This window comes from Alosa alosa, chromosome 18, assembly GCF_017589495.1.
Source record: "Alosa alosa isolate M-15738 ecotype Scorff River chromosome 18, AALO_Geno_1.1, whole genome shotgun sequence".
NCBI classification, from domain to species: Eukaryota; Metazoa; Chordata; class Actinopteri; order Clupeiformes; family Clupeidae; genus Alosa; species Alosa alosa.
Genome location: NC_063206.1, coordinates 10,948,881 through 11,020,969, shown reverse-complemented (window position 1 = coordinate 11,020,969; position 72,089 = coordinate 10,948,881). Strand labels below are relative to the sequence as shown.

General features: G+C 43.6%; 1 protein-coding gene across 4 annotated transcripts; it reads right to left on the bottom strand.

The window, feature by feature from the left end:
* Nucleotides 1–12,039: 12,039 nt before the first annotated feature.
* On the bottom strand, nt 12,040–57,168 carry hs3st1l1 (heparan sulfate (glucosamine) 3-O-sulfotransferase 1-like1). 4 transcript variants are annotated; one of them, XM_048268959.1, is made up of 3 exons: nt 48,741–48,829; nt 39,351–39,524; nt 12,040–13,737 (listed from the first exon to the last, which is right to left on the bottom strand). In XM_048268959.1, exon 3 carries the CDS (start codon nt 13,464–13,466, stop codon nt 12,540–12,542), a length of 927 nt encoding a protein of 308 aa, XP_048124916.1. In that variant the 5' UTR covers nt 13,467–13,737; nt 39,351–39,524; nt 48,741–48,829; the 3' UTR covers nt 12,040–12,539. The 4 variants fall into 4 exon arrangements, with proteins under 4 accessions (XP_048124916.1, XP_048124918.1, XP_048124917.1 ...); XM_048268961.1 differs by having other exon boundaries at nt 48,753–48,829; XM_048268960.1 differs by lacking the exon at nt 48,741–48,829 and having other exon boundaries at nt 12,040–13,485; nt 13,628–13,737; nt 39,351–39,808.
* Between the last annotated feature and the right edge of the window lie 14,921 nt (nt 57,169–72,089).

Genomic DNA, 72,089 nt, shown 5'->3' with positions numbered 1-72,089 from the left:
CACCTACGGAAGGTGTTTAATCAGCTGAATCGCAATATGGTAGTTTTAGATAGATGTGAGTGAGGAGTACGGAGGACAGTGCTTAGGAGGAAAGTGCTTTTGTCGAAGTAGCATGTGACATGTGCGTGGGTGACCTTGTTTGAAAGTGTGAAAGGGCTGCAGGAGTGATGATAAGTGGTTATAAAAAGATGCCATATGCTGCATTTTAAAAAGCACACTCAAACAGCAGGAGGCTGATGGAGGATCTTTTAACACAATTAGAAACTCCTCTGACACCAGCTGACTTTACTGACACAAAGACTGAAATAAACCTGAGCTGATTCTGTTTAAGATTAGATTTAGTAGCACTTTATTTTACGGAACCATTAATTAACCATTGATATAATATGTGTATGTATTAGTCCTCAATAACATCTGTATTAAGTGTCATTACACATTTGTTAGAATTTCTTAGAATTTCTTATTCTTACTCAATAGGTGATTTATTCTGGGTAAATCCTTAATAAATGACTAGTTGGTCTTGATCTAAGGTTATTGATATATAATATGAGTGAAAATATAAACTTTATATCCTTCTAATACATTGTCATAATATGTCACTATCCTGTCGTTATAAATCACATATTCAGACAGTGTATTATGAGTCTATAAACTTTCTATTTTAAGCCATACTATATACCATTAACTTAAGGATTCACCAAGAATAAATGACCAACTGATTAAGAATAACAAATTGTTAAATAAAGACCTAATACATGTGAGATGATACTTAATATAGACCTTGTTGAGCACGAATACATACTGTACACATATTAGTTGTGTATGTATTTGTTAATACATAATATATGTATTACAGTAATGGTTAACATTGTGTTCCCTAAATTAAAGTGTTACCAGATTTATTTTCTTTGGGACAGATCTTTCTCAGGAGATATTGTCTGGAGAGTCCATGGCTGAATGCACAACTAAATGTTTTGTCACCCTATGCAAACTATCGTTTGCTATGAGTGGCTGGCTGGCTCGCTAACAGTGGCACATGTACAGAAATGTTGATTAATGTGTGTTGTCCTGGTAAATGAATGAATGAATGGATGGATGGCTGGATGAATGGATGAATGGATGAACCTTCCTTAGAAATTCATTACAAAAAGACATTTTTGGTGGAAGCTTGTTTGGGGACATGGGCATTAAGAGACAGAGAGTAATGAAGAGCATATCAGTGTATAATGATATGATTCATGTTCTAACATATAGTATGGACCCTTTCAACAATAAAAACAAAAACAATGCTTGAACGTTCTATTTGGGCCCCAATCTACTTCCTCTGCATTAAGATAACATATGGAATGTTAAAAAGGAAGCCTTGTGGGGCCAACTATGATGCTGATAATGGAACTCTCTTGAAAGGGTCTATAGCTCCAAAGCCCACATATGCTTCACAAAGGGTCACATCCCCTCCCATAACTCTCTGTAATGTATCTCGGATCTGTGGTGTTTTGTGCTGGTGTGTAATGTCAAATGGAACAAGGCCAACCCCAATTACGTCTGACAGGAAGGATATTTATTTCAGTGACCTTCAACACTGGGCTTTCCATCTTGGGAGTGGGTGACCTTAATAGATACAGATACTCATTTTATTTGAGGTGTGGAAGAAAGTTTTGTCATCTCAAAGTTCACACGATTGTCCGAGGCTCAACTGTACATTGGACAGCTGTATGGTGTGTCCACTCTTTCTTTCTGCATGCTTAAAGCTGGGGATTCTTACACCTGTGTTGCCTCACCTTGATCTCTCTCTCTCTCTCTTTCTCTTCCTCCCTATCTGTCTCATTCACTCTCTCCCTCTTTGTTTGTGTGAGTTAAGTTCTCCTCCCTCTCTTTCCGGACTCAGTCGCTCCATGGCGCACCGACAGCTGGAGATAGAGGGTCCCAGGACTCCTCTAATAAGAGCCAATCAGCATCAAGCACGAGGCTGACAGAATGGGGCCAGGGGTGGAGGAAGCACATACATGGAGACACACACACACACACACACACACACACAATTACAAAATCACATATTTGATTCAACATAAACATGCTTACGTACACATCTAGGCTTGTATAGGTATAGAAATGTGTGGTTGAACAATGAAGGGAAAAGAAAAGACAATACTGCAGATAGAATCCTTATCTGTCCGATCACCTCTACAAAATGTCTGCTCTCCACAACCATGCCCAGCCTCATGTCTAAACCGCAAACTGCAGCCCAGACACGCTTCTTATTCAGGCCTACTAATCTCTTCCTATCTCCTCCTCCTCCAAGCTTTGATGTTGCTCTCGTTGTTGTTCTGACAAGGTGACTTTTAGTTCACCATATCCCTGGGCCATTGCATGCATGTCAGATATGTTGATCATACATCTATCAGCCATGTCTGAGATGATAGCCCAGTCAGGCAAACAGCATTCACCTTTCAGTGTCCCTCTCACCGGGCTCTCTTGACGTGTGTAAGTCCACATCCAGTAACGGTGCACTCAAAGCAACCGAGAGTCCTTCATAGTCCATTTTCCATGGGTAAGCACTTGAAAAATGACAGGGGGAAATAAATGAATAAAAATAGATATTGTTCAATAAATTAAGTGTTCAATAAATTAAAATGTATCTTTTTAACTATAAAACAGTGGTGTGTGTGTGTTGGAGTGTGTGTGGGTGGGGGGGGTCTCCAAATGGTGTCCAAGTGGATGTAACTGTGTTACTGTATCCCTGATCATGTTTCAGCCCTCCACCGGTCAGTGCTCAAACCTGCATTTTGCAGCAACTTGGATTGTAAGGTGAGCATGCTAGCAAGGGAACTAAAACTTGAGTTTCATAATCTCTTACTAGTATGTCTCTTAAGGCATCAGCTGACTACCATTACCCAGACGTGAGGTCAGTGTCTATTTAACTAGCCTTAGTCTCTATTAACACGTGGGTCCTTATCTCTTTTGACCAGTAATTTGGTCTTCTCTCCCCAGCTCAATTTCCTGCTTCACCCGTCCCCTTGCCAATTGTGGAGACTGAATCGGCTGTGCCCTCTCCTGAACACGCAGTCGCCTCGTCGCCTGGAGGTGGATCGCACCAGCTCCCAGCACCTGCCAGCCGCTGTCAAAGACATTTCAATTTGCACAGGTCCCCGGGGGAGGTCTGTGCAAATTACCACTTCAAAGCCAAAGCTGGTGACAGAAAGGGCTCCCTCACGGCCGCGCCCCGAAGGACTCTTCCCCGGGACTGGCGGCTAATTTGTGACTCTCGTTTGGTTTCTCTCATTCTGTCTTTCTCTCTGTCTTTCTCTCTCTCACTCCCGACGCTCGCATGGTGTGTGTCTCATCCGTGAACTAAACAAAAGAGTGTGCGTGCGGCTGTGAAAGCCTAGCAAAGTGTTGCTGTGTGCTGTTGACTCTTCCCACGTGTGTGTGTGTGTGTGTGTGTGTGTGTGTGTGTGTGTATGTGTGTGTGTGTGTGTGTCACAGTTTCGGATTTTGAAATCTGGGCCTATAGCAGTTCCCACAAGTTGCTGTTTGTGCGTCTCAGAACCTCCACATGTGTTGATTTGATCTCCGTTAATTGTGCTGTAATGCCGCTATTAGAGATCAAATGCTAATTAATGAAATATTTAGGACCCAGTTATTCTGCTGTGTGGGCTTGTTCTTTCGATCATATTGATTTGAAGTCCATGGTAGACAGTTTCTTCCCTTTTCTATTTATCCTATCTATTGTCTCGTTGTCCTTTCACACAGGAAATGTTAAGCAGGGAAGGTGCTTGATCTTTGCTCTTTTTGACGATGCACCATCCTCCCTGGATTTTCTACTATACGACTGAAATGTACCTCAAGGCACACTCAAATAGTAATGCACACACTCTCTCTATGTCTCTCTCTCTCTTTCTCTCTCACTCTCTTTTACTCTGTGCTCTGTGAATCACTGTCCCTGGGAAATCAGACTAAATGACGTTACTCAGCAAACTCCCATCCCTTCAGCTTGGAGCAGATAACACAGAAATGGATAGTTTGTCTCTTCCACGTGGTGGGAACTGGAGGGGGAAAGAGATAAGCAGACCTGCTGGGCCCTCTTTTCAGCACAGGGAGTTCTTGGACACCCTGATACCAGGCTGTGGAGGTGGTGATGACCAGAGGTCAGCTTAGAATCCCCAATCCAGTGCATTCAGAGAGTCCACTGAGAAGAAGGTGTGACCGTGCATCAATATTACACTATTATATTATATGTTAATGTGCATGAGAAACACTCGAGTCCATGATCATGCCTCTATGGGCTTTGATTTATTGACACAGGTGTGTGTGTGTGTGTGTTTGATGATGATGCCTGTGTAACATTTGCCCAGCTCTAAAGACAGATGTGATATTGAAAAAAACAGGCTTTTCAAAGCCTGTCAAGGCCTCACAAACTAGTCAAGAGAAGCTCAAGGCATACATTTTTTTTACCTCAGGTCCAATCTGTATTTACTTTTCGTTGTGCATTCAAGGGCAACAGCAATTCTACTTTAAGACACACAAGGTCAACACACACATTTTACAGTAATGTGAATGCTTTCAATGAAAGGCACAAATAGCCCAGGAAAACTGGACACAGCACAGACATACCCAATCACAGGTCAACGTGTCCAGAACATGTTCTTAAGTATATCCGTGAAAGCAAAGACTAAATCATAGACAAAGACCACTGCAATACCTTTTTTTATTATTATTCATCAAACTGGACCTTCAGAGACTCCCCACCACACACACACACACACACACCCTATCCCTATGGTTTTACTTCTGTGCAGCGTCTCAAAGATTTCCCGTGTGGCATCAGGGGAACAGGCCGCTCAGTGGATGACATGACTTCCTGTGATCTGCTGCTGGTTCTGTAGGGCAGGCGCTTTTGTTGCATGCAGGCAGCGCTGAGCGGAGATGACAGCCACGGGAAGGCAGGAAAACAAACCTTGCGAAACGTGTCTGAGGCACTTCGCCGCATCCAGAGAGCAGGCGGGACGTCTCCGTGTTGGTGGCACATCCAGTCGCCGTGTACTCTCCAATGGGAGTGCATGCAGCTTGGAAAGTGATTATTTTGTGGAGGCCAGTATTTTATAAATGGTTAGGTTGTGTAAACTGTGTGTGTGTGTGTGTGTGTGTGTGTGTGTGTGTGTGTGTGTGTGTGTGGAGACAAAAAGAGAAAGAGAGAGAAAAGAAAGGCAGAGAGGGATTCCCAGATAACGTTTTGTTCAGTTCAGTTTGTTTTTTAGGCTTATAAGATTTCACCTCAACCGAGATGGAAATTGATTATTTGTACAATATTACAGGCCAGACACTAGTATGAATAAATGAACACTAGTTAACAGTTCAGTCTGCTTCACGCTCAAATTCTCCATGCTGACATCCTGGACATAGTTCAAGGCTACCAATACACCTAAGCTGGGTTTGGACTGGAAAATCTCTCTTCAAAAATGATTTATCTCCCGACGAGGCTTAACCCTTAAAGGAGTACCGTCACACCGGTGTGACGGGAATGTTGGGAAATGAACGTTCTAAAGAATATCTGGGTTCATTGAATTCAACATAGAATTTTAGAACCTTCAATTGTTGCGGAACTTAGAACGTTCAAAAACCTACACCTTTAAGGCTTAAGGCCAGGGTGAATGACAGGCCATTTGTTTAAACTCTCTCTTGATTGACTTCTGCTATCTGGCTTGCAGACCTTCTCTCCTTGACGTTACAGAACAAAGGCAGTCCGCCCGTTTACAGTTCACAACAGCAGCCGGGGATGCAGCAATAATACAAGCACCATCTACGGGTGTCTTTCCTTGCACACTTTGATGTGCACCAAACACTTCGTGTGCAGATTGTTTTTAGAGAAACTCGGGCGGGAATGATTTTAAAGGGGAAGAGTGTTTTTTTCGCAGTCAATTCATAATCTGTTGCTCAGGGTCATTCATTTACTGAGAAGACTTTTGGGCAAGCGAATCACGCCGAGTCTGAAGCGGTACCATCTCTCTGCACTCCCCTTTTCTTTGTTTTACTTTAATTGACTTTTTAATGAGTTAGTGTTCAGGCTGGCTGGATAGCAGGCGGAGGAAAGCAGGCAGTGGTTATATGCTTAGACATGGTCCAGCCGCTGTTGTTGGCTCAGGCTGCTGCTAAAAGAATGTAATTTGCAGGTCGGCACTGCTGGGTTAGTGAAATGATACTTGCGATCAACCAGCTAAAATTATGCAGTTGACTAGTTGTCTCTAGCCCTACTGGAACACAGAAAGACTTGCTGATCAGGAAGCCCACTTCTGTAGAGGTTTCCTTTAATATCATGAAGCCCACCTTTACAAAGGTTTACTTTGATGTCATGACAACAATCACTATGGCACGGTCCAGCACTGAAACCGTACCCGGTTGTGATTACAGCCCATAGTACTGCGTCTCACTAATTGCAGAGAACACATTTCCTACAGGACTTAGGATAGTTATAGGAATAAAAGTCTAACTTCACTAACTTAAAAGCACAGACATTCTTACATATCAGAATGGTCTAGAAGCCAAAATATTTGGTGATAGCCTTCTTGCTCAGCGAGAAGGTTGAGTCTTGAAGGTTAGCAGATCTCTGACCTCAGATTCCTGTAGTAGTTTTCTGGTTAACATTTCAGCATAAATAAGAACACAGGCACACTCAGGCTGTGTAAAAATATGACTTTTGTCTATGTCTTACTCTGCAACTGTAGTCCAGGACTAATACATATTTGTTGCTCTGATCTGGTGCAGTAATAAGGCATCGGTGATTGTATCCTCTGGTATACAGTAGGCTATGATAACAAACTGTGTGTGTGTGTGTGTGTGGTAGTAGTAGTAGCTCTCTACACTCATATAATGATGTCTATGCATGACTGACACTGAAGTGACAAGGCATCAACCAGCCATCAGGGACCTACAGAAAGGGATCATAAGTTAATCATGACAAGGTGCAGAGGATACCACATTATTGACTTACTTTTCACTTAAGCTCTAACCTCTGAGGCCCCTGAGATAGTTCATCTTCCGGAGTTAGCTCCACACTGTGCATTAGTCCCTGGCTCAAACATGGCAACTCTACTGTACGAGTGCACTTCAGTGTCGAGCAGGGATAGAATCAGGGTGTCCGTGTCCACAAGCTTGAATCACTACAAGCCTCATCGTGCGGCGCTAAGAAGAGCTAGTCCATGAGAACAGTTGTGTAAGGTCCTATGAAACTTCGCCCAGCCTAGTTTGCTGTGCTGTGATTTTTTTTCTCTCTCTCCTCACGTCTTTAAATGTTAATGAGCGCTAAGGCTTTTGCCAATGTCCCAGATGTGGTTGAAAGCAGTTACTCGAATATAGATGTGATTCAATTAAAGATCCATGTCTGGGGTCGCAGCGCAGCTCTGGAGGTAGACATGCACAGCGACTCCATCTTAGTCATTAGCTGGGGTCATCTATATTTTACAACGCCTGGGGGATGGTCATCTAATGAAGTAAAACTTTCAGCAGCCAGGGCGGAGCAGCACCAGCAGACATCTCCTCTCATGCGCACACCTTCGTGACGAAGACTGGAGCCCCCAGTTGTTTGTTTTATTTAGCTAAATCCCAGGATCGCTTGTCATGCATTGTGCTGATCCTGTTTTGGGGAGGTGAAAGGACAAGCTATGCTCAGTGGTATTAATATGCTTGGTTGCTTGGAGACAGCTGGATGAGGTGGAAGGGTGGTGTGTGTGTGTGTGTGTGTGGTGTATGGGTTTGGAATCTTGAAGAGGCTGCTAAAAGTGGTACTAACAGACATAGGCCTACCAGCAAATGCTTTCTTCTGCATTTAGCATGCAGCGTCTCTCTTCTCGTCTCCGGAGATACGCGTTACTTTTAATGCCGGTGACACCGTGGCCCCCCTTAAAACACATATGTCTGCTTGAATCTAATGGCAGAGGACAATAAGGAGCAACAAGCCACAGAGGGCCTTGGAAGAGATGAGGAGAGAGGAAAAAATACGCAGATGCAAAAACATTGTGACAAGGAGGGACCGGGTGAAAGAGATAAATACACCAAAGGGAGATGAGTCTGAGAAAAAAAGATAGAGTGATTCTGAAAAAGACAGCAAGATTAGGTTAAAAAGGGAAAAAACAGCTTGTGTTTGGTGCCCGTTCAGTCGTCGTTATTTAACCTTCCTATTTAAACGCCTCCTTTGGCACAATGAAATGACTTCACAGTGTGAACATACACACATACACACACACACACACACACACGCCAAGCTGGATAATGATCAGTGTTAGTCATGAAGACATTTGTCTTGACTGTTTGCATTTGGTTGGGGTGCATCAGAGGCAGCCACATGAAGGCCGTACCGCAGGGCAATGTCGCTCTCCCCCGAGGTCGCCTTTCACCCCCTTCCCCGCCGCCTGAGACAGATTCCTCCTGACACGCCGCCCTCAAGATGAGCGCGCTAACCAGCACGCCAGGCTCCTGGGGGTAGCTGAGGCTGCTGGGAAGGAGAAGGATGGGGTGGAGGACTCAGAGAGAGAGAGAGAGACAGAGGGAGAGAGAGAGAGGGAGACAGAGGGAGAGAGAGAGAGACAGAGGGAGAGAGAGAGAGACAGAGGGAGAGAGAGAGAGACAGAGGGAGAGAGAGACAGAGAGAGAGAGAGAGAGAGAGAGAGAGAGAGAGAGAGAGAGAGAGAGAGACACAGAGACAGAGAGAGAGACAGAGGGAGAGGGAGAGAGAGAGAGACTTCTGATGCCATCTTTCCACAGGCGTACAGCCAGGAGGGTTTTGTCCCCGGGGGACATTGTTTTTCTGCTCTCCTGTATCTGATCTCGATTTGAGTGAGAGCTCACATAACGCGCGTATGAAAAATGCACCACTCATGTCAGTTTTTGGGAAACACTGAAAAGATGCTCCCAAAGATGAGAGGAATTAAAGAATCTGGTCTAGCAGGAGACGGCATTAAGACTGGACTAAAACAAATTCTCTGCAGGCCGTTTCTAGGGCAGCCTTCATCAAAAATGTCCCTCCCTTCCAAAGACAGCCCTGGTCGTTCAGATTATTTTTTAAAAGGATCATTAATAAATGGGTCTCCAGTCCCTCATTCTCCTTTACTCTTGATGTAAGGCTTCTTATGCATGCATATACATACAGCACCAGGAACTTAACTGTGCCAATCTAATATCGAACTCAAGTCCTGTATTATTTTTTTTTAAACTCATTCTCCTTTACTCTTGATGTAAGGCTTCTTATGCATGCATATACATACAGCACCAGGAACTTAACTGTGCCAATCTAATATCGAACTCAAGTCCTGTATTATTTTTTTTAAAAGGATCATTAATAAATGGGTCTCCAGTCCTCATTCTCCTTTACTCTTGATGTAAGGCTTCTTATGCATGCATATACATACAGCACCAGGAACTTAACTGTGCCAATCTAATATCGAACTCAAGTCCTGTATTATTTTTTTTAAAAGGATCATTAATAAATGGGTCTCCAGTCCTCATTCTCCTTTACTCTTGATGTAAGGCTTCTTATGCATGCATATACATACAGCACCAGGAACTTAACTGTGCCAATCTAATATCGAACTCAAGTCCTGTATTATTTTTTTTAAAAGGATCATTAATAAATGGGTCTCCAGTCCTCATTCTCCTTTACTCTTGATGTAAGGCTTCTTATGCATGCATATACATACAGCACCAGGAACTTAATTTAAGAAGCTTTGGTGTTCTGCATAGCCTCAATCTGGATCTGCACCACCAACAAAAAAACAAACTCCACATGACTCACATCCAGTGGCCTGAACCTTGGGGGCTTTTCTCCTCTTTTATCTCAGGCTTTCCCTTTCCTTCCTTCTTTGCTCTCTTTCTATAAGGTGCAGACGAGCTCTTTGCCCCCCCCCCCCCTTTTGACCTAAATTACTGGTGCTTCCTCGCTCTTCTGTAAAGATAGTCAAGGGATCGCATCAAAGGCCTGCCCTTCGAGCAAAGAGCAATGAAATATAAATCAACAAACATATGAATATTTAATCACAGATGGAAGAATTCCCCATAATACAGTGCGCAATATATATGCTTAATTTAGCTTCAGAAAACAGTCTGCCCCCACATTGCTCTGTGTGTTGTGAGTTTTTCAGCATCGATGGATGGGTGGAAGGGGTTCACTTTTAGTCCTCTTGGTTTCACATGGAAACAATACATTGTAAAATGAGAGCACTTTGTGAACACAAAGAACATACACACACACACACACACACACACACACACACACACACACAATCATTTAAATTTAATTTCTCAAATAAAAGATATTCAAATTGGCAATTTGTTTGTTCCATACAGATGATACTAAGAGTGTCTTAGTATAAGTGTTGTGTAAGTGACAAACAGTTACAGTACACAAATAGCTTCAAGTACCCGAGAGAGAGAGATACAATGCTGCAACAGCCTGACTACTGTAGCATGGCAGTGTCACATTGTGTGGTTTTGTGGGGGACGGAGAGGAAAACAACAGCCCTTTTACTGTGACCAGTGTCTGGCGCCACTATGCTGTGACACGCTACTCTGCACAGTCCATTGCCTTCAGAGAGCACAACACCCTCCTAAGGGCCAGAGATCACATGCAGGACACAGAGGACACACACACAGCAATTCACAATGACAGACGTCAAAGATATTTAAGAAAATAGCCATACACAAAAGAGCACTTATGGAGAGAGAGAGAGAGAGAGAGAGAGAGAGAAAAGAGGGGGAAGGAGGGAGAGAGAGAGAGAGGGAGAGAGAGAAAAAGAGAGAGAGAGAGAGAGAGACACACACACAACATGGCCAGAACAGGGTCAGGCTGACCTGGCCTGACGAGGCTCCCGGAGAGAGAGATTGTCCGCTGAGATCTTTCACAGGTGAGCGCACCTTAGAGTCACACCGCGGCCGGCAGAGCACCGCCAGGGTCAGAGGGTCAGTGTCGCAGCCGGTGCAACGACCGTCTGCTGACACACACACAGCCCGTGGCTAGAAACAGGAAGTGAGCAGCACTGGGAGTGACCCTGCTGCAAATGATGGAAAGAAGTGGTGTGTGTGTGTGTGTGGAGCATTTTTATTCTGGAGAGGGAGAGTCAGCAAGAAAACACAAGGGCTCAATATGGCCTTCTCTTTTTGGTCTTTTAGTGGGGAAGCTATCGGTTTGCTTGAAGGGGTTCTGAATGAGATGCATAAATGTATGCAGATGGAGCATGAGAAATGGTAATATTTTACCCAATAGTATGAACAACTGGCTCCATTTAAATGCAATTTCATGAACAAGGCTCAGTGACCTTTCCTGTACATAACTGAAAAGGCCAGCCCTCTCTTCGGGTTGGAGTGTGTGTGTGTGTGTGTGTGTGTGTGTGTGTGTGTGTGTGTGTGTGCGCGCAATATGGGTCCTGCTGATATTTTACTGCAGCGCATGAGCATTTTTGGGGTCAGACAAACACTATCAAAAAGCATCAGCTTGTGCCTGCACTGACGTCTGAGTGAAGTGTGTGACTGTCAACGCCGCACGCGACTGAGGGCTTTGGAGGACTACGGAGGAGGCACAGAGAGCGAGAAAGAGGGAGGAGGGGGAGAGAGAGAGAGAGAGAGAGAGAGAGAGAGAGAGAGAGAGAGAGAGAGAGAGAGAGAGAGAGAGAGAGAGAGAGAGAGGTGGTTGTGAGTCAGACAGGCTGCCTCCTCGGCCATGATTCAGCCCACCCTGCTGCGGGGTGCAGGGCACGTCCGTCCAATCCCATTAGCGATCGGCCTCCGCTGTGTTAAAGCACCACTGGAGGGGAGACTGCTTCCTCTTTGAGCTTCCCCCGCCATCACCCACTCCTTTGTCTCTCTCTCTCCCTCTCTCTCTCTCCCTCCCTCTCTCTCTCTCTCTCCTTCACTTCCTCTTTCTTAAAAGCTACTGACTATTTTACTCTCAGAGCCTATACTACCTCTGACTACCTTTCCTAGGTATGTTTGTGGCCTGCAGCAAAATGCAAAGATGAGAAAAGGAAAGTAGTAAAGATATCCAAAATACTATGCTTCTGTTTTTTTCCCATTTTAAAGCTGAACCATTTATTATCAAGTACAAGTATATCAAACGGAGGAAAACAAATAAGGTAATAAGAAAAAAAGGTCATGAATCGCACAGAAAGAAAATGGTTGCCTGCAGCAGGCATTACTTCACTTTACAGTACAGAGGATTGACTCCAAACCAGGGATTTATCCTACAGGATATTCTTTTTTTTTTACAGTTTTAACTGCAAAGTTTTTAAGTTTTTCCTTTTTAATGCAATAACAGTTCTGCGTTCAAAGGCATTTTAGAGGCATGTCTGTTGTAGTGGGCTTGGCTCATAAAGTGCTAAGTTCCCCATTCTCCTGTTGATCCAGCCATATGTCAATCAGCCCTTTAGCTCTTGTGATTGGCTAAGCTGGGGTTTAAGAGGCGGGAGATAAGGAGCAGATAGGGAAATATGGGGGAAGTAAGTCCCCCTCGGGAGTCCCAGACTTGTGCCGAGCACCACCACCAGCGGTCAGCACTCTCAGAGCCAGTGGAAGGTGCGCCCCACCAGCTTGTAGAAGCTGCGGTTGTGCGGGCGGAAGTAGGCGCGTAGCTGGCGCAGCACAGTGCCGTTGACCGGCGGGTGTGGGCGGCCCTTGGACTCATGCAGGCAGCGTTCCCGCCCGTCGCTGCGGATGCAGTAGAAGCCCTTGGTCTGGTTGAAGTAGAAGTTGGAGGCAGCGATGCGCGGCGGCAGCTCCAAGAATCGCTCCACGCGCCGCAGCTCGGGCAGCGGGTCGCGCACCAGCGTGTCGCCGTCCACCAGGTGGATCTGCTCCAGCGGGAAGTGGCGCAGCCAGTTGCGCATGTGCAGGTGGTAGAGGCTGCGCTGGATGGCCTTGTAGCGCGTGTTGAGCGCGCCGCCGCGCACCAGGAGCTCCTCGATGGGACGCACGGGCTTGCGCGCCTCCAGGCGGTTGAAGTAGACCTGCGTGTAGTCGGAGACCACGCGCTCGGCCGGGTCGCGCAGGATGAGCAGCAGCTTGATGGAGGCGTTCATGGCGCAGATGCGCTCGGGCGCCAGCGCTGACGTGAAGTAGCCCGGCGTCTTCTCCACCGTGATCTGGTGCGGGTATGAGTAGGGCATGAGGCCGCGGTACCAGTCGAAGCCGCGCGCGTAGTTCTCGTCCCAGTCGAAGAAGTGCACCTCGGTGGCGGCGGCGGCCACCGACGGGTGGATGTCCAGCATCTCCAGCAGAGCCCGCGTGCCGCCCTTGCGCACGCCGATGATGATGCTGTGCGGCATCCGCTGGCTGGTACCTGGCGGGGGGGCCATGGAGGGACCGACTGCCGTCCCGTTAGCCCGCAGGGGGTCAGCGGGGTCCAGATCGGACGCCGGCACGAACTCCGGAGGGGCGGCGAACGTCTGGAACACCAGCAGGAGCAGTGATCCGAGCCGGCCAGCCATGGATGGAGAGAGAGAGAGGCTGGGGGTCAGAACAGACAACAGCGGTAGTGGAGCGTGACTGGACCGAGCGGCTCACTGGCTGTGGCGAGGGGGGGTGAGGGGTGTATGGAGGTGGGGTGGGGGACTGGAGTGTATCAGACGATAAGCAAAAGAGTCTTTACAGGGATCAAAGCTGGCAGTCAGGCAGGGAGCTCAGAGCCGTTGTCACTGGCAGCCACTGAGGCTGGAGAGGAGGAGGATGAGGAGGGGCATCCATCGGTCCACAGCAACCCTGTGAAAACAACAATACACAAACAAATGCAGTCAGATGGGAGATGACTAGATGGCTGAATGCTCATTCTTACATCCAAAAGGGATGCATGTTGAGAATGAGGGAAAACACCAGGCTAGTTGGTATTTGAGACATTCACAAGTGTGTTGAAGAGGATCAATGTACATTAAAAATAGATAGCAAAACATTCCGATTTATTGACATACACATTGACTTATATAAATGAAGAATTCAGGGAGTAAATGCTATGTTTAGAGGTTTAAAAAAAGACATAAAACACATATTCATATGTGTATGACTGTGCAATACTACAGAAATATTGACTTATTTATCAACCATATGGTGTCCTTGCAATATTGCTATTGGCCTTTGGTCATCCTGTTTTTCACCTATGCAGTTCCCACACACTGCAAGTTAGCTGTTTCTATTTTCTGCCACTGCCATTTACAGCATTTCAATCTCATATTGCAGACAGTGCTCTTAAGCCCCATCAGTGATTCCGTCTATATTGACCCAGCATGTACGAAAATAGGGACAGGAATAAACAGGGATGGTGCATTTCCAGAAGAAGGCAGACAGGTCACTCTACATCACTGAGATGGGTCACCATCTCCCCTTTAGATCAATAGACTTTGCATCTGCTCATGAGTTTTTTGCAGAAAGGAAAGCTCTCTATTTAAATGCGAAGAGACACTGTTTTTCATAAACTTTGCTTTGACAGCTTTAGTTTAGATATAAGATATTAAAAAGTTGCTATGATAGGGGAGACAGTGACAGAGAAAAGTATTGGGCCATGTGAGAGCATTCCATACAGAGTGCTTCAAAAGAATCTCAGCCAATTTCTCCGAAAAACATAATTCCAGTGTCTTTCGTTTAAGTCTCGTCGTGTCCTACAACTAATCGACCTTCTGTGAGCCAGACAAAACAGGCTGCTTAGCCTAGTCAAAATACAAGCTGAAAAGGTCACTTTCACCGAACGTTGTTTTGTTATTTTTCTTCTGTTCTCCTCAAACTGATTAAAACACAACCTCCGTCACGTCTTTCAACCCGCCAGACAGCAGCTACCCAGTCGACCACGTCAACACACCCACACGCTCAGTGGCCTCAGCATTAAGTCCATCTTCCATGATTTCAGACGCAGGGGTGGGGGGAATAGATCATTAGGAGCTCACAGCCCTACTACCGTTTCTCCATCAAAACCCACTGTCAGCTAGTGCAAGATTTGGTTGGGTTTGTCCCAGAGTCCATTGATTTTGACCCGCGAATAGTGCGTCTTCACTCAGAGCACAATCGAGTGCTAGACTGGTGTGATTAATCAGTCCCACCTGTCCGTCTCATCTCATTATCACCAGCTATGTGGGGAAACTCACTTTTTTCTCACGGCCTGGTTAATGGTAAAAGACTTATGGAACTGCCGATGTTTACAAAAAGTGTGATTTTCTTTACGGGAAAAAGGAATTCCTGTTAGATATTAATGCATCCTGATAGTAGAAAGCAATGGTGGTGAGGCCTGGTAAGAGTTCACAAAGACTGATAACCTCGCTAGTAGCAGCAGGTAGATTCTGAAATGGACCCATCAAAGCAGATGAACATGAATGTCACTGGTCATCTGCGCACAAAGCTCTCATCCACCATCCATGTCCAGGGTTAGAGCTCAAACTACTCCATCGCTCCAAGCAGGAGCGTTGGCTGTGGCAGCACTTTAAGCGTGGTGTCCATGCCACTCTCCTGCTACTGTTGCTCTGGCCAGGAGTGACACCTGCCTCCGTGTTCTAAAGCGAGGAAACATGTGATCTGGGAATGGGGGTGCCCCCAGGGGTGTTTGATGGGCGGTAGGAATTTGTGGTGACAGGCCGGCCCGTGGAGCTGCCAGTCAGCCCGGGGACGACTGCCAGTTCGGATGCCAATGGGGCGGACACGGCGGACAAGATTGTGTCGCCTCCAATTCCCTTCAACCTGCCTCCACTCAGGCGTTCTGTCACCTGGAAAGTGACATTGTTTAGCACGTCTTCTATAACTCTCCTCTCTAAAAGCTTTCAATTTCTCTTCTTCATTGCATCTCTAACTTACTTAGAGGAGCGCACACGCACACACAGACACACACACACACACAAACTTTCTAAACCACTCTTTCAGTGCTCCCCTCCTCCTCCCGGACTTTCACTACCTGATGGCTTTCCTGAGGACCACTTCTTGCCCCTCTCTGTCGCCCCTCCACGCCCAGTGCTTCTTTGTTCCTCCATCTCCTTTGTTTGGACTCCCCCATTGTGTCTCTCTCCATCTGTCCATCTCAATCTCCTCTGCTCTCTCTGGCCCAGAAGGTCCTGTTCACCCAGGGCTGATGCGCAAGTGAGTACTTTCTAATGAAATCCAACATTAACCTTATAAAAAAAGGGAGAACTGTTTCCAATATTCAAGAGGAAATTGGAACTTCACCCTCGACAGCCTCTTACATGGCAAGTAATTAAGTCCTCTCTGGCCACTCACTCTCAGGCCCCGGATAAGGAGTTCAGTTCGGTTAGTTTGGCCTCCAGTGTGTTTGAAATCAGCGGCCCACTGAGAGACAGCCGAGATCCCATCTTACCCCTCACCACGTCTCATCTTTTCTCATCTCTCCTCTCTTCATTTCATTTCATAGGCAGGCAGACAGTTGTGCAATTAAAAGGGAAAAAAAAAAAACTCTTGGAAAATAAATAAATAAATGCAACTCTTCAAAAATCCATGAAAAGACTCACGCTAGGCTTCCCGGACAAAAGCAAATGATTTGATGTCTGAGGAAGTGAGCTCTCCGCCAGGCTCTCTGGTGGCTTCTCAGGTTTATTGTCTCTACTCAAACACACATTTTAATTTGTGTACGGGGGAGGGGAAGAGAGTGACCCAGCAGGTATCGCAGACATGACCGAGCAGGGCTGAGTCTCATTTAGAGGTCTTCATCATGAAGGCTATTACCGCAGAGCAGCTGGTCATTACAAACCACCATTTACACATGTTTAAAAACAACATTTAACTAGGGTTTCATTAGGGCATATTTTATTTGCCATTAAGTGTGTGTGTGTGTGTGTGTGTGTGTGTGTGTGTGTAGTATTGTAGTAGTGTTCATTAATGATGTAGGGTCAGCTGCTCTGTTCACCCCAGTACCAAATTATTTCAGAGGGGTTGTGTGCATCTTCTTTGAAAAACATACGGTCAAAGTATGTCATGCCTAACAGGCTGTTTTAGGTTTGTGTACATAATGCAAATGAAAGTTTCAGTGTGTGTAGATAGACAGACAGACAGACAGACAGACAGACAGACAGAGAGAGAGAGAGAGAGAGAGATGGAGACAGAGAGAAAGGGAGGTGAGTGTGATGATGAATTATGGGGGCTCTCAGAGTGGCCCTTCCATTCCCCACTGCCCCAGTTCCCTCACTGGGCACCAGTAATGACCACTGCACCAGCACCAGGTCAGGCTCAGAGTCCACTATCCAAACTCCCTCTGCGCCCCCCCCCCCCTCGACCCCCATCTCCCTTTCTCATCGTTACTCATCTTGCTCTTCTGTCCATTTCTCTCAGCGTCCTCAACCTCTTACCCTTTCTGTCTTTATCCAACACTTCCATCACTTTTTCTCCATTTCTGTTTTTTTCCTCTCCTGCTCGTTTTGTTCACCATCTCATTGCTCGTCTTTGTCATTCTATCCACTTCATCTTCCATCTGCCATCTCACTGATCCTCCGATACTCAATTTTTCATTCACCTTGCAATCCATATTCCCCTAACTCACCCCACCCCACCCCACCTCCTGCCTCTCTCCCTCACGGGGAAACAGTGTTATTGGTACCGTCTGTCGTCATGGTTACATTTTGTTCTCTTCTCTCCAAAACGCCTACACTGCATCTTTTCAATACTTTGTCCATTCCTTTAAGATACCAACAGAGTGGGCATCAAACTTATTATTATTCTTCCACATCCTGACCGACCACATAACCGACGCAATTACTACCCACCAAGAGAACCATAAAGTGCAGCTGTACATAATTTTACTTTGAGACACAAATAATGGCACAATTCAACCAGTGGAGAGGGCAATCCAACCCCCCTGAAGAGTATGGCGTCAAAGCTCTTGACTCACGCTGAAATATGACCGTGTCCAACCAAAAATAAATATGGATTTGTTTCTTCTTTTCAAACCTCATTCTATGAGTTCTATAAGTTAAGGCCCAGACTAACTAAATATTTGACAATACAAAATGAGAAAACAATGAGGGAAAAAAACGAGAAGCAGATGAACTCAATAGGCATCCTCTGATTTTGTTCTACTGCTAAATAATTCCCGGCAGACCTGGTAGAGGATCATCTTGTTTATTTGTTGTTAATTATTTCATTCAAATGAAAAGATATAATGTCCGCAACACTGCTTTTGACTCCCATATATTTAATATACAAAAGGCAACGTTTCGACCCTGCTGGGTCTTCTTCAAGGAAATGGTGGACACATTTGATGAAGGGATATATAGTATGTAGGCCTTACAATCAGCTGACCTACCAAGGGATGTCAACTGGTATGATTGGGTCTAATTATTTCATTCACACATGCCTTTTGAAATCAGACCCACACAGGTTATGTTCATGATCAATTTCATTTAACCATAATCTAACATGAATGTCAACCAGACATCTAACATTAATGTCAGATCCATAAATGTAGGACAACAAGTCTAAAAGGCAGGCAGGCCTAGAGCATATTGTGTCTGTGATTGACAGATGCTCCAGTAAAGATATTATTAAATATTATGGCCATTTATTGGGGGAAATAGATTATTCCTCAAGTGGCAGCAGCTCATCTGAAATAGATTTTGTTTGGGATTTGAACATCCAGCTCATGATGAAAGATCGCAAACAGCATGCAGGTTACAGCCATCTACATTGCAATTGGACATCACAGTCCAGCGTGTGCTCTAAAGAGAACAGCTTCTCCTGATAGAAAATAATAGAGGATTGTAAGAAAGACAATTCACATCAAAACATGAATGATCAAGCTCTGCCTGTCAAATGACCTTATTTGCATGGTTAGAAAGAGAGACTTTTTCTGTTGGTTGGGTGGGGATCCTAATGTAGAGAGTTCTCTGTTTTATTTGCTACCGGAAGAAAAATCATGCAAATGCAAGAATTGTGGCCTATTAAATTGCAAGCCAGCCAACATTCACCCCTGACCTTGAGAACAGAGTCCATGTGTGGATTTGCTCGGAGCCGTGGTAGGGATCGAGGACAGCTTGTCTTTACTGATTGCATTTCAGGCCTTTACCAAAACAATTGGATTACCCATACCTGCAGTGCTCCCTGGTGGTTTATTCAATGCCAACAAAAAAATGCATTTACAATTTTGCATTCTATAATCCAAAGTGACTTACCATGCCCTGCAGGTAAATATTTCACCCATATGCTGTCCTTGGGTGCCACATCCATGACTTTGGTGTTACTGTCACACACCCTGCTTTGCCAGCAGAATAACCGGATCACAAACACGAACACAAAAATACCACCTGCTTTTTTGTATGAAGATTGAAGATGCCATTCAAGTAGAAAGGGCTTACAGTAATAGCAGCATGGCGGTGACAACTGACGGAGCGTGCCCTCGCTGTTTGCAATTGACAAAAGGCGACTTGAATCATTGGTGGTCACAGACATCAGGAAGAAAGGATGCTACAAGGTCTATTTCTGGAGCCGGTAAGATGATAACCTAATCCACACCCACATGCCAGCAGAGGCCGTCATTAGGAAGTGAACATGAAGGGATTGTGTGTGTGTGTGTGTGTGTGTGTGTGTGTGTGTGTGTGTGTGTGCATGTCTGTGTGTGTGTGTGCGCACCTCTTTCTGCGTGTGTGCGAGTCTGTGCGAGTCTGTGTGTGTGTGTGAGTGAGTGAGTGAGTGAGTGAGTGAGTGAGTGAGTGAGTGAGTGAGTGAGTGAGTGTGAGAGAGAGAGGAAGTGATGGAGGTAGAGAGAGAAATGGGGGAGAAAGAAAAGCCTGGATTGTTAATATTCTCTTTATTGGAACAAAGATCCCACGACACATTACAAAGTAGCATTAAAAAACAAGGGGAGAGCATGAAGCTGTGGGTAGAGAGGGAGAGAGAGAGAGAGAGAGAGAGAGAGAGAGAGAGAGAGAGAGAGAGAGAGAGAGAGAGACTCAGGTGGAGAACGATGGAGAAGTAGGGACCCAGTCAGAGAGAGAGTCGGAGAGAAAAAGGAAATACTGCCAAAAAGAGTGTTACACTGTAAACAGAAATAAATAGAGGGAAGAAGGGATAGAGAAAGGGAGAGAGAGAGAGAGAGAGAGGGAGAGGGCAAGAAAGAAGAGACTATTACTTTATCATGCATCCCACTCGCAGTCACACGCTCAGGCGCTAATTGTGCTGTTTAAAGCCTAATCTAAACCGCTCAGTGGTTATGGCTGTGGATAGCTTTCTGTCAATCTTGCAAAAGGCATGTCAGCACAAAAGCATCTTCTCCAATTAGATATGCTTCACCAGTCATCTGTGCCGTTCAGCATTGTAAAAGTGTTCGTCTGTGATTGCCAACTGTGATTGCAAGTGTGTGTGTGGGTGTGTGGTGCTGGGGCAAGGTATGAAAAAGTAAGGCGTGCCGACACTTTAAGTGTGTGCCCTTGAATGTGTGTATATGTGAGTGTGAGTGGGTTTATATTACCTGTGCCACGGTGTGCTGGCTCAGTTGTCTGCCACTGTGTGTTTGCCAACAGTTTCAGCTGTCACTGCATACAGGTGGGTGATACACACTTATGGTGGTGTGACAATGCATTTGTTGAGATTGTGGGAAAAGTGCTGAATGGGTGTAGTCATCCATCCTTCCATCCATCCATCCACTCACTCATTCACTGAGTGTCGTGATGAATACAAGAAATGTTATTTTGTCTGGGAGTCACTGCACTAACCAGCATCCTTCCCTAAATAAACCAAATACATCGAGCTGAAAAGTGAACTACTGAGAGGAACAAGGGGAGCCATCTGTCAAAAATCCCAAACTGCCTCCATCACACATATCTGGGCCACCAATGCCCGACTTAGAAACATGGCTGTGGGGAACACAGGCAATAGATGGCTCGGTTCCACCGAGGGACGGCCAATCATGTCGCGACAGCACAGGAGACCCGAGAAGTCATCGCACACTTTTCGTTACAGTTTTCGTGTCCCTGCAATTGGCAGGGGATCTGGGATTAGATAGATAGATAGATAGATAGATAGATACTTAGGCTGAAGATGTTGATGAAGATGTTGATTAAAAAAAGTCGAGGTAGCATTTGATTGACACATACACAGGCTCTCCCATATCCTCATTGAGAAATGGTCTACATAGTGGAATAGGAAAGACTACAACAGGGAGATGAGGTGCAGAATAAGTATGTGGTCCAACAAATGACTCCCTGCAAACAAGAAAATAAATAAATATTCCATCTAATTGCCTTTTTAACTAAGCAGCACCTCATCACCTAATTAGACATGGTTTGTAGCACTTACTCGCAGCGATTCTTTGACTCACCTGTTTGAAAGTAAACAATCTGACTTTTAGGCAGGTCGTCTCAGAGTCACTGACAAGCGGTAATTAGGTCCCTGCTCAGCAGAAGACCAGCCAGACATCTCTCCCCCTATAATTAAAACAAATGCACTCACGCTCTCCTCTTTCCATTTATCTCCCTCTCTCCAACTCGCATATCCATCTCTATCTCTAGGCTAGCTACATCTCTATCTCTAGGCTAGCTACATCTCTATCTCTCTTTTTATCCCTTGCTTCACTCGTTTCCCTCCTACCTTTATTTCCCTCCCCATACTGTTGTTACTTTCTCTTTCTCACTCTTTTTTCTCCCTCTCTCCCCCGGTATGCTGAAATACACATACATTATGGATGAATTGCTTTGTCAGACACAAAGCTGCAGTCGCCTTGATGAGCAATGGGCCGATGTTAAAAGTTTGATGAGGGCCATCAGACTGTTTAATGAGAGAATGATGGTACATCCGGTTTAGCACCCATCCATCCAGTCCACAGCAGGAGGAAGACAAGGGGGACAACAGGCTTGCATTGCTGAGGTCCCTTAATGCACAGCCAAAGTGCCACAGCTCATAGAGAGACACCACTATAATTATACTAACATAATAACATATATTATTAATAATAATATATAATAATGCACTCTTGTCCTTGATGACTGTGACAGGGGTCTGGGATAAGAACAAGTGTGGCGCTTTATTTATTTATTTGTTTTGGACAATTATGACCTTGAGGAAGAAGAAAAAGAAACATTTTTCTTTGAAACGCTACAGCACAGAGAATGCTGCCATATGATCGGCTGAATGGACACATTTTCACTCTTCCATTGGCTCCTACACACAGCACTCCGGAGAGAGAGAGAGAGAGAGAGAGAGAGAGAGAGAGAGAGAGAGAGAGAGAGAGAGAGAGAGAGAGAGAGAGAGAGAGAGAGAGAGAGAGAGAGAGAAGTGTCAGCTTTCTTTGGTTGTCCCGACGATGCTTTCACAGCTTGAGTTTACCTGCGGCTTATGAGCTGGGCTGCGTTCCTAAATGGCATCCAAACCCTGTGCTGGACCGGGCCCAGATCTCCACGCTACCTGGACAAACCACTGTGGTAAATAAGTGCTCGACAAATGTGGCAGAAATAGCCTGGGTTTGCAGAGGGGCCGTCTGTGCGGACTAAAATCCTGCCAAATAATGGGAAGGCAGCACTAATCCATTTGGGAACCACCACAACAATCAAGTCACCAGCTCCAAATCTGCCTCTCCCCAGACATTGAGGGACTTCGAGGCATGAAGAAAAAACAACAAACAAATTCCAATCCTTTCTAAATTATTCTGGCGCAAACAAGTTAGGGGAAGGGGCTGAGAGGAAAATAAAGAAAATCGGCTTCTCGATACCAGAGAAGAGAGATGAGAGATGTTTGCGTGCATTCTTTCATTAAATTCAGCCTTTAGTTAACACATCAAGGTAATATCCACAAATCAATTAATGAATGATAATTATTTGCCAATGATACTTATCAGTTATTATTATATAATTACACAACTACTAATTGACCAATCAATTGTGCACATAAAGCATTGTGACAGCTTTATTGCAATATGACAAACATTCCCAAAAACCTCCAAAAAGATGTCCATCCCTGCCTGCAAATTTCTCATTTCTGTACCCATCATGCACTGATGGGAGGTGGTGGCGTTAAGGACACTCGTCTAGCAGATGCCATCAAGAAATGCTAACATCTCCTAATGCATCTGTAAGATTTCCAATCTCACACATTGGAGGGTAATATGTTTTCATTTAGCCCACATACCAGTTGCTACATTACATCCAGACATCTGTTACAGAGCGGTAGGCACGGTAAGCTCGGGCTGAGGGTGAACCTTCGCTGCCACTTGTGTAATTTTATGCTTGCAAACTAAACAGAGCGCAGGGGGCACGCTTATCTATAATGACAATCTGGTTTTCATATGGTTCCACCCAGGCTACGGCAGCGGAGATGGAGGGCAGGGAGGAGGACAAGAGACAGAGATGGAGATGGATAGAGAGAAAGAGAGAGAAAGAGAGAAGAGAGAGAGAACGAGAGAGAGAAAGAGAGAGTAGAGAAAACTTATGAAAGTGGGAAAGGGAAGAACAGAATGTAAAATGTTACAAAGAGGGTCTGTGTGAAAGAACTAGGAGGGGACTAGAATGAGATGAAAAAAAACAAGAGAGGGAGACAGAGGAGAACCTGTGTGTGTGTGTGTGTGTGTGTGGCGCCAAATGTAACATGCCTTATTTCGTGGACAGAATTGACTTTTGTGTGACGAAATACATATATTCATTACGAAACCATGTTACATCGTAACGCCTTTTGTCCACGGAATGCACAAATTGGTTTGCATTGTGTCCACGAAACACTAAGACAGCACATCATTTCGTGGACGAAATTGACTGGTGGCCTTTTCCTTTCGTGGACATAATGCTGAATGCACTATTCACTGTCGTAGACGAAATGTTTGGTCAAAAGTAATTCTGTCTACGTAAATTCTGTCTACGTAAATACGGAATGCACCTACACCAGGGGTGGGCAACTAATTTCCCCAAGGGGCCACATGACAAACTGGGACTGTTGAGGAGGGCCGGACCCAAAATACCGAACTCAAGTCTGAACTCAATTCTGTTTAATTCTATTCTGTTCTTGTATAACATTAAGTAAATCATATGGTTTTGTTTACTAGTCGTAAGAGCAGATGAAAATGTGAGGGAGACAAAGGAAAAACAGCAATATTTAATCTATGTCCAGTATTTAATCCTCATTCTCGAAAATGATTTTTTGACATTGACATTTTTTTTTCAGTTTTCAAAGACTGATATAAAAAAGTACTACAATATCTATATAATTAGGCTAGGTCATGAAAATGTGAAGGAGTCCGTACAACCGATAGGCCTGTGCCACCATTTCATCAACACTCAGCAATATTTCATCATTAAATCATTACCATCATTAAATTAACTCTATGCAGAATTAGACTACGAAAATGTGGAGCAGACAATTATAGGCTGTCATTAGTTAATTAACATGCACAAAGAAAACTATTTTAAAAATGTAGGCTGTTTTTGCTTTAACTTTATACACATAACTGTGATTGGTCAACTCGCTCTGTGTGTTGAGCCGGCTGCTTCAAGCAACCTGTGGGTAGTAGCATCATACTAGTTCGCTAACATAAGCTTTGCAAATAAACTCAGACATATTTTGGTTACAATTCTGGGGTTATCCGATTGTAAACTGTCTATCTGCCAGTAACGTTTTGAAATGAACACCATATCGCCAACGAGCAGCAGTAGGAGTTCGTTCTAACAACCTTTCGCGGTGGTGAGCGACGAGACATAAGAGACACAAAACTTTGAAAGTTTTACGCCCGGCGTAAAGGCAACTGCATTGTGTCGACGCAGAAGCATAAATTCACCAGCACATCAGTGAGGGTGTTTACGTCGTATGCATCCACGCACAAATGTATGGGCGTACAAATAGCAGTCGCTTTCAAAATAAAAACAACGATATTGATTTGCAAGCATTATCTCTATGCTAGGCTCTTGACTATTGTTCTTTCACGGACCTTACACGGGCCGGATGTGGCCCGCGGGCCGTATGTTGCCCATGTATGACCTACACGCATCATTCTGTGCATCCTATTTCAATTTCGTCCACAGAAGTATTGTGTTGTGTTACAGAAGGCATTCCGTCCACGCAGTAGTAACTTAACAACTTACGAAATGCATTCAGTGGATTGCCAATCACACTGCCGTTGCAAAGCCTCTGAATGCAGCCAGCTGTCCCGTTTACCGGCAATGCTACAGCGGACTTAAGCTGGACTTAAGATGTCAGCTCGTGGAGAAAAGTTGCAATACATTTCACGCAGCTCTGTGAATAACGGGAGGCGCGAGTGCCACTTCTAAATGGGACCCACTGGCTAATTCATTCCGCAAACTGCTGACTCACGAAATGTATTTTAGCAGGTTACAAAACTGATTTTGTGATTCTTTTATGCATTTCGTCCACGTAATGAAATGATCCTGACACATAATTCATTCCGTAAACTGCTGACTCACGAAATGTATTGTAGCAGGTCACAAAATTGATTTCGTGATTCTGTTATGCATTTCGTCCACGTAATGAAATTATCGTGACACATAATTAATTTCGTAAACTGCTGACTCACAAAATCTATTGTACGAGATTCTATTATGTATTTCGTCCACAGAATGAAAGCATATGTCACTGAATGCATTTCGTAAGTTATTAAGTTACTATTGCCTGGACGGAATGCCTTCTGTAACACAATACTTTTGTGGACGAAAATGAAATGGGATTCACAGAATGATGCGTGTAGGTGCATTCCGTATTTATGTAGACACAATTACTTTTGACCAAAAAAAGAGAGTTTATTTCGTCTACGACAGTGAATAGTGCATTCAGCATTATGTCCACGAAAGGAAAAGGCCACCAGTCAATTTTGTCCACGAAATGATGTGCTGTCTTAGTGTTTCGTGGACACAATGCAAACCAATTTGTGCATTCCGTGGACAAAAGGCGTTACGATGTAACATGGTTTCGTAATGAATATATGTATTTCGTCACACAAAAGTCATTCTGTCCACGAAATAAGGCATGTTACATTTGGCGCCCCATATGTGTGTGTGTGTGTGTCTGTGTGCATAGGTTTGTCATTAGGGGTCTCAGGATAGTTGGCTTTACAAAAGCAAGGGCAAAGCAGATAGAGATAGAGAGATAGAGAGATAGAGAGATAGATAGATAGATAGATAGATAGATAGATTTATTGATCCCCAAGGGGAAATTCAGGGGGTCTCAGTAGCATACAGACATCACACACACAACATGCACTTACAGCAGAAATGGTAAATATATAAATAGCGCTCAATATCCTCCATTATTGGATATATACTCTTTTGATATACTCTTTTGATTAAAATTTGGTCTCTGCATTTATCCCAATCCGTGAATTAGTGAAACACACTCAGCACACAGTGAGGTAAAGCACACACTAATCCCGGAGCAGTGCGCTGCCTGCAACAACAGCGGCGCTCAGGGAGCAGTGAGGGGTTAGGTGCCTTGCTCAAGGGCACTTCAGCCATGCCTACTGGTCGAGGTTCGAACCGGCAACACTCCGGTTACAAGTCCGAAGTGCTAACCAGCAGGCCACGGCTGCCCCAAATTCACCATATATGGAGAAGAAGGTGTTGTGTGTATCCATAAATCTGCTGTTTGAGATAGTCATCAGACCCACATTGGTGGATCATGCCTTAGTAATGTTCTGTATCTGTAACATTTATGTCCTTTTGTACATTTATTATGAATTGCAGACATAAATAAAGTAGTTAAAATGTGTCTGTGTGTGTGTGTGTTTGTGTTGCCATGAGGATTGCACACTGTAGCTCGTTCATCTGATGGTGAGTTACCTACAGTCTGTTTCATCATCAAATTACTCACAGCGCTGTGGACAACCCCCCCACACACACACACACACAGACCCCTTCAACCCCACAACCTCCGTCGGCATGCTCGGACGCCCTCTCCGCCAGCTGCCTGCCAATCTGTGACACCCGGCCTGTCACGCATTTACATAAATGCGGGGAGATAACTGCCAGACCTAATTTCCTCCACAAAAACCTGTTTTTAGCAGAACACTGGCCCTGAGGGCATCACATCATAGCCAGCCACAAGAACCTGTGTTTCATCAACAGGAGAACACCGACTCGCTTTATCCCCAGTCTCCCACAGCAAGGTGAGAGGCAAGGTTTTAAATGTATGGTTATTATTAGGGCTGTCAAAATAACTGATTAATTTCGATTAATTAATTTGAGAAAAAATAACTGATTAAAAAAAAGTAACGCAGATTAATCGATTTATGACCGTTGACCCCGAGCCGTTGTAGTCAGTAACCATTAGACTGTAAAATGAAGGAGAGAGAAGAAAATGTGCTGCCTAGATCATTGATTGGAACATTTACTTTTAAAAAACGGCTTGATGGTGTTGATAAAATAAATTGTTGATTAAAATAGTCCTCTGCAATGTATGTGATAAAAAAAACTTCTTCCCGAAGCACTTTTTAATTTATTTCCTCAGCATATTATGTCATATCATAGATTATTATGCCCATTATTAAAATAATAATAAAAGAGTTTTTGAACTTTAATGTCACTAATGCTGATTATTCAATGATTCATTTGAATTTAAATATTTAAAATACTTTCACAGCAGAAATCATATATGCGATTAATTTAGATTAATTAATCACAGAGTATGTAATTAATTAGATTATTTTTTTTAATCGATTGACAGCCCTAGTTATTATGCATTCCTTCATGGGCTATGTAATATCAAACAAGGTCAAATTGAAGATCAAGTGTCAGGTTTGCCAGAATCACAGGAAGCATAAAGTTCTCCAAATATCTGCTGTAGCACGGAACTGTGGGTGGGGAAAGGCTTGAGTAATTATATGTGATCATCCCCAAGCCGCAGAAAAAATAGCAATTAGAGGCTAGTAATTGGGTGAAAAATAGCAGAATGGAGAGTGCGGAAGTGGCAAAGTCAATGTCAAAATTTTCTGTTCGGAGTCTTGAGTGAATGTCAAAGTACCCTTCAAAACATGACAGGCTAAAAAAAAATATATATATATATATATATATATATATATATATATATATATATATATATATATATATATATATATAGCTCATCTTAACAGCCGGGACATGAAAGAATGGTATTTGTCCGAGAGCAACATGAAACAGCTCTTCATATCACAACTGCTCCATCAGTCAGAAAGTGGGAGGGGAGGGGAGGGGGACGAAATTGTTAATAATTTCAAAAGTGAAACGGGGGCCTTATCGGAAGGAATGTGGTATTTATCAGGAGATCCTCCCTGCCTGGCAGCTTTCATCTTCACACACTTGTTTCTACACCGTCATGAATAAGTCATGGCGGCTTAACTTTTTTGGCGTCCTTAAGCGAATCATCGGTCGAGCCGTTTGCCTGGCCCCCATAAACCAGCGTGAATTATGGGAGATAAGAGGCACTGGAGGTCGCCTGCCCCAATAACTCTTCTCACTGGGGCTTGTTGTGTTGGCTTTTTACAAGTGAACACCCACAGCAGATGAATGCCTAATTAGCGTCATCCGTGGAAAAAACTATGAGGCGGAAAGAGTGAATGTGGCTCAGTGTTGAGAGGAGATATATGTGGGAGAGCAGCTAGTAGGGGGTTCCATCACTCCACTCTCCCACAACAAGGCTGATGAATTTGAAATGGCAACATTTCTTAGCCTAAGAAAAAATTAGATTCTGTTTTGTTTTTGTCTTAAGTGGTGCAGTGCCTTTAGTGTGTGTGTATATATACACACACTTTGAGAGAAGTATTTTGAAAGAGGATCAGTTGCAGATTTGTTTTTGACTACTTGCTTCATATGTCGCATAGGCACAACAAAGTCCTGTGGTAGCCAAACATGCAATCGTGACAGCCAACGCTGAGGGAGATATTACAACAGACTCTTTGGTCTAACATGTAAAGTCAATACTTAAGATATCCATAGAAAGACAGGAAGATTAAACTCTGAAGGAATTACAATTTGTATTGAAGCATCTCAGCTCAGGCGCAACATTTGAAACTAGTTCAACTTTTAATTAGGCATGCAGACATGTTTAAAGAGCCTCTCAGATAATGACAGTCTCATATTCCCCATTGAGAAAGCAGGCATCCAGGATTTAATTAATCGTTTTCTTTGGTTGGGAGATGTGATCCCGTCCTTGATTGCATTATTTGAAATCCAAATACCATGATTATTTTCTATTTAACAGCCACAAATTAGCAAGAGCATCGCTAATCCCTCCATTAATGTAATAGATCATACCGGAATGCCGAGGTCAGGTAGGTTACCAATGAAGGTTTAGAAAAAGAGAGGACTGTCAGATATTAAAAGGCTCTATCCTGAAATACACAACAGTGGGCAACAGAGGTCAGGTGTAGTGAATACGAGTTCTACGTGTTGAACAAACTCGATGCCACAAGAGACTGCCAGTTTATTTTCAGCACAAGCTGATCCATGCAAGCGTGTGTCAATACAACAATATATCTGATATTTATTCTAGGGGAAAGCAACCTGTCTGAATCTGTCTAAGCCTCCGCTGTTGTTTTCCTGTCTGTTCTTGGTAAAGCCTCTGATACACAAGAAGAAGATTGGTGTAACACTGGATTTTGCAGTACTCTGGGTGTCCAAACAAAACCTGGCGTTTCTGTAGGAAGAAGGTGATCAGTGTAGGAAATGCAAGAAGGTTTTTCATAGCTTACCGATGCAAATATAAGGGCTTTTACCAAGTAAGGACTGAATAAGATATTTAACCTCATCATGCATATTATGCCCTTCTGAAAAAGTCACTTCATTAACACAGGTCCCTATTTATAGAGATAGCCTGGCGTTGCATAAAGGTCAAGTTCTCTCCGCTTGCTTGTTGCCAGTACGGTGTAAATGATTAAGATCTGCAAAGAACTATAAACTGTGTGCTATGAGCAAAGTCTATAGTTCCCTGGATAGAGATTTGCCTTGACACAAGTATAACCATGTACAACATGTGAAAAAATACCGATAATGTTAGCCATTTCAGATAGTTTTATACATCTTCAATTGTATTAATCAGTTCAATTAATTACTGAATAGTTTAAACGAGTAAAGGTCCCCAGTCTCTGGTGCGAACAGAGAAAAGTAGCATAATAGGTGGCGTACAGATGCAGGTGGTAGGGGTTGGCTTCCCTTACTGAAGATCACCCCAGGGGCCACAGAGGCCTGGGCTTGCACACGTTACAATTTCCCAATCCGACTGTCCTTCTCTCTCCATTTTTTCCCTGTCTCTACTATCTGACTCAAGGCTGAAAAAAAGAACAGACAAATTTAAAATATGGGCTAGATTAAGGCTGGATCACAAGCATGAGATAAGTTGGTGGCATTTTTACATTACAGCTTATTTGCAATAGAAACTGGATGCATATGCTTTGGCCAGAACCTTTCTGTTCAGTTAGTGTTAGTATATACACATTTTAAAGCCTGACAAACTTGAGTGCTGGATATGTTTCTGTGTACTTAATCATGTGACATATTTTATTGGAATTATCAGAATCATTGCTGTGTCAACCAAAGCAAATACTACATGCCAGCTGAGAAAAACAGGCAGAAGAGTAGTCTATTAACTCTCCTACTCATCTAGATTTTCTCCATCGATTAAAAAACATTTATTCCATCACCTTGCATTGTGAATACCATTGGTATTGGAGCTTGCAATGTCATACGAGTACTATACAGGTAAGTGGCAATAATTCCCAACTATGCCGCATGGAGCTACACACATTATGCAAGCTCTGATCATACATTTATGCAAGATGTGAAAAAATATATGCTCCCTGAGCAACAATACAAGAAATGAGCACGAGTCTCAGAAGGCAAGCACACATCATACAACACTGAAGCTATGTGTGGGAAAGACAGGTTTCAATACATAATAAATAGCAGACAACACCAGAGAAGAGTTAAAACTGCTCATCAAGGGAGCGGGGGATAGAAGCTGGAAAGTAAGAAAGAAGAAAAAAGAATAACCGAGAAAGAAGAGAGAGTGATGGAGAGAGAGAGCAAAAGAAAGAAAGAGATTCACGTTGTACACTAATGTCTCAATTTGAGGCGCAATGCCAAACTGCCATGTGCACATTTGTAATCTGCCAACACTCATAAGCACCATTTGTGTGAAATGCGCTTCATTTCTCATCTGTGGTCCCTGGTGGATCTTGCTCAGAGTTCCTGGCTTGTGAGGGTTAGTGGCAGCGAGAGGACGCGTGTTTAAACAGCCTGCACACTGAGTCACATTCCCTTTTTGGCAGAGTGCAGTTTGCACGGCTGGGAGCTGAGACAGCTCTCCACTGCGAAGGCACCAGCTGACGTGAAGGGGAAAAAAGAGAAAATGCTGAACTCCCACCTCCCAAAATCAGGTCCCTTCAAGCAGAAGTGTGAAGCTTAACCAGAGCCTGGAAGAGAGGTATCACATGATCAGTAGGTTACTACTCACACAGAGATGTGTGTATAATAATTCTAAAGATATTAAAGACATATGGGTTCAGTTAATAGATTACTGAACAATGGAACACCATGTACAGTACCATGAGCCAAGAAAAGTAACAACAGCAGTAGGACAGTTTTTTTCCCCCTCTTTACATCCAGGATTTCTGAATTAAAATCGTTTACAATGTTTAGCATGAAGAATGAATATTTGATCTGGGTTAATGGAGTTAATGATAATGAAGTTAATGTTAATTGCACATAATCCACTATTTATGTTCAGCACGGCATTCAATCACTAGAAAGGAGACGTAATATAAAGTCTAACTGATGCTCTCTGTTGCAAAAGCCTCACAATTAGTGACAGTCTTGCTGGGTAAAGGGTATAAGCAAAAGGATCGAGACATTACAATTCTGAAAATAAAGACAGACATATACTGTAACTCCTGCATATTATCTCAATTGACGAGTTGACTTGTATATGAGAAGAAAATCTCCGGGATGGGAATTCAGTAGAAGATAATTACCGGTAAACAGATTAAATTTAAATGCATCAACACAATGTGACCTATAAGTCACTTGTATTGTCAGCCACAGTCAAAGAGTCACTACAGAAGACATAAAAAATGTGGACACATTCTGAATTCCTACCACCAGCCGGTATTATTCGAAGCCTTCTTATTTAGCTTTTTAAATGGGGAATGCTGTAAGCAGTCAGAATGCAATTTTGTTCAGAAACTGATTCAATCAATACCTTCATTACTACTTTGAAACTTTCAACTTTCTTTTCTAAATGACATGTTAACCAGCTAAACATTTTCTGATTTTTTTTTCCATTTTTGCAATGATTCTAATGAGCACAGTTTGTGACAGTAGGCCTACAATCAAGAATCGACACAGTACACATGGATTCAGTGTGGCAATGAATCTAAGATTCAGTCATACATGGAGGAATGCTCATTACCAGACCGATTCTATCTATTAGGGCCAATCTCCGTGGCTCAGTCAGCGCTTAGCCGCGATAAGCTCCAAATTGACGACTAACTTTTGTAATCCCGCTCTCACTCCCGAGAATGGGACGCCCCCAGCCCCTTGTCCCGTGCAGTAGCCATGCGCCGGGCGAGCGAGTGAGGGAGCTCGGTGGTATTATCGGCGCGGGGTGGGGGGGGGGGGTATTGAGAGCCCTGAAGTAAATGAAGCAGCGTTATCGGCGGCTATGGCAAGCGAGCGGATAATGAAGGCGCTTCGAGAGACAAGGGGAGAGCTCCGCTTTAATAATGAACCAAAATGGGCCTCTCCTCTGCATAGTGGCGCTTTTAATACAGACTTCCACAATCCCTGCTGCTCCTTGCCGCCAACTCAGCGCCGTTATCATGGCGAAGGAGAGAAATTAACATGCGGGAATGAGCGACTATCATTGTATATTGGACCATATTAAGAATTAATCGGACATTAACTGACTCATTTCTTCATACTTAACTCTGGCTGACAAAGTAATGGTTTATTTTTCAGGCGATGGGAATAGCTCCAAGGAGTTCAGGCCTAGTTTGAACATGTGGGACTGAGGACCAGCAATGTTTTCAGCACAGTCAACACCATTCTTTTAAGGGTAAGGCTATTTGCACCCCTGGTACAATTAGCAGTATATACTATTCGTACCCTGGTGCAATTAGAAGTGAATGCTATTCATACCCCAGTGCACACAGCAATGTGTAATACCCCGTCTGGTACAAATATCAATGTATGCAATTCGTACCCCGGTGCACACAGCAATGTGTTCTATTAATACCCTGTCTGGTACAAATATCAGTGTATGCTATTTGCACCCCTGTGCATTTACTCTGGCATATTGATCACAAAATGTAATTTTTTTTTAAAAATGAGCAACATGGTTTTGTTGTTATGTCACAGGCTGTGAATAGCTCAGCTGTGTAATAGACACTCTGAATAAGGTATGCTGTTTGCAGCACTGCTTAATTAGAAGTGAATGCTATTTGTACCCTGGTGTATATAGTAATGTATGCTATTTACACCCGAGTGCGTTAACTAACTTGTTGCAATCAGAACGTCCATTTCAGAACTGATTTCTTGTTCAAATTGCGAGCCTTCTCTGCAGAGATGTTGGTACACATGCGCACTCACTCTGCCAAAACGCTTTTTGCGGGAATCAAACCCCGGTCTCCCACGTACTAATACATGCCATTAACCACTGTACTATTGACTTCCACGTCAAAATGAGTGTTTGCAGGTAAATTTATATTTCACAGGCCTGAGCGTCATAATCACGAAATTTCTGTTAACTAACAAACTGATGGTTGTATGTGTTCACTGAACAAAGATTATGAAAATAAAAAACATGTAAAACTTAATTTGAACAGATATTAGTGCCGAAACCTTTCCGAATTCTTCACTTTCTTCTGACGAAAAAACGAATGTCCGCCATATTTTTTGTGCACGCGAGCAACGTGTTTTTGTTGTTATGTCACAGGGTGTGAATAGCTCAGCTGTGTGGCCAAGGCTATGCGTACCAGGGGTGTAAATAGACACCCCTACATTTTTACCTCTCTAACAACGTTCTTCTGAGAACCACAAGTTCTTAGCCTATTCAGAAGAGTCAGGTTTATGGTGACATTTGCTGTTTATAAATAAATTAGATAATCCAGATCAGCCATCAATAAAACTTTTAACAGTTGCATTTTGCAGAGTGCATCACCTCTTGCCATTAGCTTAATGTAGAGATTATTCATGACAATCTAATTCATTTAATGGCAAGTTCAATGTATGACACTGATCTGCATACTTTGCTCATAAAAGCAGTGCACTGACTCTGTCCCTTCTTATCACCTTGTCAAAGGAACGGATGCCCTCATTATCTAAAAATCTCCTTAGAGGATCAAGATCCATTAGATTGGCCCTCATTTCAATGGAATCCATTTAAAAAGAAACCAACTTGACAGAACAGGGGCATATTTCACAAACATAAGAACGTGAAGAAGTCTTCTGTACAGGGGAAGAAGTCAAATGCACTCCAAAAGTTTGATGGAATGGGCAAAGGGGCATTGTCATTCACTCATTCATTCGTTCATTCAATATCACTCACTCACTGTTTTTCACAAGGGAAATGAAAGAAAAATTAGACATGAAAAAGAAGAATGAAGAGAGAAGGCCCCATGACATGTACAAAACAAATTCCTGAAATAAGGAGCATTATTCATTAGGACAGATGTCATCCATCAAAATATTACAACAAACGTCCTGCACGCACACATGCGCGAGCGAGCACACATACACACACACACACACACACACACACAGTGACAATCTAATGCCTCCCTTATGAATAATTTTGTCCTCATCAACTGAGATGATGAATCCTTCTCATAATGCAAGGAAATTGTGCTGTCTAGTTTGCACCTATGAATCCCAACTTTAAAAAAACGAGGAGTAGCATGAAATCTATCCGGAATTAGGTGTCAGCATACCTTCACACCCCTTCCTCCATACAGATCACCCCTCCCCCCTTCCCTTTGCCATCCTATTATTTCACGACAGCAAGTTGACGAGAACAAAGAGCGAGTTTTCGTCGATCCGTACCATGCAGACAAGCCTCATCAGAACCTCTGTCGATTTCTGCCTTCTCCAGGCACAGTTTCTCCTGGCAAACCCATGTTTTAATTCCCCTTAGAGGGTGGAAGGAGGTGTGTGTGTGTGTGTGTGTGTGTGTGTGTGTGTGTGGTGCTGATAAAGATGAGAGGTGACAGAATCGAACGCTCTTTTTTCCTCCCAGGCCTTCACAGTTTAACATGTATGTAGGCAGGTCTCGCAGGTTCAGCGCTCGTTCATCTCTTCTTCCAGGATTTCAGAGTTGGAAAATGTGTGAGGCTCTTTTTCAAGCAGGCTTTGTTGGTGGAGGGATTGAGTGGGGGGCAGACTGAGGAAAAAGGCCCGCCAAACTCATGAATCATTGAGTCGGGTGCACATATGCAAATCCGGACATTAGCCTACTTATGCCCTCGTGCTATAATATAGCAGTGACTTATAAATCATGAATGAATACAACACACGAGAAAGGAAAAGAACCACTGGCAGAGAGGCCGCAGGCTTCTCTTCTCAAACACATGCATACACATCACCTCGTGGCCCCCACTTCTTCAGGGTACCATTAGGAAAAGGAGGCAGCACAGAAACCCCATGCTTAGAGACTCACACGTAAGAATTCTCTCGACTGCAACAGGGCACATGGTCATTTCAACCCAGTCAGGATGTTCCACATTTGGCCTACTTGTGTGGTTTGTCATGGAACCACGAATTCTTTTATCCAACATGAGAGCTGATCACAGATCTGTCCGAACCAACTTGGAAATTGTACTCGCTATGACAGAGAATGTGCCGCACTTTTTAATAATTGATTTGTGACCTCGTTTTTGCGTTGAATACTCATAACCTGTGACAGCAAATTATATGATGGGGAAAGACTTTAATTGTTCCTCATTATCAAAGAGCCCGAAGCTAGACATGAATGCAAAGGTCAGCTAAGGATTCATCTGCTTGGATAAGGGGGCAGTACAGGCCTCATTCTATTAAAAAAAAAAAAAAACTGTCATTTTTCCTCAGTAAACGTTGCTTAGCTTCTGTGATTACAGGAAGGGGACACTTGTAGAGCACAACCGAATCATCTGTGCTTTCAGTTTAGACAAAGCCTGAGAGTTGACTCCTGCCATATTGTTAGCTGTCTAGAGCATTTCCTGATGGAAATGCATGCAAATAAGCAAATGGAATTTAAATGTCAGAAAAGATGTATGCATTGCCATGAATCATGGGATTTGAGTAAACATGTAACCAGCTGGAGCCTCCTACTGCTCGCTTACCTCACCAAAAATCACCATTCTTCAGACGCACACCTTTAAAGAACTTGAGCTCATTTAAATGGCTACTATCTAAGTCACGGCTGTAACAGGAGAATATTAATTAACTCCAGATATTAGGGCCTGGAAAATTTAATCTGGCACACATTACTGCTGGAAGTGTGGGAGCTTTCATGATAGCTTCTCAACCTCCTGAGGGAGAATCTCAACATTTTTTTCTTCATTATTTCACTCTCCGGAAAAAAAAAGGCTGAATACATTTACATGACTTAAAATTGGGCCTTTGCTTCTACAGTTTTTCCCTTTTTTCCTTTCTAATTCTACTTACACCATCTCATAAAATATGAATACCATTCCCATGTTGTTTCTTGCTGGAATAAAATTTGAAAGAGACTGACAAAAAAAAACTGATGCTGAGATGAAATACAAATCTGAGAATATTTCCTGATTATTTCCATGACACATAGGCATGGTAAAAATATATGTAATCAAAAAGCATACTTTAATAATATGTTACATACATTCTCTTTCTCTCTGCCACTGCCTACAAGCTAGCTATGAATCAACTGTAGTTAAGGTACGACCAACCAAGCACTGTCTTTCATGAGCTATGAATTTCTTGAATTTCCCCTGGGGATCAATAAAGTATCTATCTATCTATCTATCTATCTATCTATCTATCTATCTATCTATCTATCTATCTATCTATCTATCTATCTATCTATCTATCTATCTATCTATCTATCTATCTATCTATCTATCTATCTATCTATCTATCTATCTATCTATCTATCTATCTATCTATCTATCTATCTGATTTCCAGTGGCCGCAGTGTATTGCCTTTTTTGTCTGTGCAAGGCAGCACCACAAACCAAACTCTTCGACATTCTGCCCACTTCCTTCATACTTCCCCAGTCAAATCTCTCTCTAAATAGAGTGGCTCGTCTGCCTCCATGAGCCATTCATTCACGCTAGCCACTCAAGTGTGAAAATAATGAGAGCAGCCTGCCTGGCCGCTGTTCTTTCCATCTCACCTTTCCCCAAGCCTCAGGTCTCCTCTGCACTACACCAGCAGGAGAGGTGGGGTCACCCCACCACCACCCCCAATCCACCCTTCCTACGTCCGGGTCGCGCCGAGCATCAGAGGAGGCTCTGCTCAGTGTCTTGTCTGTGCTGTGTAATCTGGTGTAATAGCTCTCGTCAAAGCAATCAGCTCAGCTGTGGAGGCAGCCACGGTGCAGCTGCGAGCAGGCTGAGTAAGCCACCATCACTCTTCCCAGCGGTATGCTCAGCCAGCCCAAGCCCATTCCAGTGCAGTGAGCTGCCTTGAGCTTTTAATAACTTGTATCCTCCAGCACACTGTTAATAGTTGTGGTGAAATTATGGTTTCATAAGTAGGAGGTGCAGTGCCATGCCTTGCTCGTTTGCCAGAGGATAAGTAGGTTCAGTAGGAGCCCCATGCAGTAATGATTTAGACCACTACAAACATTTACAGTAATTTTCTGTAGTGGTGATTGAGGACTGCATTTGCTGGTGCTATTTTCTATTCTCTTCATTACTTGGCCCGGAAAGCAAATGTCCAGCGCAATGAATGGAACTTTTATAATGATTTATTATCGTAAGCTTTTCAGATAATTACATCTAAAAGATTCATTCACACTACATAATCATTATGAATATCCTTACATCAATGTTTTGAACTTGTGTTATGACAGACACTCCAAATGCAAAGCAAAGATGCTATTTAGAAATGTCTCCTCTCTAATTGCTATGATAAGGCGATCTTATTTAATGATCAGACAAGAGCATTCATTGAGAGACACTCTAGGTGACTAACATTGTTGACTACAGTCTTCTAAGCAGCCCCCATCTCCATTAATCTGCCCTACAAGAGACAAGAATCCACTTCATAGACACACTGAGCCCTGGGAATGCATGCTAGTCTTCAAAATTGGATTGAGGAGTCGCTAGACACAAGAATATGGGTGTGTTTGCCTCCACAGGGGAACAAGCTAGAGGCTTCCTAACAAAAACACCCACATACATCTTTTTAATTAAAGGTGAGTCATGCGACCGGTGGCAAAGCACTCTACTCCAAAGCGCTCCACTAAAGCACAAACAAATAACCCAGAGCTTCTCATATATCACAGAGCCACTAAACACAGATAGTGTTTGTTTTATTACACCAAACAAGGGCTGCTCCCTGTGCCTGGAAGCTGGCACCTCAAAGCACCTAAAAGACCTCTAAAAAAGTCTTACTGAGAGTTTTCCCTTCTACCCGGAGATGTACTGTGAGGCTGTCATTGCCTTGCCAGGAGGGGGACAAAGAAAACAGCCAAATCCAAGAAATCAAGGTGTGGGAAAGGATAGGTTATACATCCTGCATAAGGAAGGAGTGACTATACACAAAAAAAGAACTTGCACAACTGATATGCACCTACCCCGACAAATAGTCAGTCACTTGTCATTTACGAGAACAATCTCTTGACAGAATGTAGCCGTGTCCATTGTGAGCTAAAAGTTTTAAACAATTGCAGTTGAAGTGGCAGGCTAGTAAACAATTTCACATCGGTAGATATGATAGTTCCACCATTCATAACGCAATCACTATCCCAGAAAACATTTCTAGGAAACAAAATGAAGCATCTTTAATGAAATGAAGCATGCAACTTGGGCTGAAAGAAATCGAGATAGGGATAAACATTGTGCAGTAGCCTATGTTGTCAGTGAATCACTCCTGACAAACGCAATACACCTGAACAGCCGAAACGATTTGATCTAAGGATAGTGATGCGGCTAGTTCAAGCAGTACACCAACATCTACGTCTACGACATAACAATCAGGCTGGACATTGCTGATGCTCCGCATTTACGTATAATTGCCTGTGTTTTATGTGCCATTAGGCGATCATTTGAAGCATGATTGAAATCATAAACATGCGAGTGGAATCCTGTGATTAGTTTCCCAATCACTGAGCTTTGGATGATTTCTTCACTGTACATTTTGAAAACCACGGCTCGGTAGCGACAGTGTTTTTCACTTAAATGCACAAGTGTTACCTTTTAAACGTTTTTTTATTAAAAAAAACTGCAAAAACACGCAGATACGCAACTGAAAATAAACGTCATTACCTTTGAGCCGAATCTCTGGAGTGATGGAATCTGTGAGAGTCATCGGTCCAGCTTTAGTTCACTCTCTGATGAAGCGTGGATCTCACTTTCAAGCACGGTGTCAATACCCCAGTCTCTCAGTCTCACTGTTCTCGCCGGCCGCATCAGCACCACTCACACTCATCTCTTATTCATCTGGGGGCAGGGCGAAGAGAAACGGCAGTTATTTCTTCTGTATCAAGAAAAGGGTAGTTTCTCCCTCTCCCTCGAACACCGCCTCTGTGCGCATAACGACGCTCGAGTGTGATACGCGCTAGAGGCGCGCGATGTCCCATGCTCTCGTAATAGGAGGAGTTGCGTCAGGTGACCAGGTAAAGCCACGGCACCTCCAACCGAGATTCATCCGGCGTAACGCGCGGATTGGCGGTGGAGTGAAAACCGTGAAATTGTCTAGGCTGATGTTGAACGTGGCATGCTTTGCTTGTTTAATTTCATACTGAATTTAGCTGCCTGTGAGTAAACTAATTTGTCATTTCAATTAAATCACATTTTGCTCAGCAATCCAATGTCTCCGAATCCAGTGTCTCCGCATTATTTTGTCGCTTCATTAATAACTTGAATTATCCAGATAATTCGCACGCGCGCGTGTGTGTGTGTGTGTGTGCGCATGCATGCATATATGCGTGCGTGCGTGAAGGGGGGGTACATATTATGATGTTAACATTAGCTTACACAAGCTTACACAGTAAATGGGTTAATTCACTATAAGTTGAGAGCTAATCATTTATCATCTGGCTATGAGGCTGAATCCAATTGACTGTAAGATCATACTTTTCAGGCAGGATCAATACAAAGCATCCACTGACCATCAGCAGAACATAAACAATAGTGTCTGCAAGCAATTCATGATTTATGGTGTAACAAATCAATTGCTTAATCAATTAATTCATGTCTGCAGCAGATACACTCTACTTATTCCATCAGCAAAATGCCTGTCAAACTCTCCCTCAATCTGTGTCATAACACTTGGCCAGCCACTTGCATAAACACTCAGAGAAGAAACCCAGAGGAGGGCAACTGGGGGTCAACATCCATATTTTAACAGAGGAAAAGTCGTCATAGAAAGAAGCAGTCACCAAGACGGACGCAGTTAAAAATGCATGCTGTTTGTATGGGTAAAATGGTGGCATACTCGATGAGAGCAAGTGAACTGAGTATCTTGGCACATGTGGAGCAATTTATGCACTTGGTCTCCATAAACAGGTGAGCACTGAGTGGAATAACATGGTCTATTGATTCAGTAACAATGGCAACTGTTAGGGTTTGGTGTGAATTTATGCTCAGTGACATTTGTAATTCACGAGCTGTATTGATGAAGTACTTTCATAACTACTATCAACTTATCGATCATGATGATGGCTTTGATTTGTGTTCAGTGTGATGATGCGACATCAAAGGCGCCAACTCCCTTCACTGCTTCTGGTGATCTATGATAGTAAAAGCCATTAATTTTGCCCTTCACCACAACAATCTGCACCGAGCTGCCAGAGCTGCAGAGCACGAGTGTGAGTGTGAGCAGCACTGTGGGGAGAGTTGGTGAAAACAGCTGTTGTTTCCCTCCGTCGCCCCTTCTCCCTCAGGCTGTTGTCGAGAATCGGCAGAACGAATGCCGAACGAATTGGGATGGCCGCAGCGCGCTTTTTGAGCCGGGTCTGATAAAGTCCGTCCGCTCAGATCTCGGGGCTCCTGGCTGAGGAGACCGCAGGAGCTCTGGCCTGTCCACAGGCACAGAACTCCAGTGCCACTACTGATGAATTTTTTATTGGCCAGACAAAGTCAGACAGATTTTCATAAACCTGGCAGGGCCCACATCCAACCGTATTAATAGCTTTATATCGAAACGTAGAGCAGAGATGGGAAGGAGGAAAATGCCACGGATAAGATATTCCCTTTTGATAAAGGTATCATGTTTGGATCTGATGTTTCCTTGTTCAGGTTCTCATCCCTCACACGATATTGTAGACATTAGGCCTTGTCTTGCCTGACAAGATAATACAAATGTGACATTGCCACTCTCCTTAAATGTCAACAGGAATGGGCCTTCATCCAATGATAGTAGACCATCCCATGGGGTGGATTTGATGTCATGGTCTGGAGGTTGTAAGGGTAAAATGTCCAAGCCCTGCAGTTAAACTTTATTTCTGATTTCAGTTGTTCCTCTCCTGTAAAGCATACAATCCTGTGGTGAGCTGACCAAGAACAGAGATAGATAAAGATATCTGGTTGAATGACAGGGACTTGCATCCCATATACACCACACAGTACTACCAGCCATGTATTGACATGTAAGGCTGCAAAGGCAGAGAGTCTTACACTCTGAAACAGACAAAAATATGGACAGTATGCTAATAAAGCAGGCCTAGACTAAGGTACATGACAGACCAAATAAAAACAAAACGATACAACCCCCAAAGCATTGTGGAGGCAACTATTCAGTCTCATCATCCACATCAACACACAGAACACTGCAACATCCCAGCACACTAGCCTACTGGTTTACTAGTCAAGTTTAAAATCACTAGTTGGTGCAGTAGGCAGGCACTAGTTGTGGACAAAATTGCTAAAGGCGAAATGGGACATTCCTACGCGTAGAAGTGCTTCACCAAAAATGAGATCTGTTCCACAGTGACATGCAAGTTGTGTACAGCTGTGTTAAACTACATGAAGCATCCACTGCCAACAGCTAGCACAAGTTAGGCAAATTAGGACCAGCATTGTACCCGTTGCCACATAACACTGGGCCATTAGTTGGGTCATCTATAGCAGTTCCGTGTTTGTGGAGAGCGAAGGTTCGTTTCTCACTAGATTTGTCATCTATAAAGGTTAAAGAAAAAAATTAGCCGGGGTGCCCCTCACAAAAATGTGGGGAAATTTTGTGAGAGCCCTATATCCAAAATGGCTGCCATCAGCCAAGATGGAAATTAACTTTTTAATGGTTTTGCCCACAGTGCTGCATTACACATGGTTTCTGAGACTATTTGGGTCAAAAAATTAAAAAATGTAGATTTATTGATTTGACCTATTTCTGGCCTTCAAATTCAAGATAGCTGCCAATTTTTGGCTCTTTTAATGTCAATTTTTCAAAATCGTCATAGAGCTGTAATATTATTATTATCTGCTCAAACTAATTATTTATTTGAATTAACTAAAAAGACTCTCCATCTGAATCTGTTGAATCTCCACACTGACTCATTACATTACATTACATTACATTACATTACATTTGGCAGGCGCTTTTTTAGCCAAAGCGCCTTACAACATGGTAAACAGTTTAAAGCTTTAGAACAATTATCTCAACAATACTAGAACAATTTAAAAGAATGTAAAAAGGTAGAGCACAATAAGAAAAAGTGCATCAGTGAGTGCTGTTTTTACAGTATACAGTCAAGTTTCAGTTCTAGTCCAGTGGTAAGTGCTAGAATTAGCTAGTTGTAAGTAGTGCTATGAGAGGAGATATTCTCTGAAGAACTGGGTCTATAGGAGTTTTTTTTAAAGATGGAGAGGGATGTCCCTAACCTGACTCTCGCCAGATGAATTTCGTTCCACTTAGCTCCGCCTAGCTTCACTCACATCCATCTGGGACCTCTTCCGTTGAGAGTGATTTCTGCACCAGATTTTATGGTAGAGCCAATCAGGACGCAGGGCGGAATTTCATAGATGTGACATAGCGGATGTCCCTGCTCTAGTAGGAACTGGTTGTGCGTTCCACCAACAAGGAACAACAAATGAAAAAAGTTTGGATTGACCTGAGCGTACCGGTGACAGAGCTAGACGTCGTAAGTCTGAGGAGCTCAGCGGTCAGGAGGTAGCATGCCTATATGAGGGCATTCAAGTAGGTGGAAGCAGAACCGGAGACTAGTTTGTAGGCAAGCGTTAGAGACAAATTTGATGTGGGCGGCCATAGGTAGCCAGTGTAGCTGGATGAGCAGCGGGGTAACATGTGCCCTTTTGAGTTGTTTGTAGACCACATGCACCACCGCATTCTGGATCATCTGAAGGGGTTTCACTGTGCAGGCTGGGAGACCTGTCAGGAGGGTGTTACAGTAGTCGAATCGTGAGATGACTATTGCCTGTACCAGGAGTTGGGTAGCATCTTCAGTCAAGTAAGTCTTGATTTTCTGTATGTTGTAGAGTGCGAAACGGCTAGTTGGTTGTCGAGAACGACTCCTACATTTCTTGCAGCCCTGGTAGGTGTAACAGACAGGGAGTCAATTTTGATGTTGATGCCATGGTTTAGCTGGGAGGACCAGCAGTTCAGTCTTTGAGAGGTTTAGCTGGAGGTGGTTTGCCTTCATCCATGTAGATATGTCTGAGAGGCAATCCAAGATCCATGCTGAGGCCAAGGGGTCATCAGGTGGAAAGGACATATAGAGCTGTGTGTCATCTGCATAGCAGTGGTATGAGAAGTCATGCAAACGGATAATCTGTCCCAAAAAGGTGGTGTGGATAGCAAAGAGAAGAGGGCCCATCACTGAGCCCTAGGGGACCCCTGTGGTGAGATGGTGAGGTGCGGACAGCTGTCCAAGCCATGATACGTTAAACGAGCATCCTGTGAGGTAGGATTCAAACCAGGACAGAGCAGAACTGGAGATTCCCATGTTAGAGAGTATAGAGAGAAGGATGCGGTGATTAACAGTGTCAAAGGCAGCCGTTAAATCAAGCAGAATGAGTTCTGATGACAGAGCGGTTGCCTTGGCTTCCTTTAAGGCTTCTATTACAGACAGCAGAGCCATTTCGGTTGAGTGGCCCCTCTTAAACCCAGATTGATTTAGATCCAGAAGGTTGTTCTGTGAGAGGAATTCAGAGACCTGTTTGGAGACTACTCGTTCGATACCTTTGGATAGGAAAGGTAGGAGTAAAGCAGGGCGGTAGTTCTCAACTTGAGCAGGGTTGAGAGAAGTTTTCTTAAGTAACGGTGTTACCCGGGCCGTTTTGAATGCTGTTGGAAACGTGCAGAGGTTAGCGAAGCATTGATCACGTGTGACAGCTGGTGTGATAGTCGGGCTGATGGACTGAAGTAGGTTCATAGGTAGGGTCCAATGAGCATGTGGTTGGACGGCTACCTGTCAGGAATCTATCTCACTCTCTGAGAGATTCCTCTTACCATCACTGCTACAGTACTCTCATCTGAGCAGTCATGAGGTGTGACTCAGAGTCATCATCAGGCGGGAGACAGATTGTACTCTTATTCTTCAGTTTGTGCCATTTGGAAACTCTGGCCTGGCCTGCTGAATAAGTGTACAATCCATGTCCCATCTGATGATGACTCTTTGAATCTTCATATGGAAAGGACAAACTACCTTACATATTTCCAGCTCCATTAAAACCTGCAAGAGCATCCTCCTCCCATTGGTCACGGCTGGGATCTAGTGAACGGAAAGTGTTGACCAGTGCGTCACACCCCCTTGCCCCAGCAGCTCACACCTCATGAAAGCTCAGATGAGAGTAGCAGTGATGATGAGGAGTCAGTGTGGAGATTCAACAGATTCAGATGGAGAGTGTTTTTAGTTAATTCAATAAATAAATCATAATAAATAAATAATAAAAAAATCTGATGACCTATGTGTTGTAATTTTGCTGCCCATAACTGAACTCGGTTTGAGCAGAGCTTCCATTTGAGCCTAATATTACAACTCTATGACGATTTTGAAACATCAACATTTAAAGAGCCAAAAATTTTCCAGGCCATCTTGAATTTGAAGGTCAGAAATAGGTCAAATCAATAAATCTACATAATTTATTAATTTCTTGACCCAAATAGTCTCAGAAACCATGTGTTATGCAGCACTGTGGACAAAACCATTAAAAAGTTAATTTCCAGCATTGGCTTACGGCAGCCATTTTGGGCTTTCACAAAATTTCCCCACATTTTTGTGAGGGGCACCCTGGCTAATTTTTTATTTAACCTTTATAGATGACAAATCTAGGAACTGCTATAGATGACCCAAGTACATGGCGTTATTTAGCTGACTTCAAAATGAGCGCAGATACAGGAATCGAAAGCAAAATATAAAGAATCTGAGGGGTGAAAAATAATCGTGTGGCAATGAAACTTACCACAAGCGTAACAAGTATGACTGAGAGCACAGAAATCACGTTTACATTGGGCCGCTCACGGCTGTATTCTGCTCGCTCTCGCTTTGAAACTTCTCCTCGCTCTCAGTGTAGTTTATGGAATAGCCTAAGGCTCAACCAGACGATAATTTTGTCAACTAAATAACACCATAGGCCCTACGCTGCTATTATGAAAATCAGTAGACATGAAACCCCTACTATACATTACTGTAGAGGGTAGGTGTAGAGCTCTCACATTTATCCAATGCTCCCATTCCATAAATAAACAGCAAGCTTTACGATATGAAGCCAATTTAAAAAAGCCAACGCCAAACATACTCCTGATAGCTGTGGTGAACTTTCATCTTGGCCGCTCCCTCAATAATGGTTGGGATTTTTATGTTTATTTAATGGCTTACATTCAGAGTTCAAAGTGTGAACGAGAGCTGTGCTTGCAAACTTCCACTCGCTCACGCACCTCTCGCCAGCATGGAATAAGCAAGCACGCTATTTTCTTCCAACCCATCAGTTTAGCTGTCAGCACCACACAGAGAGCAATTGTAATTACACCCTATTTGCTGTACTCGCTACAGGCTAAGCAGCTTTGCGCTGGCCTCTTCCTCCTACAAGTCCAAATAAGCAGTTGTGTCTGTTGAAGGAAATTACACTTTTCAAATGATATCCTGTGAAAATTAGCAGCTCTCTGTACAGGTTAGCTTTGAAGTGTGAGGATGCATCATGAGCAACAAAGACTTGAAATACTTGATAGCCTCTGATGTTACTACCTTACAGATTAATTTATGCTTCCGTGTGTGCGTGTGTGTGTGTGTGTGTGTGTGTGTACGTCAGAGAGAGCGAGAGAGAAGGAAAAAGGCAGACATCGCCTTTGAGAACCGTATTTCTCCCCAAGTTCAGTGCAAGGAGGTTCACTTCTGAATAATGGGTCAGTTGTCATGACAACACAAGGGCCATCCCATCAATGTCTGATGCAGTGCTCATTTCATTTTTTTGTGTGAAGTAGAGGGAGTTCAAGAGGTGTGACCCTCTCTCACACTGTCATCCTGTCTACACGCTCATCTCTCCCCTGACTCAAACCCCTCGACTCTTCTGGTGAACAATGCACAATCACTGCCAAAAGGTGACAGTGTTCCTGGACAGGAAGCTGGATTCCTTTTTGCCCTACCATCAGAGAGCACACTTTTAGCAGAGCTTCCAAAAGTGGACCAAAGTTCAGAGTATGACGGTGTTTTATCCTAATGACAAAGCAAGTTCTCCCCAAGAGAGTAGCATTTGGCTGGTTGTTTATCCTCAACCTTGCACATTTATCTAATTGTGTTAGTGATAAAATGACTATATAGTGTATATATATTTTTAATAATGACTTTTCTTTGTTTGTTGCATCTGTAAAGCTTTCAGTTGATGATAGCAGCAAACACATATTAGTCATATATTAGTTGGAAACCATTTGAGGAAAAGATATGTACACTTATGTGCAATTTAGAGGGGATAAAAAAAAACATGACATTAGAATCATAGTTTAGTCATCTTATTATGCAGGATGGTGCATGATGCGTGTAATTGTGTTTTTTTCTTTCCACTTATGTGCCACTGAGAATGAACCCATCTGCTGTGTTTCAAGCACTAGCAACCATTTGTGAATCTTGCATCCACTGTTTCACTCATCCACCACAAGCTACAAACGTATATCCCTCTCTCACTTTACCTACCTCTCTCTCTCTGTCTCTCTCACTCTACCGCTCTCTTTCTCACTAATTCAACAGATGCAATCATGGCCAGTTATCGTTAAAATTTTAGAGAAAAAAAAGAAAACTCTTTGTTGCAGAGATACGTGTGCTCCTTAAAATATTGAAGATTACACAGCCAGCAAAACCAGCCGTATCAGTGCCTTCTTTATTAAAAAAGATCTCACCACTCCGGATGTTTAGTGCTTCCAGAGAAGAGAATAGACAGGATAGTGGGTCTTTTTTCTAGACTCATGGAGCTGAAATGAGGGTCATTTTGTACAGTAATGGCATCCCTTCTCTCCAGGGACTCATTTATGAGCTGCTCTTGCGTGGTCTAGCCCAGAAGAATCGACCTCTCGATGGGCAGAGAGAGGGTAATCTTCCCCTTGTACGGTTGCCCCGGTGAATAGGCTCAATCTGAGGCCCCAGAGGCGGAATGTTGAACAGCCAATTGTGACACTGGGTGCACAAGCTGGGCTCGGAACTTCATGTCTATTCTCATTCCAATTTATATTCTCCATATTTTCAATGCACACAATAATAATGTGATTTTTTTTCCCCCCAAAGCTAAGGTAACTGTGCTTTGAGCAATTACTGTGACAAAACTTCTTGTAAGATTAAAACCCATGGGGTTTTCAAACTAAATGCGCCCCTAGCTGGAAGCTAAAAGCTGGTGATTTTCCAAGTAAGGCGTCCATTCTTATCTGCACTGGGAAATGCTCAGGCTTGTGAAGTTCTTTGCTCACAACTGAAGGAATATTCCCTCATTGCTTTTATTGCATTACATATAACTGCATTACGTTTTCATATAAAGTTAAAAGTTAAAGTTAACGGATATTTAGCAGACGCTGCAGGTTCAGGAACTGAACCCAGGTCGACCAATTGTCAGTTGGTGACATTACTGCTGCTCCACGACGCACGCAACACTACATCCCATAATATATGAGCCTATCCTTAGAGGTCTCCAACAGGAATGCTATACAGATCCCAAACTTGGCATCGCTTGACTTAGAAGTATTGGCATCCACTTTATCATACTTTAAAAAAATATATATTTTTGGGCTTTTCTAGCGTTTTGATAGGACAGTGGAGAATAGATGAGAAATGAGTTGGACAGAAATGGAGAGTGGGATCGAGAAATGACCAGGCCAGATTTGATGTGTATTCTGGATACCCCCATGCACACACATCCAAACAAACGCACATATATTGCACACACACACACACACACACACACAGGATTGACTTCTGATCTGAACAGATAATCCATACAAATAAGATGTAGGCAAAATCCAAGTGCTCCCCCCACCTCCTTAAGCTACCTTAGCACGGGTGACACTTTAGCCACACTTTCTTACCAGACCCACTAGCTATTACTGTTAGGGAAACTAGGTCATTATGGAGGATTTGGAATTCTGAGCTAATCCCCTTAAAATATGTTAAAGAGACAAACTTGGAGGAGCACAGCAAAACAGAATGCAAGCCAAATATGTAAATATGTGTAAATGCATGTTAGTTTAGATGACTTTTTAGGGATCGTGCACACACCTACCGTACAAATTACCAGGTATTTCTTCATCCTGTGTGGTATTTTGCTGTACAAAAAAGCTGCATACAAATAACTCAATGATGGAATATTTGTTCAACCCTGAGCAAATGGACATAAGTGGGTGTAACGGCAGCTTTTAAATCTAGTTAATTAACACTTAATTTCTTCTCTGCTTGACTTCATTTCCACCTAATTGGCAATTAAACCATGCACCTGTTTTCTAAGTTGTAGAAAGAAAACTAATTAATTGTGACCTCCCAACCAATCTTGGCATCTTTGCTTAATAGGGTGTTCATGCCACATCGGATATTCGGAAATTCTGACCTCTGATAGAGGAAAAATGACTTGAACACATAGTCGGGCCGGATTTTTTGCTCGGAGACTCGTGTGGAAGTCTTGTGCCCCAAGGTATCCGACTTGACATCACTTCACTTGACATCATATTCTCCAACCACGGCGGCCTCCCTTGCAACAACACAAGAGGCGAATTTCACTCTCATTACAAATAGGCAAGGTCATTTATCACTAAATTAACACTACAAGTAGATACACTCACCTGAGACATTTCTGCTTGCTAAACCATAGTAAGCAGTTTTAATAACTTATTTATGCATTTCCTGTATTTGTTTTTCGAGCTGATCTTCTGAACACTCTTTTTCTCCGAGGTCAGGATTTTTAAAGTCGCGTCCTCCGAGCTTATGAACGGCATGAAGGCGCTATAAGCACACCATACTTCTACCTGAAGCAATATCAAAGAGTGTCACAACTCTCTCTTTCTATGGCTCTGGCTTTGTCATGTAGTACTGCAAACAAGCATACACACATACTGTATAGACCCTTTCAACAATAAAAACAAAAAAAATGCTTGAACATTCTATTTGGGCCCCAATCTACTTCCTCTGCATTAAGATAACATATGGAATGTTAAAAAGGAAGTCTTGTGGGGCCAACTATGATGCTGATAATGGAACTCTCTTGAAAGGGTCTATATTCAAATTGAAAGGGGAGGGGGGTGTTTAAACCTTAGGGGGTCTATAGATTCATACAATGATTAATACGAAATCATTGAATTATGACTATGAATATTGCTCAATGATATCCAATTATGTCTACACAGTTGACACACTGACAGGAAGATATTTGTCAATGGATGACCATGCTGTTCCAAACCACAGAGATCCAGGGAATGTTTCAGGAGACTGAGACAAGAAGGGACAAATCTATTTGTTTTTTTAACATTTAGATGTGCGCACCTTTTTCTACATTACAAATATATTTGTTGTCTAAGACATGGAGAGGATCAAAGACAGAGGCATTTGACCTCTGAATCAAATGTTTATGAACCCAAGTTCCTCCTCAGTTATATCTATCTGATACACACACACACACACACACACACACACATATATAAATATACTATGTATAAATATAAATGTACACACACCTTGCTTCCACAAACATACACAGACACAGAGAGAGATAGATAGAGAGAATGAGAGAGAGAGAGAGAGAGAGAGAGAGAGAGAGAGAGAGCAAACACATCTACCCACCACACCACACAAACATCATTTTCAGATGACTGGCCGCTGACACAGGGCTTTGCATGGTCGGGAGCGCGGAGCCTTTTATGTTCCCGGCGAGTGGTGGGACACAGGGGAAAAAAAGAGCCGAGAGACAGTGCAGTGCGCTGGACACCCTGCGGCATCTCCCCTTGCGAGCGAATGCAATTACAGCCGATCCCCCTCTCACGGCCAACCAAGCCAGCTGCTGGGCAACGCGGCGGGGCTAAAGCCCCCCTGTCTAGCCCCTCCGACGCAGGTGGTCAGGAGCTGTGATGGACGCGGAGGCTACTTTCTCAGGCGAGAGCAGGGGAATGTACAAGCAGAGCAGGGGAGCAATGGAGGGACAGAGGGACTGTATTAATGAGGGGAGAAGAGAGGATGACGCTGGGCTCTCCTTTGTTATATAGTCAAATAGTCAAACGTATGTGTTACAACGCATATTGAGGTGTCAGTTGTAAAGAAAGTGTGTGTGTGTGTGTGTGTGTGTTTCACATGCATTGCTCAGATCATATACATCATTCAGATGTAAAGAAAGTGTGTGTTTCAGACTTCATACTTCGCCCAGGTGTAAATAAAGTGTATGTGTGTGTACGTATATATGTGTGGGTGTGTGTGTGGCTATGATTTGTATATAGACATAAAAAATGTCCAGCAAGCACGCACATCCAAACAGTCTGAACTGGGTGCTGGGCCAAAACAAATGTAGTGACTGTAAAGAAAAGTTTGCACACCAATCACTCCCAAGCAAATGTATTTTTTAATCCGTTAATTTTTTGAGCCCTTCCTCATACATTTTAGACACAGCCTTTTATGATAAAATGACTAAATATCGACACATTCTTGCAAAGATCAGTGACTTTGGTTATGTAAGTTGGTTGTATTGATATTTGGTAGCCTGGGGCATGTTCACAAATTAACTGTCAGTGGGCTACAATTGGCAGGGCTATCTAAGAAAATATCCAAACAGCTGGCAAAATTCTGCTCTGTATCAGCTGTGATAAGCAGCCTTACTCTGTGGCGTAGGCGATGTTTTCTGAGTGTCAAAACTGTGCTTTATCTCTGAAAATATTGGAATCCTTGAATCCTTTCTGTATCAGACATGTGATTTGTGGATTGAATTCAAGTGTTTCAGACCGTATGCATTTTCTGGCCACAATAGACAGCACATTGATCCATCATCATTTCAATGGCAAAGTGCATTGATTTTCCTATGTTGTTTCATTGGCGTACTGTAATTAGCCTGTGTCTTTCTCATCATGCATATGGGTAAGGTGAAGGGGAGGGACAGTGGCGCTCGGGGGGCAGTGAGGGGTTAGGTCCAAGTACCAACTCGTTAGGTGCCTTGCTCAAGGGCACTTCAGCCGTGCCTACTGGTCGGGGTTTGAACCGGCAACCCTCCGGTTACAAGTCCGAAGCGCTAACCAGTAGGCCACGGCTGCCCCAAAAGTGTTTGCGCTAAACATTGGCAAATTACACATAAGCACAATGCTGCAATCTGCCATCAAACACACACTCTAAAAAAAACACCTTGGTGAATTGGTAATGACTGCATTGCAAATTGCTCCCGGTATGCTAAATTATTCTTGCAGACAAATTGTTATCTTGTCAGTGCTGGGGGTTGTCCAGACAGCCTTTGATCACCTACGCAATCTTAATCGCTCTGGCAAAGCCACCAAACTGATATGTTCCCAATGAAAACAAAAGATTTGCGCATCCCATTTTCATGCTTTGGCCCGAAACCATCTCCCAAATTCTTTTTCCCCCTCCCCTCCGTAACTCTCCTCCCTTTTTGTTTCACGCAGAAAGATTTTTTGATGTTTTCCATAACCTAAGGCGCTACAAAAAAAGTACAGAGTGCAACAACTTTTCTGTTCACTGTTTAGTGTGTTTTCTCTTCTTCCCCCTCTCCGCCTTCCCTCTAATTTCTGTAAAAAAAAGCCTCTTTTTTTCTAAGCTGCGCGGCACTTCTCCATTTGATATGCAAAGGGCTGAGCCTGGGAGAGTCGAGGCGGCTCTCTGTGTAACCAACCCCGGGAGTTCAGGTGGAGAGATGGAGATCAAAATGTCACTCCTCAATTATTGAAACGGAATGGGAGGCCTGCCAAAAACAGGACAGGGTGGGGGGGTGAAATGAGCCCTCAGCTCTTGTGTGAATTACCATCAAAAGACTTCACTGGAGCAGGGTCCTTGATGGTGGGGACTGATTGCCACTTCAGCAATCCCAATCCCACAGCACCCAACCACATCGCCACCTTCCCCGTCACCATCTCCCTTGTTGACTGAAGGGGCTAAAGGAAAGGTGAGCAGACTTGGGGGCAAGAGATTTGCTTCTGATAGTGAAGCCATCAAATGATTATGGCACAGAGGAGGGGAGTTTAAGAGTTATGAAACGGGCACTCAGTTGTTGAGAGGACGGAGATGTTGCAGGGTTCACCATTTTATTTTTAACACTGTGCCAGGTTGGCAAATAAACAGTTTATTTGATCTCTCTCTGTCGAGTTTAAGGCATACATATGTCTAGACCAACAGCAGGTAGGTCTAATATCCGCCTACAACGTTCTCAGCGCAGTTTTCTCTGATTGTTGATTCGCTGACTAGGCTATTTTAATCCGGTCCGCGACACCTTCACGGAACACGCTGCTATTTAGACATGAGGCAGACCGACACAAAGTGTGGCCGCCCATTCTTCTCTAGGAACTACTCGCGAAGTAGCCTCACAGACATCACATGAAATAACTTTTTCTTATCTTTTATAAGGTGCTATAGCCGCTATTTGCTGCGATAAACGGTTTGCGAGAAAATTAACTTTCAAGAAATAACCATATTAGGCTACTATAGCTCTGCGCTCATTTCAATTCATATAGGTGGAATATCTCACAAACTTTTCGTTCCACACATGACAAACCGTAGCCTAAACCAGAATAAACAGCAGACCTTACCGAACACAAAGGTGTAATGCAATCCCTTGTCCAATAAGCCGTTCCAGAGTAATCCGGTTTTGAAATTGTAGCAAATTTCTATATGGTCTCCAATTTTGGGCTTTAAGTGTCTTAAAACTGAGCTGTGCTTAAATACCTACATATGTGTAAATATTAAAATCAGAGGATATACAGCTCATGGCTAAGAGTTTGTGATGTAGCCATAATGATTTGTTTTCACAAAATGCTAAGCATGCATGTATTTAAGTGTCTTAAAAAAGTGTGCTTATATTGGTCAATGCATAATTTCATAACAGGTCAAATAGAAAATAAATGTTAAATATAGCCTAGACATAATATTAAAATCACATGATGTAGGATAGTGTAGAGTTAGATAAAGTTGGATGGCTCCAGAACTCACACCAGTGGATTGGGTCTTAAAGGAGCCACACCACTTTTATGAAACTATAGTTGTTCTGTTGACCTTTAGATTTGTTGCTACTGGGCATGAAGGGCAGGCCAATTATGAGTTCTGTCCAACATTGATGGTAGGTTTAGAAAAAAAGTCAGCACATTTTAATCATATCACAATAATACCAATAACCGTGATCATTTTGGTCATGATTTTTCATCAAATGTTCATACTGTATCTCTAGTGGCTGGTAGACTTTGGAATCCACCAGCCACAATGGTAGGTGGAAAAAAATATTTTAGGCTATTTCCATCCCTGATACATACGTACACTCATACACACATTCATAAGTCTCAATCTGTCCATTTCTTCTCGTCAGAAGTCATCATTTAAGGGGTTATTTTTCTATTTTTTCTACTTAGCTACTAACTTTTTCAGGTGGGCAGGGGGGCCCTTCATGTCTGTGCCCAGGGGCCCAGTGGCTCATAATCCTTGTTTTCAAGTGCAATCAATAATTTAATTGTACATTTTGAAGAAACTTTTTTTTTAAATAAATCAGGGATTATACTGTACATAGCAAAAAAGTCAGGGGACAGACATTTTTAAAATTAGGTTTAGGGAAAAATTTAACGCACACGCACTATGACTTCACAAAATCTCACTCCAGCCAAACACCCAAAGTTGCCAACCCTGATATAGCATTCTCTGCAAATTAACTATTGGGAATATTTGAAGTCCTGGGGAAAATCCAGTAAATTATGTAATTATATAAATTTTATTATATTAGAAAATAATCCTTCACAATCTACACTAAAGTAAGACTAATGAGAACTCAGGCATAAGAAAACATCTCCCGAGACACTTTTAAATCTAATTCATACATAAACCCCCCAAACTCTGGCAGCTTTGTTGACAACAGAATGAGGGGGCAGAGGGAGATGTTTTTTATACAGGATGCCTGCAACTACACACACTGCGCAGATCTTCCTAAATAATCCTCAGTTTTCTATTCTAAAATAATGTTTTTTTGAATCTCCAAGTATGCAGCTAGCTTTTAACTTACATTTCTTCTTTCATCTCCATCCAACCATGAGAGGTAATGGTGTATGCAGAGTGTGTGATAGTCCCTGATGAATTAAGCAAATCGTATCTCTCAAGCATAGAAAATCTTCAGAGTTGTGATTTATCCCCATGAACAGAGAAATTACAGCAGTGCCCTGAGAAAAGCCTGAGCTCTTTTTTCATGGCGCACCTACAGGCCATATAAAGGGATGCATCTTCGCTGTTAGGCTGCTTTGAATTATTCAAATGCCATTATATGACATCTGTTGGCTGGAATTAACTTCAGGAGCCCACAGGTTTCGCCTGCACATATTTCTTTTTTCTGACTGGATCCAGGCACCAAGGGACTGTTTGGCATGGAGGCTTGAGAGATAGCTGTGACATGCGCCACCAGAGACTACGCCTGCCTCACCGCACAATGTTGCAATTAGACAAGGAGCCTGCCAGCTTGATAAAAGAGAGTTCCTTCCTGTCACCAATTATAGGGAGCAATCAAACTTCAGAGTGCCGCGGAAAAGAGACCCCAGTGCACCTCAGAGGAGTCTCAACTCTGCTAATATGTCTTCATTGTGAAAATCCAGCAAGAGCATGAGATGAGGGGTTTTTTAGCGCTTAAAGTGTGGGGAAACAGAAGACAGGTCATTGTGTCCAGCCTTGGCCAAACCCTCTGAAGGAAATGTCAAAGGAGAGTTGCTGCTCTATCCCAAGCATCCAGATGTTGGTTGAGTGTTCCATCAAACTGTCAGACCACCACATGAATATATACAAATACGTATTCAAATACGTGTTCAAATCCTCAGCTGTCAACGGCACACACGTACACGTACACACACACACACACACACACACACAATTATTCAGACAAACACTGCACACGCACAAAGGCACTTTGATTCTGGCAAACAGGTGCTGGCTTTGGAGAGCAATAGGAATGGTGAGCCAGCCCTTTGGTTATTTGAAATCCACCTGCACATTGTGTATCTGAGTGTGTGTGTGTGTGTGTGTGTGTGTGTGTGTGTGTGGTGGTGATGTTGGTGGGGGGAGGGGAGGGATTTGAACTTTCCCTGACACGGAGGTGTGAATGCATTTGCTGCAAAGCTTGAATAATTTGTGAAGTTGGCACGGCAGCCAGGGTAAGTGCTCCAGCCAATCCTCAAATAGATGCCTTTTTCGAGGGGGGGCAAACACACCGGCCGTGTCAGCTCAACTCAGATTAGCGCTAACAATACAGTGCAAGCCAGACAAAGACAGAGTGGTTTACCTGATGAAGACCTGAAGGTCAAAACGTCACAGAAACAAAGATGGAGACTATTTTTTTGTCTGTTGGTCCACACCACAGGGCCACAGGCCTGACTTGTTCCTGCTCTTTGTCACACCTTTTCTCTGAGGGACTGGTGTGATAGCAACCATGCTAAAGACAAATCCACTGATTTCCTGCTGGCACAAACTGGGGCATTTGTTCCCTCTCCTCCTAATAGCATGGGGGTTGCCAAGGCATAACTATCATTGGCATTGTTTTGGTGCAAAGCATCCCCAAGGTTCTGAGTCACCCAATCATTAATTCTATGCACAGTCTTGGTTTTCACAATATAAACAGTTTCCAATCAACTCAGTACTGACCAAAAGGCTTATGTTTGCAGCTAGACATGTAAAAAAATGCTTAAGAGGACAGTCAGCCTTTTGTGTTCAGCCAACAATTGTGGACATTTGAGACCGTTGGAACAAGAGAGCACTTCATTTCTATGTGCAGCTACGGGCTTCAACCTCCATCCATAGGGAATATTCACAGTTCAATTTACACTTCTTCACTAACAAGATAATGAGGGTCTCTTTTATATCCATTTGCACTCTTTACTCTGTATGATCGCACCTCTGCTTCATGAAAGCAAATGATTTATCCAGAGTGGGTCCATCAGAGCGTTGGATGACGAAGTGGGAGACGCGGAGACAGGGGCGACACCAGAAGGCATCGCCCACCTGTTTGCCAGCCCACCGACACCTCCCCCTAACACACACACACACACACACACACACACACACACACAAAACACACACTTTCTCTTTCATGCACGCACCCCCGCAAGCTACCAGACTCGCCGCCGACATGAGCACGCCACTACTGCCATGGACACTCGGCAATAAATCCCCAAATGCATCACCCACCACCGGAGCCCCTCACCAACTTTAGAGGAATGGCTTCTTTCACACCCCATTTGCCGAACGACAAACATTAATCACGTCAAGATAAATCTGCTGCTCACACGCGGGCCTGTTTCCAAGTTCATCCTGCACTCCTGCTGGAGCACTTGCATGCACACACACACACACACAAACACACACTTCCTACGCTCCTACCTTCTGCCAGAGGAATATAAAGAAGTAAGCACTCAGGAGAGGAGAGCCCGCGTCCGCTTTTAAGTGGACAATTGTCGTCGAGTTGTCGTCTAAGGTTATGTTGGCACCTGCTTCTGTGTCTCGGCTCTATTTAGAGCTTGGCTGCAATTTGCCATCTGAATAGAGGTGATGGGTAAAAAGGCGAGGCGGCGGCGCTCCTCACACACACAGATGTTCCCATTCTCCATCAGCACAGTGTTTATCTCATTCCTCAGTGTCTGCAATGCCACTGCCTGGCCAAGGACCAAAGGTGTGTGAGAGAGAGAGAGAATGAAAATGAAGAGGAGCTTTTTTTCATCAGCTTTTTTTTTTTTAACCTACGTAATCGGATACTTTCCAGATAAGCTCCTCTGTGTGAATCTGAATGGCCTATCCATAGGGCCAATCTCAATTCTCTATTTTACCCCTTCCCCCTTCCCCTTAGTTTTGCGCGTGCACGTGAGACGAAGGGCTATCTCAATTCTCATTTCGATCGAGGGGTAGGGAAAAGGGCAAGGGGTAGATACCCCTTAAAACCAAGCAAGATCGGGAGCTTACTTGAAACCGAGGGGTAAGAGAAATACCCAACATACATCGCTCACACCGGAAAAACAAGCACATCGAGAGATTCATTGACATCAAATGTTGGCATTAATAAGAATTATAAAATTAAAATGGTAATTGTTTTATGTTGCATTCAATCTTGTGACCATATATTGAAGGTCCTGTTCCAGCACGTTCTTCATAAGGAAGTTTTCAAAAATCGCTGTTTTGTGAATGTTAACAGCACATAATTTTTGCGCGAATGTCTCGCATTTTACATATTTCCATGTCTGATATAGCCTAACCCGCGAATTGGCAGCATCCCATGTCAGAAACATAGCTGTCAACCCTCCCGTTTTTTCCGGGTTTCTCACGTATTTTAACTTTTTTCCTGCTGTCTTCCCGTTTTAATATTTTCCCGTAAATATCCCGTATTTTAACAATCTCATAACATTAGCTCTACCATCGGACTTGTCAGTCTCTGTACTGTTGTCCTGTTGCTACCCCTTGCCCTTCCAGCGAAAGATGTTTTCGTTTTGCTTGCTTGAATGCGACAGTGAGACTATTTAAGATGACAGCGTGGTTGTCGTGAGAGCACGATTCAGTGGCACCTGCATAGTGGACGGCCGCACGCACTGTATCAGCCTACCAGGCTACTCAGCTACGAGTAGAGAAAGAATTCCCCCTGTTGGTATATTCACTCCAAGTTGGCCTACCATAACTTCCAAACTCTGCACTGTAGCCCATAAACTGCATGACAGGCTTTTTCTCTAAAATAACCAAATGCATTTGTTATGTTACTATGGAGAAGAATTACGCACTAGGCTACTATGCACACATTTTGTTTTTGCGCAGGACAGAGAATGACACAGGGGCATCGATTACAAAACTTTAGCCTTGTTAGGGCTGTATAAAGTTGACCAAATTAATATTGGCTGTTGTTAGGCGTAAATAAAGTATAGGCTATTTTGTTGTATTGTTGAGCTGACCAATGCACAAGCTTGCAATTGCGAAAGGGACTAATACTGCAACCCTTCCAACGTTGGGGGACGAATGTTGACATTTTCCCGTATTCTGCGTGAGAAACCCGGGAAATCTCCCTTATTTTCAAAGCTCAATGTTGACAGCTATGGTCAGAAATGTAAAGTCCAACAGCAGCTAAATTCGCTGAACTTTTTTACCGCTCGTCTGATATGAATGCTGCATAGGCCCACTGCTGCCGACTCCTCGCATAGGCTATTACAGGCAGCGATTGCTTCTGATGTCAAGTTACGACCATTTGGATATTATTGTAAAATATCGAAGGAGTTGTGTGATGTTTAGGCTACATAGGAAACTGCATGTTTATTTTGTCTCCCATCCCTGTTTCATTCACCTGGACCAGGAGGTAGGTTCTACGAACGAACATAAGCACGTTCTGCTTTTGAAATAATTCCTGAACTGTTTTATTCCGAGCTGAAAATGCAATGATAGCCTATTTGACAGAAGATAGGTTGCTAGTGACAAAATATTAGCTTGTGTGGTACGATCTCTGTAAATTACGTTAATTCAAGTGTTTCAATCATCCCGCTCTCCCTTATGGTTGGCTAGTGGTATCTCATTTCCAAGGGGAATATTCTTCACCCCTATGTCTTGCCACTCGGTTTCGAGGGACAAGGGCTAGGGGTAAGATGAAGGGATAGGGGAAGGGGAAGGGGTAAAACAGAGAATTGAGATTGGCCCCTAGTCTAGAGTAGACCACAAGCCATTCCTCTCTTTTTGTGCGCTGTCTGCAAGGTTGAAAGGGAAGCACTCTAAATCTGGCTGTCTTGCGGGCGAGATGTGGGGCAACATCTCTTAGTGCATCACGGCGTCAACACATTTCTCCTTTTCCCCCCGATTTCTCCACCTTTATAAGGAAACGAACTGGAGCGATGTGCACTCATGGCAAAGAGGAGGGAGGCGAGTAGAGGAGAGGCGAGACTCCAAGCAAGAGAGGGAAGGCATTAGAGTCTTAATTATCACCTTTTTGCCTCGTACAGCCCCCCACCCCATCCTACCATTTTCCTCCCTTTATCTTTACCCTCTAGCAGCCATAAACTGAACCCTGGTTTATTTATATTCCAATTTAACAAATCTCGCATGGGATTGGAGATTGAATAAGGAGAATGCCTGGCGGGGTGGAATAGCATGTGGTTGTGGTTGCTATCATTTGTGAAGGGGTTTCATAAAATATAGTGGAAAGGAGCTTTATCATTGTTCCCTCAGCCAGGAAATTGGGTCTGAAGACCTAAATATTGTTTGTGTAGAGCGAATATAACCTCTGCGTGTGGGTTATGTATGCAGAAGCAAGAAAAATGTTATTGCTTTGTTTTGTTTACCTGAACAATTTCATTATTTCACAAATCTCATCCCCCTCATACTGCATTACCATCGATAACTAACCAGCAATGTTTATGCATCGCTTCTTTCTTTTTGTTATACATCATGCTTAAAAATGAAATATGATTTAACATCATTACATTTTAACATCATTACATTTATGGATGAGATTAGGAATTATAATATGAGAGAATGTAAATCATGAAGGAGACAGAGACACATAGGCGAGGCCGAAGACCAGCCTTTCCATATGCCAGTGGTTCAGGGTTACCATGTGTAAATCAGGCTCTCATCATCTCTGTCTCTGAATAATGAAGAAAAGCCTATGAATTCATCAAGAGTGAGCTTGGCTGTGCACCTATCCTAATGCATACACATTGGTATGAAGCAGAACACATGGCTCTCTAAATACTGTAGATAGTAGCTCAGAATTTAAACCACGATCATAAAAATGCATCCACAACGCCGACACACACACACATACACACACACACACAGAACAGACACCTTATTTGGTGGTACTGAATTATTCATGTATTTTGAAGTTTTAATGATTCGTGCATCATGGAGGATGGAGTGTTTCTGATCGGAGTCAAGGTTCCGAGCAGCATGTGCACTATTGGGAACGCCGCGGAATGCCAAACGAGGCTCATAGGAATGCCAAGCATCCGTGGGGGTGGAGAGCCCTGAGATCAGAGGGCAACGGACGAGGGGAAAAAACGAAGGAGAGCAAGCGAGAGGAACAAAATGCATCTTTAATCCGAAAAGCTGTTTGTACTCAAGCCCACTCCTGGAAGCAAAAAAAGAAGAGGCAGGAAGGAGAGAGAGTGAGAAAGGAGAGAGAGCGAGAGAGAGAGGGAGCGAGAGAGAGGGAGCGAGAGAGAGAGGGAGCGAGAGAGAGAGGGAGAGAGGGAGAGAGGGAGCGAGAGAGAGAGAGAGGGAGTGAGAGAGAGGAGCGAGAGAGAGGAGGGAGAGAGAGAGAGAGAGAGGAGGAGAGAGAGAGGGAGGAGAGAGCCAGAGAGAGAGGGAGAGGGAGCCAGAGAGAGAGAGGGAGGAGAGAGGGGAGCCAGAGAGAGGGAGCCGAGAGAGAGAGAGGAGGAGAGAGAGGGAGCCGAGAGAGCCAGAGAGAGAGGAGGAGAGAGAGAGGAGGAGAGAGAGAGGGAGGAGAGAGGATAGAGAGAGAGAGGGAGAGAGGAGGAGAGAGAGAGAGGAGGAGAGAGAGGGAGAGAGGAGGAGAGAGAGAGTGGAGGAGAGAGAGAGGAGGAGAGAGAGAGGGAGAGAGAGAGGGAGAAGAAAGAAGAACATGCCAAGCACTACATCCAATTTGTTCAGCATGCAGAGACGAAATGATTCGTGAAGACATCAAGGTCCTATTAACATGGGGGGGATAAACATTACATGGAATTGATGTGTAGCGCTCTTCAGGAGAACTAATTTCCTGGAGGTTAAGACCAAAGAGTGAGCTACTCATATTGAGCTGCTTCTGAGGTGACTCTGTTGGCATAGCAAGAAACAGACACGGCTTGAGAGAAAGGCCAACAGCAGGCAACGTTAGGGGCTCAAAAGATTATGTTTTATAGATTTTCTTGGTTTGAATTACTTATTTGTCCACTGTGTATGTGACAGATCTAATCCATTCCACCACACAGGCATGGCAGTGTAGGTTTTTTTGTAGGTTGGGGCAGCCGTGGCCTAGTGGTTAGCGCTTCAGACTTGTAACCGGAGGGTTGCCGGTTGACCAGTAGGAATGGCTGAAGTGCCCTTGAGCAAGGCACCTAACCCCTCACTGCTCCCCGAGCGCCGCTGTAGCAGGCAGCTCACTGCGCCGGGATTAGTGTGTGCTTCACCTCACTGTGTGATGAGTGTGTTTCACTAATTCACAGAGTGGGACAAATGCAGAGACCAAATTTACCCCACGGGATCAAAAGAGTATACTTATACTTATACAGTACATGGCACTACAGCAAATGTCAAGTGTCTGGGAGTGATTATTTACATTTCAGGTTGAGGTTGAAATTTAGTGAGGAGTTTGACCTGTCATATGTAGCCTCATCTGACAAACAACTAAATCACAGCATCATCAAGCCTAGTATATAAGACTGTGCTCATTCGGTGCCATTACCGGTAAGTAAACGTGCATGTGCACTGATTAAAAAAAAGCAGATGCATTATGAAGTTGATGAATTAATGCTGTCCCTTGGTAAATCCGGAGGTGGTGGGTAGGAGCGGAGCTCACATGGCTGTGAACACAACTTCTGTGCTCTCAGCCAGCACATCGGATTTATGTACTGTGACAACTGCAGTCGTTAGGGGCTCGTCCGATCAAACATGTAATGAGGAGATGAATCCGACGTGATGGCATCAACGTTATGGAGAGATAAATGACTCCGGGGGTTTTAATGGACACATGTGATTGGCAGACAACATGACGGTGTAAATAGATGCGAAGGAAACACAAGGTGACAGTGAGGAGAGGCGGAAGTGAGGAGCTTGTCACGCCGAGCATTGTTTTGATTTTAAACAACATTTCAATTTGATAATTACTTGCCATCTGCTTCACTAATGGTAAATAATGTAGCTGTTTTTGTCTCGCATCATTATTAGGAAATGCATATTTCACACTTGGTGTTAATTACATCTCGGCCTTTAAAAATTTCAGTGTTAAGCCATCCGGTATGAAAAGGGAGGAGTGCAGAGCCTCGGAGTGTCATCTGAAGAGAGAGCTGTTTGTGATGGTGAGGGGAGCACTACAGTTGAGGTAGGTCTTGCAGTTAGCTCCCATCAGCAGCCACGCGTGCCTTCGCCTCCTGACTCTCCTCACATTTACATGAAAACCTCGCGTGCAGGCACACAGGATTGCTTTGGGGGCCTTTTAATGACTCTGGACAGAAATTCGATTAAGATTAATTCAAGCCAAGCATGCAATATTTGGGGAGGTTAGCAGCAATTGCTCCTCACATCATTGGCCCGACAGAGGCGTAAATGACTCAGAGGACGAAGAGCTTGAGTGACAGAGTACTTCTTTTCCCTATGACTTCCAACCTTCCCACACCCCTAAAAAATTACCACCTCCCCACCTCATTCTGCTAAAGGGTCATTAATAAATCGCTAATAGCATTACTGCCCGGCAGGAGAGCTTGGATGCTAACTCATTCATTTGCAGTTTGAGCAAATGAATGAGTTAGCAGTCTATTCCATTTGGCCCTGTTTGAGCAGGCAGGTCTTCACAGGTTTGCTGGATTCAAGCTTTAATCAGATGCTTGGAAGAGAAAGAATATGGGGGGGACTCGTACCAGCGATTAGTATGCTGGCAAGGGGACCTCGAGCTACCTGGCCGTAAACTCACACACATATATTCTTTCTGCTCTTCGACGCGAGTATGATTTGAAAAGGTCATCTTTCACCCCAGAAAGATACATCCTCCTTTTCTGGTTAATACTGATATTCTGTCCTAAATGGATAATTCATCGTTTGCGCCGCATTACCGCTGCGCAGAGATGACGAGTGGCGATAAGGGCTATATATTTTCCAGCAACTTCCCCTCCCGCCGCTGTCCTGTTGAGACCGTCCCCTTTAGCTGTGAGCTTATCTCTCACCTAAATCCTGTCCACTTTATTAACCTCTTGACAGGCTTCAAAGTAGCACATATCAAACCGCAGCGGACGGGCAGGCTCGGATGACGGATTCGCTGACAAAAGCCAGCAGTGTGCCGTGATGGGGCCACGCTGTTTGCTTTTAATTTTGCGCCGGCTTTTGTCGCCGGTAGCGAATAAAAACCCACCACGAAATGGGATAGGCCTGCACTGTGTGCTCTCCCTGTGAGTCATTTGTCCATTAGTATGAGAAGCAAGAGGAGAGACAAGAAGGGTAAATATTTGTCTTGGCCGCATGTTTACGCTGTTTACACACTTTGTCTTATGAGCACAGGGGGGCCCTCCCTCTTTCTCTCTCGTCTCTCCTCCGCCTCTCACCCATCCACTCCTCCTCTCCAGCATCAGCTCTAGTTTTCATGTTTTGCCCTCTTCGTCCCTAGGCAACGGACGAGACCCTTCACACGGAGCCCAAAGATGCCACGATTCATCAGATCACATTTCTAGCCCAAGGTAGAGTCCCTATGTCATATAGATTTTGTATCTGATTACAATCTTAATGCAAGGCATTCATGCAGATGACTCAGTTTCATCAGGGACTGGTAAACTTTCAATGTGGCCAGTCCAAAGAGCAACAGCTGGTATTCACTTATATTCAACATGAGTCAATCACTAGGCTGCCATTATCTCTCCCGACCTTAAGTTAACACTGGACACCACTGCTGCATTTCAAGTGGTCTGGCCAGAATAAATTTTGGCCCTTGTTATAATTATTTTGGCTTTATCCAGATGAAGTCCTAGCTGCAAAAAAGCAATCCTCTACTGATCTGATGAAATCACTCACATAAAAAAAAAACAAGAAAGGATGTTTTCGGGGCTGATAACAGAATTAGAACGGAACTGAGGGGCATACAATTACGCTGATAAAGAAACGAGTTAAATTGAATGGATGATTTACTTGGTTCTTCGTTTTTGGTAGGAAAATTGGGTGTGGAAGACCCTTGCCCTTATGATGTGGGATACATTTTCCCAAAGCCTCTTTTCTTTTCTCTTTTTGGGAAAAAAAACTCGAAGATGTGAAAGTCTGAAATAATTACATCTAACAGTTTTTTTTCGTTGCATCTAATTTTGTTTTCTGTGTCATGTTGTTCTTTGCACCCCTTCCTCGTTCCTTTTATAGCGTTTCCAAGGCAAAATAACAGAAAGAAAAAGTCGCCAAACAGACGAATCATTCCATCCCACTGCTTACAATTAGAGGTGCCACAGTGGCAGAAGGAAGAGTGGTTGGTGACTGCATTTCCAAGCACTCGGGAAGGCCTGGGTACTGATGTTCAACTTCGACTTTCAGGATCAATACAAAAGCTTATAAGAGAGACGACACAGTCCATGGAGAGGTGGGGCTGGAGGGGGGGGTCTTACGAAGTAATTTCTCCTTCTATTACTGTAATTTCAGACAGGCTCTTCCCTTCATGCATTGATCAATAGTTGTGTGTGATGTCTGTTAGCTGCATCGCTCACCATAATCAGACTCAAATGGTGCCGAATTCTCATTTGGCTTTGAAAAATAACAAGGTTGTTAGTTGCAAAGGTTACATTGATTAATATCTCTCTTTTCTCATCTGTCTCCCCACAACCCTTCTCCCTCCATATCCACCACTCCACTCGTGGATGAGTAATTCTCAGTAATGGAAGTCACCCCGTGCAAAGAATCGATTTGGGGGAGAAACGGAGTGAGGGGATGAAGGGAGTGCACACTTCTCTCTTTCTCTCTATTCTTGCTCTCCTCTTTATCCCCTTTTTATTTTTGTTTGTCATCCAAATAATGGGATGTGAGAGAGGCCTCAAAATGCACTCATCTTCGCACAGGGTACAAACTTCTCTTGTGATGCCAGAGCAATTCAGATGCTCTTTAGAGGGAGATCAATGACGAGGACTACTATTATCTGAAAAACAACAGCTATTGCTGTGCTTTTAGTGATGCATGCCAACCCTATCTGATCACAAAAAAATATGTATATTTATCTATTTCCATTAGTTGAAAATGATCTGACATGAGCAGAGTCTATTGCCAAAGCTAAGTGTGTGTGTGTGTGTGTGTGTGTGTGTGTGTGGTGTGGTGTGGTGTGGTGTGGTGTGGTGTGTGTGTGTGTGTGTGTGTGGGGGGGGGGGGGGTTGAGGAAAACATGATATTCCACACATGGACTCAATATCACATTACATTTTTTCCCCTGAAGGCTACAAGTCTATGAATTTGATGCGGCAGAGAGGGCAGAGTTTGAATTGACCGTCTTCCTTCAGTATATGCCTGATTTCCCTGGCTCTATTTTTCCAGGTCGAGAGAGAGAGAGAGAGAGAGAGAGAGAGAGAGAGAGAGAAACCAACGAGCCATTACCTCTTCCTCCTCCTCTCCTCCTTTCTCCTTTCCTCCCTCCCGTCTGTCCCTTTCCCTCCGCATCTCCTCGGCGCTCCAGACGCCGGCGGAGGGCCAGATGGTGTGTGTTACACTTGTTTTCCTGTCGCTCCGACTGTTATTTATACACCGCGGAAAGACACGCGTCCCTCCCAGATGTGAACATCTATTTCCACGACAGACCAAAGGACCCGAAGGAGGAGGAAAAAAAGAAATGAGAAAAAAAAAAAAGAATGGAAAAAAGAGAGAAAGGGAGTGAGTGGGAGACAAAAACAAATGTCACCTATTAGATTATCGTTGCAGCCCAGGCACTGGATCTCGTTTCCTTCTCGCTCTCCTGCCCTCGCAGCTACATAGGTGTGGGTGTCGCACATGCACAAGCCTAAATAAAATTGTTATGATGGCTCAATAGCACGCGCATTAGCCCCTGCTAGCATGGCGATAGATCATTTTAATGCCTACCGGTGGGCTAGCCGTGCAACGGGAAGCCCGGGCGCTGACACCATTAGCGTCTGGCGCATCCCTCTCGCTAAATCCTGAGCCTCCCTGCCGAGTGTGTCATCTGGCTGCCGGCGCTCTTCACTTAAACATACCTTCTCTCTCTTTCTCTTTCTCTCTCTCCCTTTCGCCCTTCTTGAGCACACCTGGGGCCCCCTAGACGAGCAATTTGCACGTTTCTTGCTGTTGACGGCCCCGAAATACGAGTTGCACATTCACCCATAACTCATCTGGCACCAAAGTTGGGGTTGATGTTGGCTTGAAGTGGGTGAAGTGACATTACCTCCCTGCAGACATATGCCAAGCCCCAGATCTCCCCGTAGGGTAGGTGTTCAGGGAAGCCAAGGGTTAAAAAAAGGTTTTAAAAAAAATATAGTTGGTATTAGATGGATAGATTAATTATTATTAGCAGAAAGAGTAATTAAAGTATATAATATAAAAACACAACTAAGCAGTAAGGGCAGTAGAAGATAAAGAATATGCTAAATATACTAAAATACAAATTATACTAACACTTAATCTAAATCAATTCTAAAAACAGTATCCACATAGTGGTGATTAATAAATCAGAGGCGCTTGCAATGACTGAGGCAGGGACTGAGCCTGTGATTCTCTGTGCATAGTAAGGTATTGTTTTTAGTATATACTTATTTTAAAGGGACACCAGGCAACGTTTTCGTGTTGATTAATCATCTTCGTAAGTCGGTATATGGATAAATGACTCATTACAGGGCGAATGAAGACTCTCTCGCCCGCCCCTACTGCCTGTAGGAAGAATATCCCACTTGCAAGTTCGGTGTATCCTACCCGCCAACCGAAGCAGGATCAGTTTACAGCACAGAGGCAGGCTAACGAAACGCTAGAGATTGTTGCAAACGTGTGTATAATGGCAGAGCCGGCGAAGAAGCAGCGAAAACCCTTGACGGACGACCCAAAGAAAAAGAAAAGAGCTTCAGACCGAGCAAGGGGGAGTTTCGTAGAGAAAAAGCATCAGGCTTGCCTGGTGTCCCTTTAAGTCAAATAATTTTATGAGAAAGCTCAAAGATAAATTTACTTATCCCATGGACACATACATTTACTTATTTTACAGTATGTCTTAATTTAAGAAGATTTGGACTTATTTTAAGTCAAATAATTGTATGGAAAAGCTCAAAGTACCGGTAAGTATCTTTACACTAAAAACAACTAGCTGTTTTTATCTTAATATAAAAATATAACACTTGGTTAGATATCAGTTTTTGCAGTGTGGTGACGACATTTCTACAGTGCTAAATAATGCACTCTACCACACAAACCCAAAACCCATGAGTATGAGCATGAGGGCTATGACTTCATCAACTCGAGGGGTAGTTACACCCCAACCCACCACCACCTGCAGGGCAGACCACTCATCTTTCATCAGCAACAATAGCCAGCAAGAGCACAATCTTCATCTTCCCCCCACACGCATACACAACCAGCCACCCGCCATCTTCCACAGGCGTCTGAATCACAGTCAGCACTCTGGCGATTGCTCACACCGTGGAATTAGGAGGAAGAGAAGAGGAGGAGGAGTAAAAGAGGGGGACGATGGGAGAGGAAGAGAGAACACGAGGCACTTGGGGCACTTTGTCTGCTTTTGGCTCTCCCGCTGCTTGGGTTCCACGCTGATGCTTTACCCCCTATGGTGTGATACTCACAATAGCCCTAGCTACTTCATGTAGGGGAAGGAAGAGAGAGAGAGAGTGTGTGTGTGTGTGTGTGTCTAAGTGTGTAAATGTGTATGTGTGTGTGGGAGAGAGAGAAGGGAAAGATTGTATGTATGAAGGATAGAAAGGTAGAGAGGGGGTGGAGAGAGAAAGAGTTGGAAATCTGAATGTCACAAGCTTAGTCATCATCGAAAATATGCCATTTATACCTCTAATCCCACATATTAGACCACTTCCCCCACTTATTTGAAGAGATTTCTGTGGCGGAGAAGGCTAAAGCGTGTGCTATTTGAGAAGGTTTGTCAGCCCTTACCAAATGTCACGCTATTCATTTAATCAAATCTTACCATGACATTACAGCTCCCGGTGGCTCAGGAGAGACACTAATTATGGAAATCCAAAGTGAGAAACAGGAGAGCGTTTTGACACTATGTTTCACACTTAAGAGGGGGTGCGGACAGTGCAGTGCAGTGCAACACTCTTCATCCCACCTTGGCTAAGCTACAACCTGGCGTCCTTACTTCAATGACTGGTACCATGTGGGATCTTCACTTCTCCTGCCGAAGGACTCCGGAAGAGCAAGAGGAAGAGAGCATGAAGTTTCTATTGGTTGGTTTAAGTCGACAAGGCGAAAAAAATTTAAAATAGCATCTTCAATTTTTGTCAGAAACCGAAGCAGTCAGTCGACAGGCGCTGGTTCAGCTAAGCAGGTGTGAGGATGTGCCATTCCATTTGAGTTTCATTTATAGTAATGGTACATAAATGGGCTGTCATTCATGACCCTTGGATTTGTTCAAAATGATTTTGTTCTAGTCTAGTCTAGGACTAGTGTGACTCCAATGAGAAAGTGAATGAGGGACTCTGCAGCCCATTATGAGGACATCACAATAGGAGCACACCTGTCGAGGGTGTGTTCACAATAATGAGTACAAGTTAGGTTGAGCTTTGTGGTGGTCAAGTTGGGTCTGATTTCATTTAAAAGCTAACCGATCTGTAACTTGGATTTGATTGTAATTGTGATTGGTGTATATTGATATTAATACTTGGCTACTAGATCTTTATAAATTAAATGAATCCATGAATGAACCCTCATTCATTCATTCATTCACCTATTAGACCTATAATTCCTGTCCAATTCCCCACTCAATCTATAGTGCTGTAAACTGTGTGACAACATAGCTTTCTTTTAAATAGATAAGATACTATTATTTACATGATTACTAAAAAACTAAGCTTTAAGGCACAGAGCCTTCTTGTTCCCACTTGAGCAAGCTGTCACCAAAAATAGTTTGCCTCCAGATCACTGATTCTGAGTCCATCAAAAAATAAAAAAAACAGACACACACACACACACACACACATCCAAACACCTGCAGCGGCTGACACATGCATCCCCTACTCCTCGAGCAAACATCTGGCGCGGCTTTTTTTTCAGGGAGTCGTAGCAAGCGCCCTGCGCCTCGCATCTGAAATGACGTGACCCGCTGTGCGGGAACCAGCATTGGAATGAAGGACGGCAAATTACAGCCGGCTTGATTACTCATCGAGGACACCGTCTTCATGCCGCTCCCAAGGCCCGGGGGGAGCTGACCCGTGCGCCTCACACAGACAATCACAGGGCTTCCACAGCTGTTGAACAAGGCGTTTGATCCGAGGGATATGGCTGCTTCATTAAAGAGACGCATCTCATTATATGCTGCTACCCATACTGATGTGTTCGCACAACAGCGGATGTATGCAGTCTCGATCAAGCACATCTGTGCAAATTTAACAACAATCTGAGTAGTTGTTATACAAAGACTTAGAATTGTATGCTTTTGCTCATTTGTGGAGATGTGACAAAGCATTGTGTATAAAATGGGGGATTTGACAGTATGCCAGTGTGGGAAGTGTCTACAGCACGTTGCTGCATCACTAAAGATTGCTGCAAACTCTGGACGTCCTCTATTGACCTGTAATCTTGGTTTGAAAATAGATAGATAAAATCATGCACCATGACACACCCAAAGGGGCTACTGTAGTCAGTTAAGCTGGAAGGCTCTCTTCCGTTAACTGTTGAGTACAACACATCACATCCATGTCTATAATCGCAATAACAAACACCCTCAAGTGTCTTGACATCAGACATCTCCTTGCTCCAAAAAATCTACTAAATGTCAAGTAATGGAAATGTGCTTGACTGGTACGCTATATAAAAAAGGTAGGCCAAGCAACCATTTTCTGCATTAACAAGCGCCCTTTGGGCATGCCTCTGTCGACAGGCTGCTGCCGCTGACGTTTATGCACTGTGAAATGAAGTCGGGCCCCAAAAATAGCGCAGGGTCTATTGAGGAGAGGTTAAATGATTGGACCTGTATCTGCGGAGCTCCATAGCGAGCACCTCCACCTCATCACCATATTCATGAAGCCTGTTACGCCCTCATGTGGGGTCCCCCCTCTGGCTGCTGCCAAGGCTGGGCGCCTGGGAGGGGCAGGGGATGTGTGGGGGGGGGAGTCCAGGACCGCGTGGAGCCAGGGGTTAAAACAGGCTCAAAAGGCACTTTCCTTTCGAGCCAGGTGGGGGAAAGAGGAAAGAGAGACTGTACTGTGGTACCTCCTCCATCCCCTGTGGCTTCAACCCTTCAGCTGTCACCACTGTTTTACTTTTGGAGGAAGAAGAGGACAGCCCATCAAAATTAAGTTTCCTTTCTCCGCTTAAGTTTGTGGAAATCTCTCTGCACTGCGTATTGTATCCCAACTCTACTTGGGAGTGGAGGAGTAAAGCCAGGGGGGATTGGGGCTTAGGCCATTATCTTCTGAAATATTATAGACCCTTTCAACAATACATGGATTTCTATGGAACGTCACGAAAACATGCGTGCGCAACCAAGAGGCAGAAAGCACCATAGAACAGCATAGAGCAATGCAAAAGAGCAAAAGAATAAAATGAGTTTTTGTGCTGTATAATCCAAATGAACATCAAACTTTGAAATATAGTCTGAAATGAGATGTTATTATCATTGAGACAACAGGGGTATACAAAAAAATCCGATTGTAGCTTACAGTAGCCGACTATTTAGGTTTAGTTTATAACGTTGTGGACGGCCACCAAGCGTCTTCTGCCTCACGGCTGCGCGCGCATCTAGTTTTGTTGGTAAACGGGAAACCCGTGTATAAAAACAAAAACAATGCTTGAATGTTCTATTTGGTTCCCAATCTACTTCCTCTGCATTAAGATAACATATGGAATGTTAAAACGGAAGCCTTGTGGGGCCAACTATGATGCTGATAATGGAACTGTCTTGAAAGGGTCTATAAGGTTTTGCACCTACGTCATAATGTCATGTGACCGTTTGTTTACAACTAGAGTTGTAGGCAAGAATGGTAGGCAAGGCACTGCAGAGCTAAGATTCTAGAGAGTAGTTGCTGCAGAGAGTGGTAGACAAGCCTACAACAGTCGGGTTGCATACACATAGTTACAAATAGCTTCAAAATTGAAACTTTAATATCAAATATTGACCGGGATGCCGACCACTTGTGTAGGTCCTAACAGTTGGTTTTACAATAAGAAGCAAAAAGGCGACAAACGACCGTTTAGCCTACCTATCCTCGTTTGTGGAGGATGATCGTTACCAGCTGTGAAGTCTTTTATTCTCAAGATGGCCTAATGGTGTAGCCTACTGTCTACGAAGACGTAGGCTAAAATACAACTATCTACAGTCATCCAAAAATGAATTGCCAGAGATAGGCTATGAAGGGAAAAAATGCAGCATTTTAAACATGGCAAGATTATTTTTACCGGAACAGTTTGTTCTAATTTGTCTCGTGAAATTCGTGCTTGTGGACATCAATCACCTATCTTCTGTCCTTCTATTTCAAGTTATCGTGAGTTTCATTTGATTATATAGCCTAATCACAAAATAAATGAAAACAGAATAGGCTTATGTGCTATAGCC

What these genes read in the sequence shown, in the direction of transcription:
- hs3st1l1 (XM_048268962.1), bottom strand. Translation starts at nt 13,466, where the DNA reads ATGGCTGGCCGGCTCGGATCACTGCTCCTGCTGGTGTTCCAGACGTTC.